This window comes from Paramisgurnus dabryanus, chromosome 18 (assembly GCF_030506205.2).
Source record: "Paramisgurnus dabryanus chromosome 18, PD_genome_1.1, whole genome shotgun sequence".
NCBI classification, from domain to species: Eukaryota; Metazoa; Chordata; class Actinopteri; order Cypriniformes; family Cobitidae; genus Paramisgurnus; species Paramisgurnus dabryanus.
Genome location: NC_133354.1, coordinates 27269519 through 27341607, shown reverse-complemented (window position 1 = coordinate 27341607; position 72089 = coordinate 27269519). Strand labels below are relative to the sequence as shown.

General features: G+C 36.6%; 5 protein-coding genes and 2 non-coding genes across 8 annotated transcripts; 2 read left to right on the top strand and 5 right to left on the bottom strand.

Annotated features, from left to right (window-relative positions):
• Window positions 1–17492: 17492 nt before the first annotated feature.
• Window positions 17493–26525, bottom strand: LOC135776681 (hydroperoxide isomerase ALOXE3). The gene is made up of 15 exons (XM_065287536.1): window positions 25549–26525; window positions 24653–24816; window positions 24193–24403; window positions 23963–24044; window positions 23796–23882; window positions 23588–23703; window positions 23306–23478; window positions 23088–23231; window positions 19310–19513; window positions 19002–19088; window positions 18752–18921; window positions 18534–18655; window positions 18218–18318; window positions 17877–18047; window positions 17493–17747 (listed from the first exon to the last, which is right to left on the bottom strand). Exons 2-15 carry the CDS (start codon window positions 24809–24811, stop codon window positions 17568–17570), a joined length of 2007 nt encoding a protein of 668 aa, XP_065143608.1. The 5' UTR covers window positions 24812–24816; window positions 25549–26525; the 3' UTR covers window positions 17493–17567.
• On the bottom strand, window positions 25959–26030 carry trnae-cuc (transfer RNA glutamic acid (anticodon CUC)). The gene has a single exon. It is a non-coding gene; the product is annotated as a tRNA-Glu (tRNA).
• trnaw-cca (transfer RNA tryptophan (anticodon CCA)) lies at window positions 26399–26470 on the top strand. The gene has a single exon. It is a non-coding gene; the product is annotated as a tRNA-Trp (tRNA).
• An 88-nt stretch (window positions 26526–26613) lies between the features above and the next one.
• On the bottom strand, window positions 26614–32174 carry tpst1l (tyrosylprotein sulfotransferase 1, like). 2 transcript variants are annotated; one of them, XM_065287538.1, is made up of 3 exons: window positions 31894–32174; window positions 28021–29144; window positions 26614–27427 (listed from the first exon to the last, which is right to left on the bottom strand). In XM_065287538.1, exons 2-3 carry the CDS (start codon window positions 28854–28856, stop codon window positions 27208–27210), a joined length of 1056 nt encoding a protein of 351 aa, XP_065143610.1. In that variant the 5' UTR covers window positions 28857–29144; window positions 31894–32174; the 3' UTR covers window positions 26614–27207. The 2 variants fall into 2 exon arrangements, with proteins under 2 accessions (XP_065143610.1, XP_065143609.1); XM_065287537.1 differs by having other exon boundaries at window positions 31907–32174.
• Window positions 32175–33647: 1473 nt separating this feature from the next.
• On the bottom strand, window positions 33648–36815 carry crcp (calcitonin gene-related peptide-receptor component protein). The gene is made up of 6 exons (XM_065287535.1): window positions 36709–36815; window positions 36065–36101; window positions 35788–35886; window positions 34991–35085; window positions 34628–34685; window positions 33648–34232 (listed from the first exon to the last, which is right to left on the bottom strand). Exons 1-6 carry the CDS (start codon window positions 36714–36716, stop codon window positions 34095–34097), a joined length of 435 nt encoding a protein of 144 aa, XP_065143607.1. The 5' UTR covers window positions 36717–36815; the 3' UTR covers window positions 33648–34094.
• Window positions 36816–37648: 833 nt separating this feature from the next.
• Window positions 37649–50099, top strand: asl (argininosuccinate lyase). The gene is made up of 16 exons (XM_065287534.2): window positions 37649–37889; window positions 38004–38198; window positions 39403–39486; window positions 40481–40537; window positions 40638–40735; window positions 41444–41521; window positions 42955–43032; window positions 43148–43200; window positions 43382–43444; window positions 43543–43657; window positions 47472–47556; window positions 48791–48850; window positions 48929–49012; window positions 49420–49500; window positions 49574–49680; window positions 49775–50099. Exons 1-16 carry the CDS (start codon window positions 37875–37877, stop codon window positions 49917–49919), a joined length of 1398 nt encoding a protein of 465 aa, XP_065143606.1. The 5' UTR covers window positions 37649–37874; the 3' UTR covers window positions 49920–50099.
• Window positions 50100–52481: 2382 nt separating this feature from the next.
• On the bottom strand, window positions 52482–61911 carry ca4c (carbonic anhydrase IV c). Its single transcript, XM_065287757.1, is given in 9 exon segments — window positions 52482–53332; window positions 53464–53624; window positions 53908–53974; window positions 54264–54356; window positions 54464–54609; window positions 54936–55100; window positions 55252–55300; window positions 55302–55329; window positions 61526–61911. Coding segments are annotated over 9 exon segments (1290 nt in total). The 3' UTR covers window positions 52482–53137.
• Window positions 61912–72089: the final 10178 nt, after the last annotated feature.

Below are 72089 nucleotides of genomic sequence, written 5' to 3'. Positions count from 1 at the left end.
GGTAGAATAAATCATTTTAAATAACGTAATATAACTCAAATAATTACTATTTACAAGTGTTTGAACATTCATGACAACATGCCTCTGAAAGGCTGAGTCCAAGGCCCAAACGGCCTATTATCTTTACCCATCAATCAAAACCAACAATCAAATAGATTTAATAGATTTAAATGTACATTTATTGTAAATTTGAAAATCCCTAAATCAGGGATGGGCAACTGGAGGGCCAGGGGCCACATGCGGCCCGCCTCTTTATCTTGTGCAGCCCGCCACGTTTTAATATGACCATTATGTCGGATAAGGTAATTTATGTTAAAACAATAGCCTTGTTTGATCCATGAAATAGGCTGCAAACCAAACAATAACACCAATTTTAAGGTATTAATTTTTTTGCTGTTTAATATAGTTAGGGTAATAACAACATCTAATAACACTCATCAGTAATGCTCTGAACCAGAATAATACTGACAAACAAAATTAACCATATTATGGCAAATGAAACAAAACCCCTCAAACACAACAACAAATTAAAATGTAATGCTATTTTGACCCTAAAAAGACAAGAGATCTGTTCACTGCACCAAACAAAAAAACTGGACACAAGCTCATATATAGATATATTTCTGTCAATCTTTTCTGTTAATCTTTATACAGGACCATACTAAAGTTTTCTAATGCTAACTTAGTGTGACATTGTAAATATGTAGCCTATAGTATGTATTGCAAGTTGATATTATCTAATTAAACAGTAAACAAAATATATAAAAGCTTTCAAATTTGCGTTATTGTTGCAGCTTATTATTGCATGGATCACACAAGACTTATTGTTTAACATATAAATGACCTTCTCCGACATAATGATCATATTAAAACATGTCTTTTCTACCTAGATTTACTAGAGACGGATTGTGGAACAGAAGATTGTGTGTGTCACTGATTAAATCAAACAACCGATCACAGGTGCGAGGATTCACGTCATTGTCCGCCCCCACAGTCCCAAAGTCAACTTGATCGAGCAAGTGCGTGTTGTGCAGCTGCGAGCGCATAGAGAGAGTTGAACGAGCGCTCATCCCAGCCTTTACTTTATCATCCCAGCCTTTTCACTTAAATTTTACTTTGCTCGCTTGACTGCATTTGTGTGCTTTGAACAGAGGTGCGCTCTCGGGAGGACGTTTTTCAGCGCGCGAATAGTGTTCTGCGCGCTGTTGGACTTTAAGGCGTCCATTGCATGTTCATAATTTAGAGGAAAGGCACAAGATACAAATATCTAAGTTCAAATATTTATTGATCAGATATGAAAAAATTTAACAGCGCGCTGGATCTTCTCATGACCACATCTGGTAAGCGAAGACACACAGCCTCTTTTTTGACAATTATTTATATATTATGTGACGTCGATCTTTCTTCAGAAAATCTCCACCCACAAAGGCCGTTCCCCTCATCCATCTGACTCCATCACCACACCCAATTTTAGCCTGTAGGCAAAGATGGACACACATAGACAAAGAAAAACAAACTGTTCTCCTCTCATCCCTGGGAGCCCTGCAGTTCCTCTCTAGTACTCCTCCACTTCACATAGCATGTTATAATGCTTTCTTAAAAACAAATCATTAATAAAACATTCATTTATAAAAAAACATAAGCTGTAAGATGAAAGTGATTATTATTAGGGCCGGGACTTTAACGCGTTAATTAAGATTAATTAATTACACAAAAAATAACGCGTTAAACATTTTAACGCATTTTAATCGCACTTATTAACGGAGTCATTCGTAAATGCTGCAGACCCTGTTTTAGTTCGAGAACTCCGGAGTTGTGCTGCAGTTTAAATAAAAGTAGACGGAACCTAAACGAACAGCTGATTTTAACGGGACAACGCATCAGTTTCAAAGTAAAAATTATTTATTCTGGTAAATGGAGGTTTGCAACGGAGGTTTTGCCCAATAAACATCTACCAACAAACTACAGATTATTTTAACATGTATCCTAATGTCTGTTATATGTTAATGTTTGAGTATTGCTGGGTTTAAATATTGTTGTAATGTTGTTTTGTTTCAATTTAATTAGCTTATTGCGAGTTTAATTTAAGTTTTGTTTGCTACTTTAAAATGAATTTCGTTTCAAATAATTTGTCTACTAATTATAAACAATGTTTTGTTGTTAGGTTTTGTGAATATAAATTAAAAAGAACATTAAAAGCAACACCGTGCATCTCATTGATGCATATGCTACCGAATGCCAAAACATGCAATGAGTAGCCTATATCACTTAAAAATCAGCTTGGCAGTCCCCAGAAATTACATTTACACGCGCATTTAGAGCATATAGCAGCACGTTTGATTTGCGGTGTGCTTAAGACTTTCAAAAATCAACTTCATATTAATTTTAATAGGCTACTTTGACGGAGGACACGCACAGAGAATAGCGACGGCAGGTAAAGGAAAAAAGTTAAATGGTGTTTTTCTGACGAATAGAGTCAGTTTGTAAGAACATTTTTAAATGGACTATAAGATCATCAATATGAACTCTGAACAATGAACTATTATAAACATAACAGCAAGAAAACCTGAAGAGGATCTTGCAACATTAAAGAAACAAGCATTTATGTAGGCTAAAGCTATATATCACCTCTTATTTTTTAATTTTGTTAAGTTTCAATGGTAAGACTAAAAGCGCGTACATTACGCAGCGCTTTTCACATCTGAATCCCACTTAAGAAAACTATAAACGATGTGCAACTTAAAAATGTGCATAATATATTTTTTATATTTTAATTTTAATATAGGCTATATAGTATATTATGTTTTGTTGTTTTTATACGTGAGGTGGGGGATCCGCGCAAATAGGTACCGGAACACAGACAGTCAAAACAACACATTAGTGTTGATTCTGGGACAACAAACTGCGTCATCCTGGAATCCACCCATCTCTGTGTTATTATTGAAACAACACATTTTGTGTTACTTTTAACACAACATGTTTTATACTTGAACACAAAATCAACACAAAATGACACATAATGTCTTAAAATTACTCATAATGTGTTAAAAGCTTACCGCACAATGATGTGTATAAAATTAACACATCATTTCTAAGAGTGTATACTAAAAATCCATGTAAAAAAATTACTTCTTAATGTTCTCAGGTCAAATATTTATATGTGATTAAAATGCGATTAATTTAGATTAATTAATTACAAAGCCTCTAATTAATTAGATTAATTTTTTTAATCGAGTCCCGGCCCTAATTATTATGTAAAACATATTTCAATATCATGACATCATTTCATTATTCGTAAAATTGGTTATAGACCCTTTTACAGTTGGTAAACATTGTGACGTATTTGTGTGGGCGGGGCTTAGCTGGAGGCAGAAAGAGCCGCAGAGGCTATGTTGACAAGCTTAAACTAGCACGTTTTAGGAGTGATTTATTAAACATGGATGCAGAAGAAGTTTCGGATCAGCCCGAATATGTACAGTCACTGATTCTGCGGGACCGTGACAGGTAACCTTATTTTTGTAAATTAACTCTTGCGATTTTAACCAGGTTTTAGATATTTCATAGACAACATATGAATTACTTTCAGGTGGATTTGGGTAATTTTGTCATGGCTTACTGTCTTAAGTAAACTATCACTGGGCTAACTATGATTAGCATTGTGGATTATTTTAAGAGACTATTCAAACGATGGCATACACATCTATTGCTGTATGTTTGTTTAACATTTAAGCTAAATAGCGCGGTTGGCGACTTTTCACCTATAAAACAGAAACTTGCTGATTTGTACTAGATAAAACCAACACAACAGTGCATATGCATAGATTATTTTACCTGATATGAAGTGTGCACTGCAAACACGAGTATTATTTATGATCGTCTCCGTCTAGTCTGTACGCCGTATTGCATTCAACCACAAATGTCTTCTTGATTTCTGTGTAGAAATGTCTGCCGGGATCCGGTAAAACTTTATTTTTGAACCAAAAGTGCTGTTCCTTCTAATCTTGCAGCCAAAAACACAACAAGATGACATTTTAAAGTCAAAAACTCAAACTTTTAGCGCGCCGGCTATGAGTTCCTACTTATTTTTTGCCTCCAGCTAGAGCGGTGACGTCACAGTGACGTGGGCTGTAAAAGGGTCTATATGAATAAGGCACACATTAACTTCTTTAGATAGATAAACACATATTAAATCTTTTACTGCAATACTACTTCTAAGCAAACACTTTAATCATTATTAAAAACCATCTGTTAGGAAAGAAAACACAGACACACAGGAGATTCTGTTCTTCAAGGTTGAGCTGCCCTGCCCCCATTAGGTTATTCTGTATGCAACCTTCATTTCACATTTATCAAAGACAACATCTTATATTTATTACATCAATTATTCAATGATTAATACTGATTAAGTAAGAAATACATTGCATATTTTATCCTGTGAATATTAAAGCATTAGTTAATAAAATAGTTGCCTGTTTGCTTTTCCCCCTCAGGCCTCTCTCTTATCTTGATCAATGCCAGGCGTAAATTCCTAGCTGATGCTCCTTGCAGTTTTTACACACATACAAAAGCTGGTCACTTTCCACTCTCAAACATAAACACCTCATTTCTACATAATAGCTCAGTGCATATATGAAACACACAATGTTTATAGAATAAAATGATTAATTAAAGAAATATAAAATGGAACAAAATCAATTTCCACAGTCCTTATTTGGACATCTTTGTAACTTTAACACTTTTAGCAATCAGCATGAAATGTAGGCAGTAAATATGTAAAACATAATTATTCAACAACACAACAGTACTCCATTGTTCATGAATTGGTTAAATGCATTCATTAGTTAAACATACTAATTTTCACTTTCTCTAAATATAACATAATTATAAAGCGAGCAACTTGTTTATTGAAACCATCTGTTCTGTGTGTTTTCTCTTCAGGGGTTTGTTCCTACCCCCAACTGAAACAGCCTTTCCACTCACACAGACAATCTCTCACATATCTCAGCACAAAAAGCATAATGGCACATATCAATTATAACATGACATACTGATTAATAAAACAACATAAAAATCCCACAGCGCTCGCCAAGATGCTTTTCCAAACATGGATAGTGTTCTGCGCTCGTACCTGTCGCTCGCGCGTGGTTTTTGTGCATGCGAGTTTTGTGTCTGAATTAACAGCATACAAATCTATTGATCATTTGCAAAATCAAGACCTCCGTGAAAAATTCAAGACTTTGAGGTGAAATTCAATACCTTTTAAGGCCTTAATATGGGAAAATGAAATTCAATACTTTTTCAAGACTTTTAAGACTCTGCGGGTACCCTGGAGAGAGGTGAGACGAGCCAGCTGATGTTGGTGACTGGCAAGCTCTAGTACTTGAGCTGAAAGCTCCATGGAGAGTTAAGAGTTGGCCGCTGGATCACTTTGTGGCGAAGTCTTCTGTAATGATGCACTGTGAAGCTGAGGATCCATTTGCAGGCGTTATTTAAAACTCTTGTGGTAAAACAGGCAAGGGTCAATAACAGCAAACAGCAATGCAGGTAAGGCAAATCTCGTTGTCAATAATACAGGCAGAAGGGTCAGGGCATGCAGCAAACAATCGTAATAACAGTATAAACAGATCAAAGTAACAAACCAGGTAATCACAGACAGAATGACGCTCAGAATGATAGCCGTGGCAAATTGAGACTTCGCACTGAAGTCTTCTTCTTCTTCTACTTCTTCAGTGAATTTTATTGGGAGTTTACAATCTTTGTGCATTACCGCCATCTACTGGATTGAGGTGTGATCACATTGGGAAGTCAAAAGTATATGTATATATATAAAAAAAAATATTGGGCTAAAGTCTTCTTGCTAGTTGTGTTTCTTTCAGATATTCTATCACTGCTTTGCTTATAAACTGTGTTCCAGATAGACTCAACAGGTTGCTCAAAGTCAAAGAGTTCTTTGATACCCTCTTCAGTTTTTCTCTCTCGTCAGAATACTACCTACATATCAGAAGTACATGCTTCACGGTTTCTATTTCTGTACAATATGGGCACATTCCTGTCTCATGTTTCCCTATTATATGTAAGCCACTATTCAGTCCTGTATGTCCTAACCTTAGCCTTGTTAGCCAGGTTTCTTCCTGTCGTGAAAGTGAACTGTTCATTTTAACTGTTACATTTGGTTGAATACTATATAAATGCCTACCTTTCCCCTTTATCCCATTTATCTTGCCAAAGTTTATGAATACCATCTTTAATTATTATTTTCAGTTCTGATTTGCTAAGTCGAACCTGTTCTTCTACTTGTTCTGCTTTAAGTGCTTCTTTTGCCAACTTGTCTGCCCTCTCATTACCCTCAATACCTGTATGTGCTGGAACCCAAGTGAACTGTAACATTAGTTTCTGTTGATTTATCCTGAAAATCATCTGATGAACTTCGTCTAAAAGATCCTGTTTACATGCAGATTTCCCACTCTGGATGCTAGTTAAAGAAGACATGGAGTATGAGCAAATAACAGCTTTATATGGTTTCACTTCTTCTACCCACTGAAGTGCCATTATTATGGCTATCATCTCTGCAGAAAATATTGATAAGTGGTGTGATGTTCTTTTTTGTACTATAACATTATATTTAGGAATGTATACCGCCACCCCCGTTTTACCTGTTGTTTCTTTAGATGCATCTGTATATATTTGTACTGTGTCATTATACATTACTTCTATATACTGCTCTACACTTTGATACAATCCCATCTTGACTCTATTCTTAGCTTCCAGATCAACTACAGGATAGTAGAAAAACCACGGTGGAAATGGACTCAAGTTAATATTTTTGCTGCACGGTATAGTACTGATTCCCATATCATCTGCTTCTTTATTGCTATTCCATCCAAAACTGCTATTCATAGTGCGACCATATTCCCAGCATTCTTCTAACACCAGTTTTGTAGGATGTGTAATTTCATGCCCTTGTAAGTTTACCCAATATGCTAGAGAAAGTTGTAATCTCCTAATATTTAAAGGCATCTCCCCTACTACTACTTGCAGTGCTGGGATAGGTGATGTTCGGAAGGCTCCACTACACAACCGGAGAGCTTTGGCCTGCACCTTGTCCAGCTCAGCTAATGTAGATTTTGCTGCTGTTTTGTATACTGTACATCCATAATCAAACACTGATCAGATTATTACAATATAGATTCTTTTCAAAGAAGATCCTGATGCCCCCCCCAGCTGTACCCTGAAAGACACTTCTCGCACTGAAGTCAAGTTCTAGTCCAGTTTATATAGGCAGTAGATGACGGGAAACAGGTGGCAGTGCAATCAGTCCCAGTATGTGGGATTATGGGAAATGCAGTCCAGAATAAACTGATACTCGGGAGATGGCTCCCTCTGGTGGTGATCGGAGGACGATCTATTTATTGATATATTTATTTAATCAATTATTAATTACAATATTGAATAATAATCTACTTATTTCAGAATAAACTAGTACTTTTAATTGATGTTTTATTTATTAAAAACAAAATCATATAAATCAGAATAAAAGTGTGTTAATTCATTATTGTGTCAATGCAACAGACCATTAATACTAATCAGCTCTTTGTGTACAGCACGGCACAGCAGGATGAAGGTGAATGTGATCTTCCCAGGCAAGAGTCTTGCCTGTAGACAGCTACAGAGTCAGCATATCGTGTCGCGATCAATTGTGGAAACTCTCCAGATAGGGTACACGGTAATGTTTTTTTCCCTTTTTGAGATGGCACCACAAGCTGTCACTCGGTGACAGAGCGAAGGATTCGAGAGGGTATGTAGGGCTATATAAGCAAGCGAAGGTAAGGGGGTGCTGACCCAGTTTTGGTTTTAAAGGCCAGAAGTAGAGCTTTAAATTTTATGCGTGCTGCTGTACGGAGCCAGTGTAACTTGACAAAGAGAAGAGTTATGTGCGCTCAACGGGCCTGAAAATTACAACCCAACCCGACCCGGCCCTTGGCTTTTAAAGCCCAGACCCGATTTAACCCGACACATCAACGTGAATTATCTGTCTGAACCCGACCCGCGGCCCGACGCCGCCGATCCCCCCTGCCTTTTTTTCCTCATACACGTACGTAGGCTATTATCATGAACAGCAGACGGGAATTCAAATCAAGCTTAAATGTCCACGCCTTTTAACAATACAAACAACTGAAACAATAAACTTTAAATATAGGCTATAGAAATATGCCTTAAATAAAAATCACACAATAATAAATAAAAAGAACTCAAACATGTACCCAGCGCCAGCGTCTTTTCCTCCTGTAGTAGCAAGCAACGGTGAATTCACCTGCGGCAAGTTTACTTTTCTCCGTCTCTTCTTCTCCAGGCAACAGGCGTGCACGTAGTTATAGCAATAAGCTCCGGAGCGGATCCGTTGCTGATCCGCCCCGGAGCTTATTGCTATCCCCCGTCCCTCTCTGTGATGCACGTTGCACGCAGCAGCCAGACCAGACTTTCTTTACAGTGAATAGCAGTGATGATTAATAATTTTTTTCACAGAGCCTAAAAGATTTAGCCCGGGGTCCGACCCGACCCAACTCATTTGCTTATATTTTTGACCCGAACCCGGGCCAGCCTGACCCGTTGAGAACTCTAATGTGCGCCCTCTTTGGCTCATTGAAGACCACTCTTGCCACTGCATTCTGAATCATCTGTAGGGGTTTGGTTGTGCAGGCTGGAAGTCCAGCCAGTAGCGCATTGCAGTAGTCCAGTCCACAGATGATTTTGAGGCTGCCCTTGCCTGCCTTAGGGCTTCAATGACTGTGAGCAGCGCAGTCTCAGTGGAGTGACCGCTTTTAAAACCAGACTGATTGCTATCCAGGAGGTTATTTTGTGTGAAGAAAGAGGAGAGCTGGTCAAACACCACCATGTTCAAGAGGCTTTGCAATGAAGAGAAAAAGAGAAACGGGTCTGTAGTTCTCTAGCATAACAGGATTGAGTTGGGTTTCTTCAGCAGCGGGGTTATCCAAGCCTCTTTAAAGTCCATTGATGTGGTTATAATTCTGGATGCTTTAACAAGTTTCATGAAAATTATTCAAAGTGCGCAGTGTCATAGGTACATCTCTGACATTTATAACAAACCAAACCGTTTGAAAATCAGTAGAAAATTAAGCAAGTTATGGTCATTTAAAAGTACATGCACCATTAAAACCCAATGCTACAATTGAGCAAGCTCTCTGAGGTAAGATGGCCTCCAGGTACAGAAGTCAACCTCCATTAGCCAGCAGCACGGGCGAGATATCTAGCCTTTATTATACATATCTATGGTGGTGAGATTTTGGAGGCATGAAGGCAGCTCAGAGAAACGCTCTAGGACACACTTCAAAGGCAGCGTGAAATATAAACAGAGAGCGCCTTTGTGATAACTAATAACATATTTGAAAACAACAATACTAATTTCTCACTAGAAATGCAATTAAAAGCTGTAAAAAGTGAAAATATAAATTTATTTACACTAAATTTGTGCTCCAGCCACCTTTTTTTTTTTTTAACTTGACCAGGCTCAATCAATCACATTCCCCATGGGCGCACACGCATAGAATTGTGGGACATTGGGAATTGTGTAAACCTAACATTGGATTTAGACATGCCTTGATGCCTTCCTGCCTCGGAATGCTGCCGCAGAAGCCAACATAGGGATGAAATGCGCTCTGTAAAACAGCTTGTCTGTTTAGGGCTACTATATAAACATGACGACGACTTTCATGTAAGGGGACCCGCGGTGTATGTAGATAAAAACGGGCTCATTCTAAGGTAATAAAAACAATACAAGTCATTATGTAAGGTCTTTATACACCACTGATATTATAGTTAAGCAATATCGCTTGAGTAGGAGTGTGATATAGCTCTATTCCATCACAGCTGTGATTAGCCCAGAGGCAATCACAGCCGTGATGACATAGAGCTATATCACATGACTTCAATGGCACAAGTTAAAAAAAGAAAACTATAAAACAACACCAAGTGATTTTAAAAGCCTCTTTGTTGGGTAATTACTTTCTTCCACCAAATAACTAAAGCTCAGAATGACCCAGCGACATATAACCCTTTCAACTGTTTGTTTTAAATGTCATAATAACCAAATAGACGGAATAGCTGTTTCTCAACATTACCATTTCTTGGTCACAAAGTGTAGTTTTAGGATTAGTTCAGCTGTGAATATATATGTATAATAATCAAATATGCAGTCCATAAAGCTAGCTTCTATTTGAACATTTGTTTAAAAAAAATTCGGACCTGAGATCCAGTAATCTTTTATTCATATTTAGTCTTTTTGTTATTGTTTTGGTGCAAGGTAAAAGTTAATAAAACAATTTATATACTACTGATTTTCCGTTTTATCTCAACGCAGTACGAGCACTCGCATTATTACTGGACTTTGTTCTAAAGAAGCCTCCCTCACTAACTTTAAAATGATCAGTAGACCGTGGAATGATACAAACGGTGAAGCATTTACTGTTATTATTACAATATCGCACGGCTGGGAAGAGCTCTTAGCCAATCAGATTGGAGAAACAGAAACTGGAGCACGTTTATACCGGTGTGCAACGTTTTGCTACGGTTTCAGAGTTGAACGACATGTTACCTGCAACAGGGTTTGAAACGGGTGTGCCTCATAAGCCTTGAAAAGTGAAGCCTCTGGCTCTTTGATCGCCACCCCCCCCCCCCCGGTGGCTGGCTGCAGTACAAGTCATAAACCCCGCCCTCTCCATTGAAACAAATGGGACTCTGCTCTAAATAAAAAATTATTTACACTTCCAATAAAAGTTTCCGAAAGATGGTTTTGGTCCTTTCAAGTAGTTGTTATCACGCTGATATATATTCAAGTGTTCATTATTGTGGTAAGTTTCATTTTAGCTAGTAATTTAATGCTATAGAAATGGGGCGTGTTGTTATGATTGGCGTGGTTGAATTGGTCGCGCCAGCGTTTGGGCAGGAGTTTGATACCGCGGCTCCGCCTCTGGCTCCACGGACGATTCCTTCTGCGCATGCCTTGGCTCCAAACTGACGTTTTTACGTAACATGGCGGCGACCGTGGTCGGACATTTTTGGCTTCAATTCATTACAATGGTGGGAGGCGACCTCGCGTCGTCCATCTTTTTTTACAGTCTATGGTTTGAAATATATTTTCTCTTGTTTGGTGGGTGTGTCAGAACTGCAGTCCAATCAGCAGCAACATGTAAATAAACCATGCGATACTAAAGAGACAGCTCGCACAATAGGTCCAAGTTGAAATATTTTATTTAATTCTGGACGGCAAGGGCAGTGACTTTAACATCAAGCGTATTTTACAGTATAAAACACAAATTTATAACAATTTCATTAGGCTTGAGAAACATTTCAAAAAGAACACAAAGAATGACCTTCTCAGCTACCGTAGTTGCAACTCTTGCGTCATCAGAACAGGTTGTTCAAAGCATCACTGTTTCTGTTTAAAAAAACGTTGTGAAATGCTTTGTCGGGGCTGAACGCAGCGCTGTTGTATAGTTATGTATAATATATTGCATTTCTGTCAAGAGATCCTTCTGAAAGTTACACAATGCACATTTTAAGGCACAAAAGAGGATGTTTTTTTGCCGACTAAGAATCCAAAAACGGTTACTGAGTTTTTTAAATGAGCGCATGCGTAAGAACAGCCTCCCTCCTTCACAGCTCATTTCTAGGGAACGCCTTCCAAAACTCGTGCACCAATATTTGAACACGAGTGTTTGTTTAACACCGGCATATGCTGTGTCGCGTGACTCGCGTCAGTGGATTCATTATGTAAAATGATGATAATAAACAAATAAGACGTTAAAACGATAGATCAGTCTACGCTACTCCCATTTCAACTAGCATGTAGCAGACTGGTCACTGCCTTATAACTACAGTACAAGAACAACGTCAATATACTTGAATAACAGTACAACAATAATTATTCCCCAAAGAAAGAATATTCACTGTTACCTGTCTGGAAGAATTTTGCAAACTGCGCGTCTGTCTTGATACCTCTCTGTTCCTTCATTGCTCTCCAGCGTTGAAATGTTTCTCCAATAACGACTCTGTTTACATTACGTTCTTCTGACAACTTTCTCCTATTCCCAGCGGCTTAAAAAAGTCTTTCTTTTGCGTCCTCCTTCGAGTTTCTTCTCTACCGTGGTGCAAATTCGAGGAGGAAAGCAGGATCGACAATGAAAACAAAACGAAACTTAAAGCAACACTATGTAGTTTTTTTACCTTTAACTAATGTCTCTAAAATTATTTCAGTGATAGAACAACTTTTAACTGGACAAATTGTACTGTTGCTGCAACCTGAGCAACCTCCTAGCTGCTACAAGCACACTCTGAAAGTGGCGGTGAAGGGTAGAGCACACAGCCCCGCCCCTCCCCCTGCCTGCAGAAGAGTGTCTGAAACCAGGCACTGTTGCGCTTTTCAACCACATGGGGGAGCTGTAAGTCATTTTTACATGGAAACTACATAGTGTTGCTTTAAGACGGAGTTTTATGCGCTATGCACATTCGTCGCCTGTGTTTAGTTACTGGAGCGCGCACGTCTCTCACAAGGATAGTAATGGCAGTGATTGAAAAGCCAGAGGGCCAATCGTTTATGCGATGACCGCATGAGCAATTGGCTGATGTTTTTAAGGCCCTATCTTGTGCACAGATGACGTATATTAATAATATTACTTACAGTGCAGCTAATAAATAGTCTTTTATCATTTAGTAAAGACAGTTTCAAGTAATATTGCAAAAATGTATTAAACAAACATCCTCTTTTCTACCTTTAATATACATAACTGTAGGGATGGGTACCGAAACCCGGTATTAAACTTGCCCCGGGGCTAAATTATTAAAGACCGTAGTATCAGTAAGATCTGACGCTATCGGTTCTGCTTTCGGTCCTGGAGAAAAAGATAAAAATAAATGTTCTATGTATTCTTGAATAATAATGTTTTCGTGCACATTTTGTCTCACCAAACATTTCTAATTTGAGATAATATTAAGATGTTTGTCTGTGAGATCTGCGAGATCTCTCATGCGCGCCGCGGAGGCTGTCTGTCACACTCACACACAACGACGAGCGCGGCGCATGCATACGCATAACAGCACGAAAACTCCCGCTTAATAAAAAGACTGACAATGGCGGATAGAGCAAAACGTTCAAAAGTGTGGTTATACATTACTAGAGTTGATGCAGACAACGCTCGTTGTCATACAGGTAAGTGCAACAAGATGTTTGCATGTAAGGGCGGAAACACAAGCAATCTGTCTAAGCATTTATTAAAAGTACATTACGTGCAGACAGAAACTGTGTCCCAATTCAAGTGCTGCGACCTTCTAAGCATACAACCTTAAAAGGTGAGCACTCGGTCTGTCAAGGTGGCAGCCTGAGAAGTCGCGAAGAGAACTGAAATGAGACGGTCTAATCCTCGGAGGACCCATAATTTGCGTCACCTGCTGCACGCGCCCACCGCTCCTGTCAGGCATGTACTGTATGCTAACATTATGTTGAATCAACGTTGTTCACGTCATTTAAAATAAATGTACAATATCCCTAATTGGTTACCTTACGTTGAAATTCTGTTGACTTCTTTTGGGAGAAATGACGTTATGCATTCAACATATTTTCTACTTGTTTTAAAATCCCAAATAAAGAAAATTCAGTATGTAAACATTTATTTGGCTAAATGCACAGCACTTCAAGTTAGTTTACAAAATAGCCTACAGATAAATATCCTATTTAGAGTATTTTTTCTGCAGCTTTCACGCTGGTGCATTAACAAATATATGTATATTATTTAGAAATGATATCCAAAAATGTATTTGTAATAATGAAATGCAGACACATAATTAACTTAATCATGTGAACATAGGTTCATGATCAAATGTTAACATTGGCCAAAGTACCGATAAGAATACCGTTAAAGTACCGGACCGTTAAGCAGTATCAGTAAGAGTAGTAATACCATTAAAATCTTAACGATACCCATCCCTACATAACTGTGTATGTGACAAATAAAAATCTTAAATTTACAAACTATGTTCTTTACAAAGTAGTTGATTCTTACCTACTAAAATCAACAAACAAACATAATAAACAAAATAGCCTTAAACTGCAAAACTAAGTGTACATTGGGAATATAAAATATATGATTTGGATGTAGAATTGGATTCAGAAAGGCATGTGCGTACTCATAATTTAATTCTGTGCAAGTATAGTGAGGACGAATTCAACTTAAATGTTAAAATATACCATAGGTTTTTACTTATCCATTTTAATTGCAGAAGTCTTTATAAAAACCTTAATAAAATTATTGATTATTTAAATACATTAAAAAGCCAGTTTGATATTATCGCTTTATCAGAAACATGGTTAAATGCAGCTAGAGGTTATGAGTTGGGGATTGTTGGATATAGTTTGTATCATGTTGATAGACCGAGAAAACAAGGAGGAGGTGTGGCATTGTTTGTCAAGGAAATATGCATAAGTAGATTGTTGAAAGAATGTCTGTGCAATAGAAGGTCTTCTTGAATGTGTGGCGGTGGAGATTGAGTTGGAAACAAAACAAAAAAATATTATAGTTTGTATGTACAGAGCACAAGGCTCAAATGTAAAGGTATTCAAAGATAAACTTACTGCACTTTTGGATTGCTCAATGTTCACCATAAGACCATGTGGTTATGTGGTGATGTTAATGTTGATTTAATGAATCCACAAGGCCAAACAGCAACTCACAATTTTTTTTTAAATGTACAGTAAAGGTTATGTTTCCAATGATATCACAACCTAGTAGAGTGACACAGAGAACTTCAACATTGACTGATAATATTTGTATTAATAACATTGACGTTACTTTTTAAAGTTGTCTGCTATTATGTGATATCAGTGATCGCCAGTTTTCATCATTTGTGACCTAAAAACTGGTAAAAAAAAATGTTGATAAAGTTATATGTACTCGAATTCGGACAGAGAAGGAAAAAGGCTCATTTAGGAAGGACTTGATTAATCAAGATTGGAGTAAAGTTTTTGTAGAGGATGTTAATAATTCTTATGAGGTCTTTCTGGATGTATTTGTAACCCTTTATAATAAAAACTGTCCCTTAAAAATGGGTAAAGTAAATAAGTTCGGAAAAAAACGTGGATAACCAGCTGGTTACAGAAGGCCTGCAAAAAGAAAAACAAACTATACCGAGATTTTATTAAATACAAGTCTAGTTATCATGAAATTAAATATAAAAGATACAAGAATAAGTTAACAATTATAAAAAATTATTATAACAACAAATTATATGAATATAAACTAACATTAAAGAAACTTGGAACATTTTAAACAAGGTTATGAAGCCAAATTCTCAGAGCAAAAAGTATTTTGAGCACAAAGGAAAGATTATTAATAATGGTACAGATATTGCAAATGAGTTGAATTCCTTCTTTGACGATATCGGACCTAATATTGCGAAAAGACTTGAACTATCCAATCAGGTGGCTTGGTGTAATAGTACGACAGGAGATAGTGGAATTTTATAGTCAATATTTCTTAATGAAGTCACCGAAACTGATATCTTATATATTGTGAAAAAATTCAAAACTAAAACTTCTTGTGATGGTGATGGAATAGACATGAGTATTTTTTATATACTTTTTTTATAGATTGTATACTTCAACCTTTAATTTATATTATCATCTTTCCTTTAGTTTAGGTGTTTTTCCTCAAAGGATGAAGACTGAGAAGATAATACCTATTTTTAAAACGGGTGATAAACATGAGTTTAATAATTATCGACCTGTTATCACAGTTTTCTAAAATAATAAAAAAATGGTTTACTCATAAATTGGATCTATTTTTAGAAAATAATAATTTATTTTATGATTATCAATACAGATTTCAATCCAATAGATCAACGGCTGTTGCATTAATTCATTTAACTGATGAAATTTGTCTGCAATAGACAAAAAGCAGTATCTTGTAAGTATATTTTTGGATTTACAGAAAGCGTTTGATACTCTTACCATAACCTTTTGTTGACAAAACTACAACACTATGGATTAAGGGGTCAGATATATAAATGGCTTGAAAGTTACATACTGTAAGTAACAGAAGCCAAAATGTTCAATTTATAAACCATAACTCTGACTGTAAAACTACTGTATGCGGAGTTCCCCACGGTTCTGTAATTGGTCCTAAACTTTTTATATTATTTATTAATGATATATTTGAGGCTTCCAAAGACATTATTTTTTGTAATTTGCTGATGACGCAAATGGGTTTAAGGCGGGTTAAATTTAAATCAACGTATTGAAAGGGAAATGACAGAATTAAAGAAATTGTTTTTAAATTAGGATAAGACAAATTATATGGTTTTTGGAAATAAGGGAAAACATGAATGTATTAATTTAATTGTTCAGGATGTAAATAGTTTCTCATTTTTGGGGGTTATCCTAGATAGTAAACTTAAAGGCAGGGTGCACAATTTTTGAAAAACGCTTTGGAAAAGGGAGTCGGGCTGACTACCCAAACACACTTGTAGCCAATCAGGGGCGTGCCTTCTAACAGACATCCTTGTCGGGGTTGCGTATGTGTGGGGCGGGTTTATCAAAAGAATGTCCAGATTGTATTGGGTTAGGGGTGTGTATGTTTAGGTGATTTCAAATGTCAACATTGGCTTTCAAACATTGTGCACTCCGGCTTTAACTGGAAACCTCATATCGAGTATATCAAAAGTAAAGTTAGTAAAAATATTGGTATTCTTTATAATGTAAAACACATATTGGATGAAGCTTCATTACAGCTTCTATAATTAAACTTAATTGCTTCATATTTAACATACTGTATTGAAGTGTAGGGTATGCATGCATCACAGGAAGGTTGTTTTCACTTCAGAAAAAGCAATAAGAATTGTGACTCACAAGGTTCACGAGATCACACTAACAAACTGTTTATAAAATTGCAGACCTTGAAATTCAATGACTTGGTCAAATTTAAATTATTACAAATGTGGAAAGTAAAAAATAATTTGGTGCCACTACATATCCAAAACAAATTCATGTTAATAACGGATAGTAATAATAGAAGAAAAGGCTATTTTTGTGTACCATACTCTCGCACCTCACAAAAAAAAAGGGTTTATGGTAATTGGGATCAGTTTGTGGAACTCTTTGGACATTGTGCAAAAATCATGTAACACGGTTGTTCAATTTTTAAAAATGTATTAATGTAAGATGTAAGAATTAATGTCTGATAAAAATGAAATGATTAATTATTTAGATGTGAAGTACTATTGTGCTTTGAACTAGGAAAAAAAACGGCGAGCTATCTATTCTGTGCTATATTAGATTATTGAACAAAGGGCCATGAAATATAAGACTATGTCTTCCTCATGCTCCTGTTCAGCATTGAAAGTTATTATTATATTATTATATGATTATTTTGTGTGTGTGTAATGATATCATGGCTGAATAAAAAGAATTTGACTTGACTTGACATTGGTAAAGAAAACATCAGGCTTTAGTGATGTAACAAGTTACTTAGAAAACCCTTTTGGTACAACTTTAACTAATGAACTCAGATAGTCACACTGTTCTCAATGCGATCTGGTGACAGGTAAAGGTAGGGTAACTCCAGCTGGCTGTTTCTTTTTTTAATGTCTTTTGCTATCTTCTTCAGCTCTCTCTGTACCTTCTCCACAAGCCTGAGGGGGGCACCGCTGCTAAAGTACCACTCCTTATAGTGGCACAAAGGCACCTGAAGATAAATGATACATTTGGTGAGCTTCACATCATTATACATGTTCACAAAAAATTCAACCCTATTTATAAAGAACACATTCAACTGATATAAATATCTAGCAAGCAGCCTATACAGTGCACTTACATAGTCAATGGCAAGCTTTGATAGCATGGTCAAGACAGTAAGAATGCTGCAAGTGGTGTTAACCTCAGGAAGGAAAGAGAGAAGCTCATCCTCAGATAATAAACCTTTGGTCTGAGGAGGGGGGCGTAACATGACTCCTGGACTGTTTGGTATCCAAAGATTGTAATCCAGCTGAAAGGGAGTTTATTTTTAAAGGAAGGAAAGACAAAACGCATACTTACTGAATAGAAATACAATGAACAAGTTATAACAAGTATGATTTTGCATAACTAAGTGGACTGAATAGGATTACAGGAATGCTCGTTGTAATAAATAGGTTAAGTCATTCATACTAAACATGCCTGAGAGAAGTTTACAGCTGAGTGAAGCGCTGAACTGGAGAAAATCATCATCGTGATAAACTTGCACAATTCAGCAGTAGTTTGAAATGACGGTGGGATTTCTGGAGAATAAATCATAAATCATTTTAATGTACAGTTATGAGGACTAATGAGAGTTCAGTAAGTCTGACTGTCACTATCGGTAAGACAAAATTTCAATTTACATGAAATATTTTATCGCTTCAGCACATTTTGTCTGGAATATACTGCTATGAATTTTATGCACAAGACGCTTATGTGTTTGACGTGGATAATGATTTTGGTCAGTGTGTTAAACCTGTGTGAGTGAGGCCGAGGAATCCTTCCATGAAGATCTCTCTGATCCAGTTCTGTAGTTCACAGTCCTGTTGAACTTTCTCATCATCACAGTAATACAAATTAATCCAGCCCTCAACAAACCTGTATATAGCAAATGCAAATCATGCGTTCACTGTAAACATCAAAGCGACATAACAGAATACACATAGAAACTGATTCAACCACTTCTTTATGTACCTATATAAAGCGTCCCAAACCCTGAGAGCGTCTTGCGCATAATAGCAGATTGGGAGAGTATCCAGTCCACGGGATCTCAGGTCATCTGGCACGCACATCGCGCTGTAGCGCAGACGCTGCGTTCCTCGTGCAACCAGCAGCGCTACCGCATCCAAACCGCAAGCCATAGCCTATAGAGAAGTGAAACCAGAGTAAATATGTTTCATTTAACTAACAAGTATAAATAATGTGACTTTCTTCATAGGTCAACCTTGTCAAAAACACCATTTTTGGCCAGAAGAGTTTCTCTAGCCTGAATGTTGATCTGAAGAGTGCTTTGCAAGTGTGGCATCAGAAGCTAAAAACACATAAGCACAAGAAAAAATGGATTTTAACATCTAACAATTTTAAAACATAATTTGTCACGTCAAATAAAAGATGTTGAGGCCCATATAAGATAACTTTGAGGCATTTTAATATAATATTATTTGTTTGTGTTCAACTGAAGAAAGGAAGTCATATACTTTTGGGACGGCATGACGGTGAGTAAATTATTTTTATTCATTTTTTGTTCATTACCTGGTGCAGTGGATGAATCTCTGGCAGCTGTCTGAGCGTGGCGGTACAGCACATCTCTCCTAAAAGATGAGTGCGCAAGAAGTGGGAAAGCAGCTGATGGACCAGGACATCAGAATTACGCACCCACATCTTTGCCAACAACCAATCCGGTGCAGGATCGGAAGGTAAGAAAACAGGATTTTGTGGACCAGGAGTCTGTTGAAGCTGAAAAAAATTAAATATTGTAATTTAAACATTGAATAGAATATCCCAAACAACAGCTTTACATACATGCAATGTAAAAAAAAACACTTTTGTTTTTCATAATATGCATTTAATTTTTTCTTAATTTCCAACGACTCTCACATGAATCATCTTACCCTGCTTTGTATAATGCTACTCTGCCCTGATTGGTCGCAGTTGTGTTTACAGTGGAAAGGGACTACAGTGTTCGTATTTTTATAATAATGATACTGTTCGACACTGCTGTAAATTAAATATTTAAGAGGAAAATGTTGCTTCACACTTACATAAGCGAACTCACAGCTTGGTAGTAAACACCCAAACAATAACATTTTATGTGTTAGCCAAGTGGACACAGAGTCCTGCTAAATCACTGCAGTTTGTTATGCAACGTATTGCTCTATCTTTCATCGTGACTCCAAGTAGTAAGAACGCCAGATATTCTACATAAATCAACTCATTTGTAGACGTAAAAATATAGGGCCCTATTTTAACGATCAAGGCGCATTGTCTAAAGCGCACAGCGCAACGTCTAAATGGGTCTGAATACACTTTTGTTAATTTAATGACGGGAAAAATGGTTTGTGCGCCGAGCGCATGGTCGAAAAGGGTTGGTCCTATTTTTTAATGAGTAATGGGAATATTTTGGGGGTAACGTGCAATAAACCAATAAGAATCTCAGCTCTCATCCCCTTTAAAATCCAGTTGCGCTGGCACTATGTCTAATACCTATTTAGATGACAGACTTTGTAAACTGAAAAACTAAGCGGAGGAAGAAGATCCCCAGTTTAAGATTAATGTTAAACAATTGTGTTGTTTTTTACTTGTATTGAAATTGTTATTTTTTATTAAAACCTTTAAAACCCATTTTCTTTTAGTCATGGAAGTAAAAATAGCAGGCTTTTAATTGCTGTAAATGTTTGGCTATCCAATATCATCAAAAAATAATTTACAAGTAAGAAAAGGTTTGTACTCTAAAAATACTTTATTTGTAACAAACAGGATTTTCGGCACTTTGGGAGCGGCATGAGTTTCTTTTAAGCATTACTTAAAAATGTTTCTCATCCCACCATATCCACAGGTACAGAGTCATTATATACAATAAATCTGTAAGGTAGCATTAAAAAAACATTTAAAGACAGATGCATTTGTTTAAAGCAAAGCATTTATTTACTTACCAGGCTACAGGTGAAGCAGCTCTTTGTGCTTTCTAACGTCTCATCATTAGTCCTCATTTATGTCCAAGAGACTCAATAATAATCTTTTACATTCAATCCTTTAATCTTTCATATTTAAAAGCTTTTTTGTGCTGCTGCGCATTCATGTATGTGATAAGCAAACCCGCGTTGTCGTCCCGTTTATAGGCGGATATTACTAATGCGCTCTTTAAATAACAAAAAACATATTGCGCCTTTAGAGCAGGTTTTTGTTGGTCAATGGCGTAATCTATTTTAGTTGCCTCAAAATAGCAATGCGCCAACAATGCGACAGAACACACCTCGTTTTCAGACCAGAACGGCCATGGGGCAAAAGTGGACGCAAATGCATTTGCTATTTAAGCAACGTGGCGCTAAATGTGGAAATGATAATTGCGCAGGGTGGAAACTAGCAAGAGACACTTGCGTTGCGCATTGCGCTGCATTGCGCTGGGTGTAAAATAGAGCCCATAATGTTATTTAGCCACTCAGCACTTAGCGAGATGTGCACACAACACAACATAAAAAACTACATTTTAGCACGCTCAAAAGAACCTAAAAGCTATTAGGCTTATAGTTTAGAGAAGCAGTTGTAAATGTTGTAGTATAGTATAGTAGATGAATTTTGACTTCTGACTGTTCACAGCCTCCTCCTTTGGAGGTAAAAATTAACCAGATTTGGGTTTCACAGAGAGTGTGAGAGCACAGCGCCTTGGCGTTATGCACAGGGTTCGTGTATTTGCGGTAGCAACTACGTAGAACGCATTCGCAAGGCGTGACAGCATTTTCACGGAAAAGGATCGAACTCTGGATGGCTCATTTTCAAAAAAAAAAAAAAACATTTCTCTGGCCATAAATACGCTTAAAATAAATGCTAAATACACCTTGTAGAAAGTAAAGCTTAATTAAATACATTTTTGAATTTGAAATATATATTTAGTTTCAACCTTCAAATATTAGCATATATCTTAAAATGTATTCTGGGGGCAACATATACAATTCTATTTTTACAACCCATACAGCAAAACATATATTTTCCTGTCAAAATATAACTTTCTATAAAATGAATAACTTATGTATAAAATATTAAATTATAATAATATTTTTGTAGTTGAAAATATATTTAATTTTATCCTTTTCAAACCTGAAAACAATAAATGCTTTAAATATATTTATTAATAAAATATGGAGAAATTCATTTCGCAATTGTACTACAAATTACACCTTACAACACAGGAAATGTCAACTTTCTAAAAGTTTTTTTATATCTAATCTCAAATCTGCCTACATATTCTGATTACCACACAGATATATATATATATATATATATATATATATATTGCTGGCCATTTTTTGTATATTTTGAAATATATTTAAAATGATATTTGAAAATGTATTTTTTGCCATATGGGATATTTTTGGCAATTGTCACTGTCCCTTGTATTGCGGGATATCACCATCTCTCCATTAAAAGTAATAGGATTACATTGATTTGTTGCTGTGTGTCGTTGGGAATGTAAATGGGGCATTATGATTCACTTTCAGCTTTGCAGCTTTTGCAGACAGTTTACAACCACATGACACACTGAATAAAGGTCATTTTCGTGATAGCATTATTATACACGCTCTTTAAGTCATTATAATTACAAAACATTTTTACATCCAGAAGATACCCAAAAGGAGCCAAACAAGTTGGGTAGTTGACACATGACATGAGGAGCTCAGATGCAAAAGCCGATAAACCCAACCTTCGTCAAAAATGAGATAAAAATTTGACAGAATGCGCTTAGCACATATCAAACCGATTAATCCTGGCCACAGGCCATTCAGAAATTCCATTTTGATGGCAGAATCTATTAAACGACATAATTTGTCAACAAAGTCTTTTAAGTGCACGAAAGAGGAATCAAAGTCCAAGAGTTTTTTATCCAGTTAAAGGAGGTTTACCAAATATATTAGGATATTGGCTGATTTTTTTTAGCCTTTTACCTTTATTCAGAAGGAAAGTAAAGACTGCCTGAAAACTTTTTTGGAAGTGGAGATGTTTGCATGTACCGTATTGCAGTCAAATACCAATGAACTGTCAAAAATGACATTTGTGAAATAATAACTTTTAATAAAATAAGACTTTTTAATTAACATTAAGGTTTTAGGTTACTATTAATTTACAAATGAAAATATAATGGAAATCAGGAAAAAAACTGTGGCTATTGAGAAATTGGAGAAGCTCATTTTCGCAATTGTACTGCAAATTATAGCTTACAACAAAGGAAATGTCAACTTTCTTAAAATGTTTCATATCTAAGCTCAAATTTGCCTACATATTCTGATTACCACACGGAGAAACTATAAAATCATACCTGTATGGCAATTGGCTTAAGCTCTCCTTGTTGGTCATAATGCAGAAGACATAAAGGTGCAGTCATGTACGTCTGCTTGCCATTGACAGTATTAGCAGGCAAATGATCCAGAATCTCGAAATCCAGAAGATAAACATGTCCACTCTGTTTTATACATAAAATGACAGTTATGTTACCGTCTGACAAATACAAATGCATCCTAAATCACACAAACGTACCTCCATCTCGTACTCCAGGGTCGACCCCTGTGGCAGAAAAGTCTTGACCATCTTTGAAGTGACCGCCAGGTTGGGTGGTAGGCTGTGGATCTGTTTGATATACAGAGGATTGGAGCCATTGATGCATTGATATCCAAAGAAGGCATCCTCTTTCCAATGGGCCTGAACATATCCTAAGAGAAATACAGGACATGGGATGATAAAACTAATAATATGAAAATAAGTAATATTGGAGAAAAGATGCTTTAATATTTTTTGTCATAATGTGTTTGTTTTTCATACTGGCAACTGGGTTCTCTCCTCCGTTAAACAGGAAGAATGTCTCAAGTTCCTGGAAACTTTTCCAAGATGTTCCATTTTGAGCAAAACCTTTTAGATAGTGCACAATGTTGACTGGCCTGACAAAAATGGCAGATATATTAATATTTTAAGTTGTCAAATTCAAATGAGCACTTTAAAGAGAAGAATTAGAAAATACAAAAAGCCCTACCGTTGACGGACATATCTCAGGTTGGGACCTAAAGCAGAACTGGACATGTCCACACAATGAGGGCCCCCTTCAACAAATGTGGCCCACCTACACACAAACATCATCTTTATTATCCATTTACATAAAAAAAGTGTGATTGGTGAACAGAATCTGATAAAATGGTGTACCTGATGTGTTGCTGTTTATTCTGAAGAGCCCTTTCCCGGTGAGCTGTCAGGATTGCCAATGTTTCGTCCTTTTTAAGACACACTAAAGACATTGTAAGAGAAATTATGATTTTAAAGAAAGTAAAAAAGGCTAACCAATTATAAGGCAGTTATCTTTCTAGAATTATCTGAGGAATTTTGAAACAATTAAAATATAAAATAGTTTTTCCTTTGAAAAAGAAACCACTCACCTTTGTCATTCCGAAGCTCAATGTAACCATCTTCACTCCGAATCCATTTATTGCATGGGAATACTTCTATGTTGGAATCTTCAGAATGCTTCACATGTATATCCTGGCAGTGCCAGTTCAGGTCCGGAAAGCCAGGGTGAGCCTCAAGACGGAGTTTCAGTAGAACCACTTGGCCAATTTCGTCTGTAGGCTTGATGACAATGGTACAGGCCTGTAGTAAAGACAAAACAACACATTTTAGACACATTTGCATGATAGATTCGGTTATTTTTTTCTAAATACGTTCAATGACAGTTCCTATTCATTTGTTTAAGTCACATAAACCCATGACGTTGGCATACCACTATGGTCTACCCGTTGAGCCACAGGCAAATTTTCTTAACATTTCCTTTTTATTGTAACTGTATACATCTGTTTTCAAAACCATGTGAAATGTTTTCTATAAAGGTTAATGTTTTACAGAGCCGGGCAGGAGACGGTGTTGATTTGGATTCACGCTGACTGGAGGGGTCTCGCAATGAGTGCCAATCAGAGAGATCCAAACGATGCCATACGTTCCTGAGAGAGGTGTTGCGGAGGTTCGAATTGTCACGTGAAACCCATCCATTAGGCTCATCATAAGGTCTACAAGCATGTAAAACAGAAGCATATGATTTAAAATCATATTGTCAGTCTTAACCAATCCCTAAACCAATAAAGATAAGAAAACAAGTTTTACTTGTTAACATTTACAGAACTTCAAAAGAATGCTGTTGAAGTAAACTGCTGAATTAAATGAATGAATACTGCCAAGCATACAAAGATTTTTATACTCCTGTATCTAACTATGAATTACATGCAGTATAAGTGCATGCATGCTTTAGTAAATATTTTCCATCCAGTGATATTTTTGTCTTGTTAAAAACGTGTTTGAATATTTAAAGTTATGTGTCAGGACCTTTGCAAGATTTGCAAAACCCCATGGCCTTAATTTGCAAATATTTGCATATGGAGCTGACAAAAAACTGCCTAACATATTTGAATTGGAAATGTTACGCTATATACATCCTTAGGAAGTACATCTTTAAGGCACAATAAACCACAACAAAAATAAATAACTACAATCTCATTGTAAAATACAATTTTATAAGTCCCAAAGTCAAATTCAGTACACTAATGTTATTTCAGAAAAACATATTTTTTGATGACATAACTTGGTTTTAAAATTATTTTAAAGGCAAATTTTGCGAGGTATTAAAATCAACAGCTTTTTTCAGTACATTAAAGTTTAGATTTAAACAAGTTTGTAAACAATAATTCGTCCACATGACACTAATAGTGCCAGCAAGCACAGATAATGACATTACATCGACTTACCTTTCCTTTATCTCTGAAGATGTGAAGCGAGGTCCTCAGATGCTTTCTGATTATCTGCATGCACGCGTGCGTGTGTAAACTTTGCACGAGTTCTTCCTGATAGCTCTTCTCACATATTTAGTGTGAAAACTGATATGTGACCATGAGCAGTGTGCGCAGTTTTATTAACACAATTTTAAGTTCGATCTTAACTCGTTATACATTACAGCATTCTACTTTAAAATGTCTTTGTACTTGTCGGTAATGCTACTTACTCAAACTATTTAATCTGTTTATAACTATTAATTGCAATAATACGTTATCTAAGATATAGAGAGAATCAACAACAATTAATAATAGTAAAATCAATAATAGTTCTTGTGTGTGCTTTATCTGAATACGTAACGTATCACGTTTTAAAAAAGATCTAGTTCCCTGACCGGGAATCGAACCCGGGCCGCGGCGGTGAGAGCGCCGAATCCTAACCACTAGACCACCAGGGATCTACATATTACGACGATAAATACATGGTGAATAAGAATACAAGGTCTACTATACTCATATGTTCACTGTAAAAATAAATAGTGGCGACATAATTAATTTGAAAGACCGAATAATAAAAATTGATTTTGTGAATCTCACAATAACAACGTTTTATAAAATTCTCGCAATCCATGGAAAAAAAACGCGTCCAGCCAACAAGTTATATGGTCAAGCATTAAATAGTAACGTCAATTCCAGCCTTTACCCTTAAACAGAAATAAAAAATAAGAATAGTTAACAAAAACGGAACTAATAGTCTGAAAAATAACATGATAAACATCTGTTCTGTCACACCGACTTGTAGAGCACCCACCACCAACCTATCGAAGACCTCGTGGCGCAACGGTAGCGCGTCTGACTCCAGATCAGAAGGTTGCGTGTTCAAATCACGTCGGGGTCAAATTGTATTTTCTCACCCGTTTACACGTTCATAAAAACTATAAAGCTTAAAGGCTTTAATGTTTAAACAGGCTGTTTAACTTCTTGTTTATTACACGCAACTAAATATTATCTGGGCAGGTGTCACATAATTGCGCACAAATGTTTTCTTAAAAATGACAAACATTTAATAAATATTTGTTATCTGTTGAGAAAAAAGTATCTATAACAACAAGAATTTTGACAGGTTTAACGTTTAACTTAATACCTTTTCTGTCACGGAGCGGTAAAGGAATGAATGAGAATTCATTTAAAATCCATCACATTTAAAGTGTGCAATTCATAAGGTCAAAATAAAACACCTTACACGGCTTAAAGATTGTTACAATAAACAAACAAGTGGTCATTTTGTGCAACTGTTAACTTCCTCTTTCAACAAACACAATTTCCTGTATTGTAACCAGACATTAACACATACAAAAATAAAAGCTTTACAGTCACAAGCTTGCAAATAACATCACCATTAATGCACAATACAAAACTTGAGTTGAAAAATTCGAAAATGAATTACAATATAGCACAAAACTAGATGTAAACAACCAGTACTCATATTTTCCATCATAAATTTGTTTTTTAATTGCCACATTGTTTTGTTAATTCAAGTAGAGTCTTTGTGTGTTCATAAAAATGCTAATTTTTATTGCTTCAATGTATTTTTATCCCCAAACAGGAACAAAAATTTGAAATTTGCTTTCGATTTTAGTTTAACCTCACAATTCTTGTATTATTATTATTAAGGAATAAGAGACCAGGCTTGTTGTAGTTTGGGGGGTTGGCCAAAGGGTCATAACCCAGTCGACTTAGCATCGGGGCAAGACTGGCCATGTCAGACACCACATCAGCAGGAATCTTGCCCACCCACTTAGACAAAGCCTCTGTATTCACTGGTTTGACTACTTGGTCTGTTGACAGTTCAACCCTGGAGGAGAAACAAAGATATAAGAAATGATTAAAAGAACAATCATAGATTTATTTTAGTAAAAGCAAAAGCATCTGTCTTAGCTGTCATGAAAGTAAGCTGGTCTGCCCTCTAGTGAAAAACTTGTGAAGTTTTATTCACACTTCAAGCTGCCAAATATAGCCTTGCCCTTTAATTCCTTTTTATACCGACAGAACTGAAAATGCTGATTCAACTGCATGCTTTATACACTGACACCCGAAAGCAGAAGAAACTGAAATAAACAGATGGAAAACAGAGAAATCCCCACCTTATTTGCATAGTCCAGAGTTGCTTATTCTGTAACCGTTCACCCCTAGGCTGCTTTATGGCACATGCATAAATGACAAACATTAGCTTTTGTGCAGAATGTTTAATGTGCAGAACAATGAAAAATTTACATAAAAGCAAAAGTTTGTCATTTATGCACATGCTTTATCCAAAGTGACTTGCAGTGCATTCAAGCCATACATTTTACCAGCATGTTTCTTGAACCCATGATCTTTGGCAAAACTCTACCAACTCAGCAACAGAAGCAAAAACTCTCAAAACTCATAGCCTGGATATTCACTCACTTTGACAGTGAAACTCCACCAGCTTTCCCAATAAGCTGTTCGTGGTGTAGCACAGAGGAGTCCCACGGCAGATCCAAAAATTGTAGGAGCTTGCCCATCACTTTATCCGGGTACAGCACCAGCTGCTCATAGTGGACAGGAAGACAGTTCCCGTGCGCTGCAGCCAGGCACTGGTCATACATCACCTCCACTGCTCGGTTCCACTTCACCAGACAGTCCCTGTAACTTGTCAGGTCGAATCCAGTAATGGTCACCTTGCGGGAAATCATAGAGTGCACGGTGGCCCTGCCGTCCCGGAGCATAAGGATGAACTTAGCCCTTGGAAAGAGCTTGGATAGGTAGGAGAGGGACTTCAGGGCAAATGGGTCCTTATTGCAGAGCCTTGGAGCGGGTTCACCATGCCCCACTATGATCTCCAACAGGAAGGCACGAACAGCAGAGTCCAGGACCTCATCGGTGACACCAGCTTCATCGAGTCGGAGCCGCTCGCGTGCCGAGTGACTCCAGGTGGCCTGCATGGCTAACAACCGGGGGATGACGCGGGTCTCCTCTCCGCAACGCACGAGAGGGTGGGCATCCAACATAGCCCGCATAAGGGTGGTGCCACTACGAGGGACGCCACCGACAAAAATGAGAGGCGTTTCCTCATTGTACTCCTCCGGGAGTTGTGAGGGGTCGCTAAGGTTTCTACCAGCATGTAGATTTGCAGACCATGTGTGCTGTGCACTTCCGGAACGGAAATTCGGACATTCGATTGCGCTCATGCCGAGATAAAATACTGTGATGGAGCTGATGATCACACAGACGAGAAGAACGTTGCAGGTTTGTTTTCTCATGATTAACAGAGTTAATTGGGTTTCTGTAATATTAGAACACAGGGATTGCAAAAAGGCAAAAAAATTTGAGTGAGAAGGAAAAATTCTCAGCAGGGATCTTGGAAAGAGTAGATGCTTTCCAGAAGTGGTCAGAGTAAAAGAATGCAAAAAAAGAAGTTTAGGTATGTTATTGGGGGGAAGGGATGGACAAAAAATTCCAGGCAGCAGTCGTTCAATGTCTTGCTTGAGGCTTTAATAAATTCAGGCTTGGTAATTCAAGCCTTTTGCTCTCTGTTAGCACCATTGTGCCTGTAAAAAGAGAAAAGAATAACATTTAGTAAGTCTTTTTAGCTCTGACTATCCATCTTATGTTACATAAAATGAAACAACTAAGACCATTATAGCCAGGGGTGCACATAACTGGTATGCTGGTGCGTGTGCACGATTAAAAATGTGCAACAGACACTGATCTAAGGCTGCATTTGCGCTTATCGTCATAATTTCGCACCTGAAGTAAGGAGGAGTTACACGTTGCTGAACCTGGCTGCAATGCAAGAGCAAAATTAAGAGCATTAAAGCCAAGTATCAGGAAGTTAAGGATCACAACAACCGCAGTATTCCGGAAAGAACGACTTGCCCATTTCATGAGCAACTGGAGCGAATGTTGGCCGATAAACCTAACTGCCAACCGCCCAAAGTTCTTGACAGTTTTTCAGAGGAAGACGTGATGACAGAAAAAGACAGTGTGGTGATTCCGAAAATAATCATTAACAATGGCCTTTACTTAAGTGATAAGTGATGATATTAACGTTAGATAGCTAATAGGGCTGGGCAAAAAAATAGATTTTTCGATTAATGTTTTTTTTTAAAACAAGGTCGATTCAAAATCAATTCTCAAAGAGCAGAATCAATTTTTTTTTCATATTTATTTCCGCAAGCATTGAACTTTAGATTAACTTTTATCTAATTACTAGTCTTATTCACTAGATCACTTGTCACCCTCTTTTTTGCCTTACGCGATGTTACCAAGGAGCAGGAGGCGAGCCTGTCATTCATTCATTCAGTGCTTAAAATGGCTACGTTGATGCTACCTTCACATAAAAACTCAGAGGTATGGAAGCATTTCAGATTTCGCAAGCAAGACGACGACGATAGTGTTGTGGCTTTTAATTTCTTTTTATTAATTACTCACTTGCAAACTGCTGTTTACTGTTATTTTTTATTAATATAGTATTTGTATTAAATCTATATTCATTGAGTTTAATCGAGAATCGAAATTGAATCTATTTGATAGATTGTGAATCGAAATCGAATAGATCTGGAAACATCTGAATCAATACCCAGCACTAATAGCTAATACTATACCCAGTTAAGCTAGCATTCTGTCTGGGCGGGAATTTAATGTAAACACGGATATCAGATATGAGGCATGTCTAAAGTATGTGTAAACACAGGGAGGACAAAAATCAGATATGGTCAAAAGATCGGATGTGTGCATTAAGAATTGAAGTGCAAATGCAGCCTAAAAGGGGCATTTGTGTACCAACGTTACTGGAATTTTGTTACATAGTAACCTAATTTACTGTGACACAAGGGATTTCTCTGTGCATCATTGGTAAGATAATGATTACAAACGTGTTAAAATAAATGTATTGTTAGCAGCGATGCATCAGTCACTGGCCCAATAGGCCAATTTAAATATTTAAGCACAAAAAAACCCAGATCTCAATACTTTACTCACGCGTTGTTTGAGCAATTTTGTGCATACCTGTAAAGCATAAGCCAGATGCACATCTTAAGGCTATACATTTTTTAATGTATATTACGTACATCAAACCAATGAAATATGGCGAAGACAGTAGTCTTCGAGAACCAGGCCAAAAATGTTATTGGCCCCCCTGATTACAGTACCAGATTACAATAATAGTATTAGCCAATTACAGATTGAGGCTTTGAGCCTCTAACTTCATTAGTGTTCATTTGGCAAGCCTGAAACCGTAAACCTAAAAAGTAACAAGAAAACAAACAAAGCACTTTAATGTTGTGGAAAGAGTATTGTATGTGCCCTCTGTGTATCTTGAAGGTCAAACGATTTTATATCATTTCCTCTGCATAACCGAGCATGTTATGGTTACATTGCGTTTCTGCATGAAATTTGCAGAAAGTGTTAAGTTTCACTTCCTACCTCAGCTTTTAGTACTGCGTATCTCCAGCACTTTTACACATTTGTACCTTAACCTCTGGCAAAACATGTACGACTTTACTAGGGAACACCTGTTAGCACCAAAACCTACATCCTGTTGTGGGCTGAATCTGTGGTTTGCGATGCTTGTGTACGCAAAGATGACACATATTTAACACATCACACCTCTATGTTTACGAAGCAGAAATGAGTATCATTATCGTTCAAATTAATTCACAAGCGCTAAATAAGAAGCAGATAATTATGGCTATAATCAGTATTTAATGGGTTGTATGATCCTTTACATGATGTGATATGTCATTATAACCTAGATATACTAACCTAGTGTGAGTAATCACTGGCGCGTTTTAACGACCGGTCTTGATGTTATCTATGTAGGCAGCACGTTATATTTTAAAACACAGCCTAAATGAATAATGCCTTAAAATATCATATTTACCCGTGTCTTTTCATCTCAACGTATACATAAATGCGCAAACTTGATTGTTTCAGCGTAATTTGTAGCGCACAATAGCAGTAACGCAACAAGTCGACGTGCAGTAATAAATCTACGAGCTGATTCTGGTACGGATATTTTTCAGATATTGTAAATATGTGGTCGTATTCGACGACCGTGTATAGAGAATACATAAACCGAATATGTCTGACGAAAATATGCAATTGGACGTATTGGCAGTGTAACAAAATGACACGTTTAACATGGTTGCATGAGAAAGGGTCTACCTGAGATCAAAGTTATTTGCCAACACGACTGTCAGCCTGAAATAAGGTAAAGCTAGGTTTACAAGACCCTGACAACATGTAAAATGACAACTGATTAAAGTTTAAACGTTCAGAAAGAAAATTGACACACACAAGCGTGCTTTACCATGTTGAAAGTGCAACTTCTCCACAGCTACATTCTCCAGAGGCACGACCGTGTGATGAAATGCAGACGTGAAGATCGTCTAAACAGCGAGACACGAGAGTCTGACTTTCACAACGGTAACCCTATTCATCTTATCCCGAGAAGACATTTTTATCCAGAACCCCAGTTTATGCGTAAATCACAGACGAGCGTTTCCGACAAAACGCTGATATTACGAGACCTGAGATACACACTGCAGTTAGCGCTAAAGAAGAGAGCGCCAATCTGATTGGCTAAAGCAAACGTCTGTTAAAGTTTTGAGAGTTTTCATTGGCTCATCGGGTTTCTCTTTATGACATGGCATGCTGTCACAAAAGAGTTAAAAGATGACAGTCTCAGAGTAGAGAAAGTAGAGTAGAGAATTGGATCGTGTGGTAGAAATTTATGTTATTTAATTGTGAGAAAGAATATATATATATATATATATAAAACAATATATTTTACAGTTATTTGTTGTATTAGAAAAGTCAAAAAACAAAAGGGGCCCTTTGTTAACCGAATCTGTCACAGTTTATGAATGATTTTCTGGAAAAAGTAAAAAAACAAAAAACATGCAATATTTGAAAAGTACTAAATTTTGTCCATTTTTTCTTATTTCTTCTCTGGTAACATATGACTAATACCTCTTGTAATGTGGCATTGAGCAAAATGTTTTTATTTTTATGTATTTGATGTCCTTTTTCAATAAAAAAATTATGTGAAAAATCCCCTCAAAATAAGTTTGAGATGTATTAAAGTATTAGAGGATCTTTGAAGACCAGCCCTCCCCAAAATTCGTAAATAAGTTGTGTTAACTATAAACAAATACAATATGATCAACTAACATTCAAAAGTTTATGGTCACTTCATAAAAAAGCTAAAGTGAAAAGTTAATCTTCTCATCTGGCTGTAGGGTTACATGTTTGAAATTATTGCAGACAAAAATATAACTGTAACAACAGATTTCTTTCATTGAAGGGGACACTTTACAATACTTGTTTTAAGATGTCAAATAAATATATTTGCTGTCCCCAGAGTACATATGTGAAGTTCTAGCTCAAAATTACATATCATTTATTATTACATGTTAAAATTGCCACTTTGTAGGTGTGAGCAAAAATGTGCCGTTTTAAAATGCAAATGAGCTGCACTATGCAAATTTCTGCACTAAATAGCAGTGCCCTGGTTGGATAGTGCAGATCAAGGGGAGGTATAATTCCCTTCCGACATCACAAGGTGAGCCAAATTTCAATGACCTATTTTTTGACATGCCTGCAGAGAATGGTTTACCAAACCTAAGTTACTGGGTTGTTCTTCTATATGTTTTCTAGGTTAATAAAAGTACCCAATTCTAGCACCCCAAACATGGAAAAAGTCAGATTTTCATGATGTCCCCTTTAAAAAAAACACCAATTATTTAAAAAACATTTATCTTATGAATGATGTGGACCAAATAATAAAGAAAAAGCAGCAATAAGACCTCAGGATAGATGTGAACTCCCTCACAAAGGTTTAAAACACATCTCAGGGTGAGATCCCAAGGAAAGGTTAATAAAATAATTGAGATAATTCATATACCTACATTTGTATTGTTCTAGTTTTGATGGCGTTTACTATTATTATTGATGTGGAAACAAATATTAAGTGACCTTAAACGGTAGTGTATGCTATCCTAATTTGGTGTTTAAATGGTATTGATTCAAATTAAGTTACATGACAAACATCACATAAAGCAACTTTATAGATACCTGCCTTGGTAAACCTTGATCTTTCAAAAGCTCAATACAACTTTGCTGTTACACACGACCGTGGCAGCATGACAAATTATAAACAGACCAAAAAACAGGTTTACTTGCTTATACAACATAATTGTTTGCCAATTACAGAGCAACAGTATAAGCACCAGAGAGGATGCGGATACAGATTGAAATCCTTTCCTCAAAAGTTTAAATTACAAATACACAAATGGCATTTCATGACTGCATGTATTTATAATATATACATTATAGGGGAATAAATACAGGTTTTTGTTTAGGTCGGCATTACATTTCAATTTTTTTCTAAATGTATCTTCGGCTGAAGTTTATTCACATTAATATAATGGATTCTTCACCAGCCCAGTCAACAAGTTTTACGTCCATTTCTTCTGTGCTTGAAAATAAAATAATTGTTACTGGTCTGCCTCCATCTCAGGATCAGCAGATGCACTGTCTTCTTTCTGGGGGTCACCAGGTAGTACATCTGTGACTTTCTGTATGAGTTCATCAATCTGTTCCTCCGTCAGTCTTTCCTCACTCTCTTCTACCATCTGTAAGAGGAAAATATAATAAATTCAAAGCAGTGGCCAGATTTAACAAACTGTCATGTCTTTCTTGTAGCAAGGACATAATAGGGATTGCCTGGGCTTTGGGGGGGTGAGTGTTATTTTCTCTAGCAGTTAACGGATTCCTTTATTATCACATTCATTTTTGTTTTCAGCTTACAGGCTTAGGATGATATATCGGTGGAGTAAATAAGAATTTTTTTTTTTAAGTGAACTAATGCAACCAAGTCTACTTACAGTAAGCATTACATGCGTCCTGCTTTGTTAAAAACATAAATGAGCATGTAAACAAGGTGAAATGACGTATAAAGTTTTGCAAATTGTAGATTAGGAAATGTGGATTGAAAGCACAATGAAGTAGGGTAGGCAAAGAGTCTCACCAGTTGTATCTCAACAGCAGTCTGAGGTCTGTGGTTAAGGAGTTGCAACTTCTCAGCTCTTTAAACAGGAACAGAAAGCAACAGCAGCTATTATGATCACTGGCTGAATCCTGATCACAAAACTAATCCAAAACTGCCAAGAGTAAAATTGCTTTATAAAAGAAAACCATCAAATTTGATATGCACCGTGTTCTCATTCATTTAAAACAAATCTTCATTATGGTGCATCTCAAAATTACATAGTGGATCAAGTAGGCGTTTGTCAATAGAAACTTCACAGGTCTTTCAACCTTCCTGTATCTTCAACATGTCATTTCACAACTCTTCAGTGCAAATGTTTAAAGACTGTGTTTTGAAACTCACTTGGTGAGTTTGTGAGGCAGCATGGCAGTAAGGAAGTTGTTCACCGTCTCTGGGTTCTGATGGACACATGGCGTCTTGGAGAGGTACTTCAGAGTCTATTGGGGAAGATACACAAGTACATACGTGAATGAGTAATCCTGTCTTAAAATTAATTAAACAATGAGTAACTATAATCTTGCACAGGTAAAAACAGAAATGTTACCTTTAAACTGGTGATGATTAAATGTAATGAAACTGATATTGAATGTGTGGTTTTAGTGAGCACCACTCAACTAATTCAAATTTTAAAGGAAAATGAATTTACTAATGATCTGAAGTGAAGGTAACTTAAAGTAATCAGTAGGGTTGGAAATCGAATTTCGATATTTCTGGAATGACAATCGTCTTGCTAGATAAGACCCTTATGCCTCATTTGTAATCGTTTAGAGCCCTTTGAAGCTGCGTTGAAACAGTTAACTGTTGAGGTCCAATAAAGTCTATTAAATTGAAAAAAATCCTGGAATGTTTTCATCAAAAAACTTAATTTCTTCTCGACTGAACAAAGAAAGAAATCAACATTTTGGATGACATGGAGGTGAGTAAATTATCATGATTTTTTTTAAAGAAAATTGAATATTGCTTTAAGCGACCTAACTAGCATTTAATCTGGGAGCTTACATTTAATATAACACAATTTCAAACGAAAATAAAACATGATTTTACACGATACAAAAATCAGATGAAGAGTGAAGATTTTCCTCATTTTTTGTAGTTTCTCTATCATGTCAAGGATTAAAAGTCATATTCAAGATACACACCTCATACATGATGGTGTTGAGATTCTGCTGCCCAGTGCTGTGCTTATTTTTGACAACTTCCTTTCTTTTCTCTTTCAAATCTGCCAGCAGCTGATAGACCTGATGGGTTAAACAACATCTGTATGGTCACACACACACATAAACCCATTCATTTGACTCTACAAGATACACTTCTAAAACATATGCATGCATTTCTTACAAACAATTTTGAATTGTAAAACACAAAAAAGTTTGGGTAAAAAAAATGTGATTTCTAAAATGTAAAATGCATACTGACCTCAAAATTGCTTAGCATAGCAGCATTGGCATCTTTTCTACAAAACACATTTTTATATGAAAAAGATCATGGTTAGTAACCTAAGAATTGTTCTTTGACAAAAGCTATAATAGATTTATGAACTCTCTTTAGACTGTCAAAAATAAGTAAACTAGCACTTCAAGATATAAAACAAACCTAACATCTGAATCATCATGTTTGCATGCAATAAGCATTTTTAAGTAAGATAATTTGTCTATGGATTATCTATTGTGGCAGCATCATCTGTAGTAATAAAACGCACAATTTAACATGAGACATCTATAAACATGCATACACGTAAAGTAAGCGTTAAAGAATAGTCCCATTACTTCAAATAATACTTTCACACATTTTGCATTTACATTTTGTACGACCAGCTCGTGTTAATATCGGAGATTTATTTCCGAAATTCCTTTATATTACACAGAGTTTATCATCGTCATAGGACAGATAGTGTCACATGGTTATAGTTACTCCTGCATAAACTCGTCAGTGGCCAACAATCATTATAAAGCAGAACAGTTTTCCTCACCACAGCGCCCTGTTCTGAGTATTTTGAACAAGTTTAACTATACATTTCAGCAGATTTTATGTATTTTTAAAAAGCAAATGAGATTGCTTACACTTCCATTCTGATCGCATCGATGGTTCACCACTAACAACGACCCGGTGAGAAAACGCAACCTGCTATAAAACGTTCCTACCAAGTTTCCCGTTATTTTTTTCTGTGTTGACCGAGAAGATGTTGTCCAATAATATTGTTGTTTTCAGCATTTTTTTATTGTCAAACATCCCAAGATTTCATCACTTTTCGGCTACTATTTACTTTATCAATATAACTTTACAGTTACTGAAAATTTTAAGAAATCCCTGCTGACTATCGATATGACATTTGCTGCATTCACTTTAATACAATTTTCAATATAAGCCTTATATGTCACATTGGTCAGCACAACAATTGCAAACCATTACAGCACATCAATGCCAATTTATGTAAACCTTATCTGATATTGTAAAACTGTAAACGGTCTCTTTAGTGAACCAAAACCAAGGTTTCAAACCGTGGGAAAACTCAAATATAATGGAGAAAAAAATTAGCAATGGTGTTAATTAAGAATTTTCACATATTTTGTCTTTAAGCATATTAAAAACGCCACACAGACATATAAACGACAATAAAAACATTTTTTTCAGCACATGGGACTTTAAAATATTATATTTATATATGTATTATATTATATTTTTAAAAAAAATAAAGAAAGAAAAAGACAAGAAAAACAAAAAAATCTGAATTGCACAACAAAAACATACATAGTAGGTTAGGAAATAAACTTTCAAATCAAACAAAAACGCTGGGAGAAAAGCAGTGTCTCATTAACTTGTTTTACTCTTGCCCGGGCTAATATGGAGGCGTCGTTGACGTATCGCAGCATCGGACCAAAGCAGCATGAACGCGTCTTCTCTTTCGGAGGGCGGTCCTTCTTCAGACCTCGGTACAGAGGTACAGATGATGCGCTCCGTAAAAATTAACGTCTCTAAAGCTTTGGGTTGGTTTGCTGGCACTCATTTGCATAATATGGGCAGAGCTTGTGCCTTCCCAAAATAGGCGAGGAAGAAACGCTTTTCACATTTTCACAGATCGTTCAAAGCGTATGGCATTCATTTTCCCAATTTAATGCTCAAACATTAGAATTATTATTTTGCGTAAATATACGTGTTTGTTAGTTTGCTATTTATTTGCATTTCAGTGCTAGGGTTGCACTCGTCGCACGAGACTTTGACGGTTGCTATGGCCGGTTCAGAGGTAAAAATCGTTCATCTATCTGAATAGAAGACAGTCTGAAAATAATGCGCTATGTGTGTTTGTCAAACTTTTCAGATCTGTCAGCACCGACTTTTTGTATTCTGTGTCCAACAGGGAAATAAATTATGGGGTGGTCGATTTGTAGGAAACATCGACCCAATAATGGAAAAGTTCAATGCTTCTATAGCGTATGACCAGCGCATGTGGCAGGCTGATATTAAAGGAAGTAAAGCATATGTCAAAGCGTTACAAAAAGCAGGTTTGGTCACTGAAGACGAGATGAAACAGATCCTTACAGGCCTTGACAAGGTGATTATATTTTTATACATCACTCTGTCTTACTTCATGAGCCCGTTTCAGTGTGCAGTATAAATGATTTCACTGTTAATTGTGTCACATTCCTCAAGTTCATTCCTCAAGTTCACACTGAGCACAGATCTGGTGTAAATATTTACCACTACACTGTACCATAGTTCATTCCCTCTTTAAATCTGAATCTTAGATCACATACAAATTGCATGACAGAGGTCTTGCAACTGCCTATTGTAAACTTCACTAAAGCAACTTCATGGGTGATTATATACATTTGGTATCCAAAATCATATTTTTTATGCTTTTTCAAATGGTTATCCTTTTAATTATTTATTTTCATAATTTGGTACACATTGTCATTGATCTCAAGATTTTATGCCATAAAAATAATATATATTTTGTAATTTTCTTATGTAACTGAAAATCATGATTAGTCAGTGTCAACTCTGTTACAAAGTAACAGGGTTGACAGTGTGTAACAGAAATGGCTATCATACACACAGACACAAACATAATGTCTTTGTGGACACCCACCCTCGGTTTCACAGACAAGGCTTAAAGGGACAGTTCACCCAACAAGTTCTGTCAACATTTTTTCCCTCATGTTGTTACAAACCTGTATAAATTTCTTTGTTCTGGTGAACACGAAGGAAGATATTTTGAGAAATGTTTCTAACCAAACTGGTTACATATTAGGAAAAAAGAATACCATGGAAGTGAATGAGGCCCACGATTGGTTTGGTTAAAACATTCTTCAGAATTGTTCATCAGAACAAAGAAATGTATACAGGTTTGTAACAACATGAGAGTAAATGATGACTGAATTTTCTTTTTGGGCAAACTATCCCTTTAAGGCTAATCCTACACTAAAACACATGTTTGAGTTGTCTCAACTGAAAATAACTTGCACTGACATATGTTAAAATATACCAGTGCCACTGATTTGTCTCAAGATACACACCAGTAACATGTTTTTCTAAGGCATGTTTATAAAAGGATGCTTAAACATCAAGTCCTAGTCCTGGCATTATCTAAGCCTTGTCTGTGAAACCAAGCCCAAATGTACTTTTTAATTACATAATCATCCATATATTAAAAGAACCAAAACGTTTTGTAATTAAAAGTTGTATTAATTATCATACATTTTAGATTACTTTATATTATAAACAAATGGAATCTTACATTTGCTCTAATTCATCAGGTTTTCGATGAATGGTACAAAGGTGATTTTAGAATCAAAGATGGAGATGAGGATATTCACACTGCCAATGAACGCAGACTGAAGGTTAGATGCAAACACTACTCAATAGCTTTGTTTACATGTGCAAAATTGTGTCAATCCATCTGAATTTAATCTGATTGCAGGTTATGACAGTAACCCTAAACATTGCAATCTGATTAAAATGTTCATTTACATGTACATTCTGATCCAAATGTCTGGGTTGACAGACCCAATGGACATTCAAAACTAGTCCAAAAGCATCGCAATGACTATTCACAACCCAAATACCAATAACTAATCCACAAAATAGTTTCATCTTTAACCTGCAGAAAATATCAATTGCGGAAACCATTTTGAAGTAGCCCAAATCTGAACGCCGCAAAAAGCAGAGGACTTGGCAACGCGGCACACAGCAGTGTTCAGATATAGGCAATGAAAACACACTTTTTGAAAGGCACAATGCTATTTTATTGCTTTATGCAATGTTATGAAAGACATGAACCCTGCAGAATGTACAGCGCGTGACACCATTACCTTAATAATATGTGTTGCCATCACCTTGCTATTGCATGTTTCTGTGACGAGAATCATGTGGTACGTAAATAAGAGGTAAATATAAGACGTTAACTTAAACACAATTTTTCTGCGCATGTGCACAAGACATTTTGCATCCGATCGATAAAATACTACGATTCACGCTTAACCAGCGTACTTTTCTCCTGATTATCGAATTACAGGTCAGGGTACTTTACTTTTAATAAGATTGAAATTTGCATCTGATCGACCTCAATCGTATTTTTAGATCCGATTGAGCCATCGATACGATTTCAAACTGATTATTTGGTTGCATGTAAACGTACCTAGTAATAGTAACATTAACTTTCAATCCAAATTCAGCATTGTAGATAGGATAAAACCGACAGTAATATTTTTACATTATCTTTACATTTCCAGATTGCAGCACTGGATTATGAAGTCATTTGGTTACCATGATATGTACCTTGTAATGTTTTGGAATGTTGGAAATACTAAAATTCTAATCAGTTTCCTTTGACAGGAGATTATTGGTGATCCAGCTGGAAAGCTTCACACAGGCAGAAGCAGAAATGATCAGGTTTGACTTGGACTGAATGGCACTTGAGAAATTATTATTTCTTAAACAGACTATACTAAACTGTGATTTGTGTTTCCATTTGTCCTCTTTGGTCAAACAGGTTGCAACGGATATGCGGCTATGGCTTCGGGATGCTATTATCACTCTGAAAAAACAAACTTTACAGCTTATCAGCACTATGGTGGAAAGAGCTGCTGTGTAAGAATTTACAGAGGTTTAAGAGACTCAATAGGGCGGCGAGGACTGTCCTCCAGTGCTCTTTTAAGACTAACGTGCATGGCCCTGATGCATAAACGCCTTTCCTGGCTCACAGTTGACAACAAAATTAAATTACGATTAATTTTAATATTGTGGAATGCTATATTTATGAAACAGCCACAGTTTCTCTCTGAGCAGCTTGTTTTTGTAGGAAGTGGACACCTATATGCCACCAGGCAGGCCCTAGGTGGTGATATAAAACTTCCGCTTCCTAGGACAAATTTTCTGAAACGCACATCACTTTATCGAGCAATATCTATTTGGAATCGACTTTCTGTCTCATCACGCAGAATTCAGAACAAATACAAATTTAAGAGGACAGTAACCAAGGAATTGCTGCAAATGATCTAGTGCCAGCTGGAAATTGTCATGTTCTTTCAAATGCTTTCTTTTTTCTTTTTTTTCCCCTGAACGTTAGTGCAATGTTTGAATTATTTTGATTGTAATTTGTGCTGTTATTGCTTTGTGTAATTTTATGTTGTGAATAATTTTAAAGAGGACCCCAGGAAGATTAGCTGCCATTAAATGGGCCGCTAATGGGGATCCTAATAAAATAATAAAACAATAAATAAACTCAGATACTAACTAGATACTAATGTGCAATTACCACACACCCATCCTAAATCATCTTTCATTGTTTTACACCAGAGAGATCGACATCCTGTTTCCTGGATACACTCACACACAGAGAGCCCAGCCGATCAGATGGAGTCACTGGATCCTCAGGTGCTCTTGAATAAAAGACACAAAATATTATTTTCACCACTAGAGGTCACTAAACAACAACAATGGCGTTGCTTGATGTCGCTGTAAAGATTATGGAATGATGGGAGTTATTTTCGTCTGAAATCGCATCCTGTGACAGTAGGTACTGAATTAGATGAAGTACTCATCGACCGTTAACACAGTAGGTACTATGAATATGGATAGTATGAATGAATTCAGATGTACTACATTCACCATGTTGATGCATCACTTGGCATACAGCACGTCGTCATAACAACAGTTATTCGTTAACTGGAATGACATTAAACAGGGCACAATTTAACCACAAGGGACAACTGTTTAACTCATTACCCGCCATTGACAAGTTATCTTGTCAATTAAGAAAAAACATTTGCATGAAAAAAATGTGTTCCTGGCGAGTTTTTATGGTAATCTGTAACACTCAATTTATACCCAATTTATAAAAAGCAGCAAAAAAGTTTTTTATTAATTTTACACGGCGTGTATGTTTTTAAAATTATTCTGAATCTGATCTCTGACAAAATTCATTTACAAAATTGCAATTATTTCAGCTTTTTGCTAAATATTTTATATTTTTGAAGAGACATACCCATATTTAAAATACCATTGGCAATGGTAAGCAGACAGTTGACGGTACCCATTGACTTCCATAGTATTTGTTTTTCCTACTATGGAAGTCAGTGGATACGTCAACTAGTGTGCTTACCAGCTATGATCAAAATATTTTGTGTGTTCTTTTCTTAAAAATCATATGGGTGGTTTCCTAGACAGGGATTAGTTTAAACCAGGATTAGACCTTAGTTTAATTAGGAAATATAAATAGTTTTATCAAACATGTCTTACAAAAATCATTACTTGTGTGCATTTTGAGGCAAAACAAAGGGCACTGATTTTTAGTCTAGGACTTCTCTAATCCCTGTCTGGGAAACCGCCCCATAAAGTTTCAGAACAACATTAGGGTGACTAAATGATGACTAAATTTTTGTTTTTGGGTAAACTCTCCCCTTAAAGTCACCATGAAACGGAAGTAACGATTTTCGTATTTTCCTTGTGGTGTTTTCCGAGGAAATGGCTTCTGAAATTTAAAAAAGTAGGGCAGGACTTGGATTCGTCCATTGAGAATTGATTGGATTGTTTGAATTTGGAGCATGATGCTATTTGCTAATCGCCGCAATCTTTTCCTGGACTCCGCCCACCTGCCATACCATATGAGAGATTATTTTGAGGAGGGGAGGTGATTTGCGGTTCTTTTTTAAGCTCACAGATAAGTCATTTGTAAAATATACCACAATATTCTCCCCCAAAAATGTTTTTTACAAATTATGAAATTATGACAATCTCTCAAAGATGTCTCGTAAAGTACATAACTCTGCTATTGCTTAAAATAAATTTTTGTTTTATATTTGACACAGTCATGCAGTGGCACTAAGCAGGGATGTGGAGCGTCTGGAGGATATCAGGAAGCGTACTAATGTGATGCCTCTAGGAAGGTTAGTTTTCTGTGTGTACAGAACCACACACTTTAACTGCGTAGAGTAAAACTCATTAAGTTATATTTACATATGTGAACTCAAGGAAAGTATAAGGACTTGTTCTGCCTTGCAGCGGAGCCATTGCTGGGAATCCATTCAACATCGACAGAGAACTTCTCTGTAAAGGTTCATTACATTTCAGATATTTGCTTCCCTATTGTTTAGGTTTCACATTAAACATTAATGTGTCCCATGATTTGAAGCTTCCATTTATAATAAGTGATATATGAAGTCGTATGTGTGCTATGTGTTTGTGTATACAAGTCAAAAGGTCACCTTTTTACATCTGGTTTTTATTGCTTCACAGAACTAGACTTTGATGGGATCAGTATTAACAGCATGGATGCTACTGGACAGAGGGATTTTGTAGGTTTGTACATTTGCCACAGTAGTCATTAAGAGTATTATAATTCTGTTTTCAAAAAAATAAATTTCCCTTTAATGTCATTCAATCCAATAAATTGGCAGCGGAGTTTCTCTTCTGGGGATCAATGTGTCTCACGCACCTCAGCAAGATGGCAGAGGATCTGATTTTGTACAATACCAAGGAGTTTTCCTTCATTACACTGTCTGATGCATACAGGTAAGGTTAACATGCTTATCTGTGAGATATAGAGGGTTAAGATTAACAGAATTAAAGTAAGCCTTTTGTATTGAGGGTATACCCAGTACATAATCTGCTGCTATTTTTTATTTGGTCTATGTGCATGAGTTGGCCATCTTCAGGTGTTGCATCACATCTTAATCAATTTCAAGCTTAATTATGGATTTGGCTTTTAGACTGTGTTGCCAGGTCCAGTTATTATAAGCATTTATTGAGAGGTTAGTGATTTTTGAATTATTTTCAAACCACAGGACCTTTGAACTTATTTTTGATCATTTTGGGCTTGCTCTCAATTAGATGTTCTACATACAGACTACTTTTAGGCTTCTGTCTAACAGGAAATAGATTTTGGGCAACATTTGAGGAGTTCAGATGCAAAACCTCCTAAGTGCATCTGGGCCTTTTGGTGTTTTTTCACATCTGTAGTTCGGTTCATTTGGTCCGGACCAAAAGCAAAAAATGATACAATGTAACTTTTTTAACAGTTTTGGTTCCTTTTCACACCACAATGCTCTGGTCCGCACCAGTTGAAACAAACCAAAATGCAGTCATGTGATAAGATCCACATCACTCATTGGCCACATATATTTGAACTTATTTCCTAAACTGCTTCTCGATTGGTAAGAATCAACGTGCGTGAAATTCCAACGGAACCCCGGAAGTAAACAAAAAGAAGGAAAATATAGCAGACTCCATGGACAGACGGCTGCGTGCTGTAATTATGTCCGTGGTTGTTATACATAGTTTGTATACAGCACTCTAGACAAACTGTTCATTTCCAGAATTAATCGCGGATGCAGCTTGAAAACAACGTTTTAATGCACTACAAACGGCGAAGACACCAAATTTCTGAGGCTCCGCCCACACCTCCTCGCAACTCCAGGTATGTCCGCGATCTGTCATTGTGCTAATATTGCTAATAGAAACTGTCAACAAACACTTCCTCATCCGATAATGCACTGCCCAGCTGACTATGGCAGCTGGTTTAGTCCAAAAAGCAGTACTTTTGCAGTTATGTCGGTTTGATCTCAGATTGTGTTCTCACCACAAACGAACCGCTCTAGAGTTCGTTTGAATGCGCGGTCTTTAAGGTGGTCTCAGTCCGCTTTTGGTGCGAACTCTGGTACGATTCAACCGAACTAAACAAGGCAGTTGTGAAATCACCCTAATTTCTCTTTAAAATGGTTATTACCCACTGCGCAAAGTGACGTCCAAACCACATCTTTTGTGCGTCTTCTTTGCATGCTCCATTTTGGTCCCCTGAAGGCAGTAGCGCCTCACTGCAGAACACGACATCCAGGAGGCGGGGTTGAATTCAGATCCAGGGGCGGAGCTGGATCCAGATCTAGAGATCCCATTGGTCGGCAGTTTTACCACAAAACACGTCATACACGTGTTGCTGCGTTACCATTTCCGCATTAAGTCGAACTAAATTAAGTTATTCTTTTGACATAAAAACGAACTTTACTTATGACTACAATAAAAGTAGTGCCTTTAGGGTGAAATGTAAGTTTTTTGCTATAATGTTTTGGAGTAAAACATTTCGAGTAAGCCTACTACGAGTAATCTTACAACATGCAGTTTAAGACCTATGAATGGTTACAGTATAAATATGCATAAATATTAAAATATATCAGCTATGGCATGTTATTTAGAAATTAATAAATTGAATGTTTATCTTGTATTGAACTTGTTTTAACATGTCTTTGCTTACAGCCATTAGGAAACAGGCTTCTGTGGGATAATGTACAAATAAATCCCTTCAGTGATATCACACTTTCGGGAACGTGTCCTTACCTCCCCTTACACCTAACTGTGATACTTTCTAAATTATGAATCTTTCTCGACTATATTATTAATCAAACATACAATAAAATTGATAAGAGCAAACGTTGGCGACCACAGGTTGCAACTAATTGCGGGCTGCAACAACACAAATATACTGGTTCATTTGGCGGAACAAAGTATATAAAGTGGGAGGAGTTGGATCTAGATTCAACCCCACCCCCTGGATGTTGTGTTCCGCAGTGAGAACCATCTCCCTGAAGGTGCAGACTGTGACACCAGGTGACGTTTTTTTTCCCAACGTCTACTGAACGTCCAGAACATCTCTGTATCAACAAATTACAAATCACATCCAGGATTCCCAGCATGCACTGTGTTGTGAATAAATTAACTTTTTTACTATTTTCTTTATCACTATTGTTGTGATTTATAATCTGATACTTGATGTTTGTGTGTCTAAATAGCACAATGATTTCTTTTTTATGTGCAAATTGTCTTAAAATCTGTCAGAATTATAAACTGCTATGAAAGTGCTGGATCTCCTACTGTAGTATCACATCATTAACAGAAAAAAATGCTTTTCATTCACTTTTTGATCAAACAGTGAATGAATAAGTCAACTCACTAATGATGATCTTAAGCATCAAGTAAAAGTTTTTTTAAGTTCATAATTACCAAATTGCAAGTTGTGTCAACTTAAAATTAAGTTGAAACAGCAATACCACAAAATCCTTTTTGCAGTGTAGTCCGACATTCAAAACCTCCACTTCTAAAAAACTTTCAAAAAAAAAAACTTTTGACAAGACAGTAAACGGTTGCAAAGTCACTAAAGATGCAACTAGAAACATTGCTAATGATGAAAGTCAGAATGTAAAAAGAAACTGAACCACACTTTAGGAGGCACTGTTATCAATGTGATTGCCAAATTTGGGTCCAGGTTTTAACAAGGGACACAAGTTTAAATGTGATCCACCAACGTTGTCTCGTGGCAATTCGTACGTATTTTATGATTTGGCTAATTCATATTAATTCATACATTTTTATATGATTTGCCACGACCCCTGTGACCTTGGGGTTAGGGGTGGGATTTCATTATTGTTTTTGCACGATTAACATACGGTTTCATATGAATTATTGTAAACTTGTAGGAATTCATCCAGTTTATCTTTAGTTCACTTAGAGGACTTTGCTGAAAAATCTACTTTTAGCGGATTCTGCCAACAAAGTGATATTTATGAGTGGCCTGAGGCTGGGATTAAGCAGATTTAAAGCAAAAGTATTTGATGAACATATAATATGTGTTGGGAGAATTCGGTCAATATGTAATTTTTGAAGGAGGTAGCATTTAGAGTTTTTTGCATCGTAGCTCCTTATTTGCTGCCCAATGAACAACAACAAATCCTGTGTGTACATTATTGTGTCCCTTTAATACTCTGTAACGTATACAGAACATTAGTTTGCAGCCTTTGTGTTTACTACATGCTCTTGGCACACCGGTCACATACGCACATTTCCAGCATCAAAGTGCAAGAACTGCTGCCGTTGAGCTTCAGGCGTTGCGGCTAATGAACGAGTCCTGATTCGAGTGATTTTATGGTACACTTGGCTTCTCAGTTAAGCCTAACTGTTGGCCTGGATGATTGTAAGTGCGTGTTGTAGCTCATGCCATCTGTTGTTTAAGCAAATTTGGGGATTTTTTCCCATAATGTTATTCTTTATGACCTGTGAAAGGTTTGGTCTGTGAACGTTAACTGACATTAGTTATTTGGTGAATTAGTAATTACGAATGATTTTTGACTATTTATTAGCAATATAATCGTGTTATGGGGTGCCACAGAGGGCAGGATTCAACACTTTGTCTTTGGCATACAACACTTGATGTAGAAGCACTGCACATTACTGTTAACAGATTGCTATACACAGGCTGTATGCATTGTGCTGGGGGATTTTGTCTGCTCTTTGTATGCGTGTAGTCATCCGGTGCTGTTGTTTGTATTTGTGCGAGCAGCACAGGAAGCAGTCTGATGCCTCAAAAGAAGAACGCAGACAGCCTGGAGCTCATCCGAAGCAAAGCAGGACGAGTATTTGGCAGAGTAAGACACAAGACACGTTAATAAACCCAGGGGGACCACTAGGAATTTTAGGCACTGTGAAATAATATGAGGTTGGACCCTCTACTACACCCATGTTACTACTAATAAAAATGAACTTTTGGGAGCCCCAATAGTGCGTGGGCCATTAAAATCAAATACGAGGTCTATGGTAAACAATAGACAAAACACCAAACTTTAAAAGGGATTTATTAGACAAAATAATTAGGCAAACAACAGTGTATTAGGAAATCTGGGTTTATTTGAATATGCAAAAAAATGCATAAAAATGCAAAAAGCTCACAGGTATTAAGGCATACATTAGTTTGGCACATTAATGCTTTACTTTGACTGTTTCCCTAATAGTTTTTATTACAGCAATACTTTAGCAGGTTAGTACAAGGCTATTTATCTCAGAAAGAAGGTAAGGGAAATTACATATTGATTTGAAATATTTTATTTATAGTAAATAAGACCTTCCGCAAGAAAAACCTATTTATTTTCGGCTTTACGATAAGACAAGACGTTCAAATGTCATGAATACACTATTTGGTTAAATAATTTGTAAATGTTAATATGTTAAAAGACATGTTTATATTACATTTTTGTATAATATTAAACTGTATCTGTCAAATTTATCTGCAGCCGTGTGTTGTTAGTTTCAGGCGGTTGTTATCTTGGAATAACAAACATTAGAATTTTGGGACTGGCCAATCAGAATAAAGCATTTTAGAGTGCAGTGTAATAATCGACAATAAACAATACTGTTATATAAAAAAATACGGTCACAGTGTAACTGTGTGTTTACACTAGATGCAAGTTCAATGTTTTGCGTGAGTAGATTACATACAAAGTCAACGCAAAGACGCAATCAGACGCATCCTTGCGTGGGGTGATGCGATATGAGCGCCGTGTTTTCCGTGAAAACACGCGCTATTCGCCTCAAACGCATCTTTGCCCAAGTTGAATATTTTCAACTCGAGCGAAAAATTCGCATGACACGAAGTTCCCGCGAGTAATCTAGAGCGAGTAACCCGATGCCCCGCATTTGTTGTGTACATAGCATTAGAAATCTTATTGGTCTTAATTGTTTTTTCTTTTGAATTGAATATGACCTGGACATTTTCTTGATATGTTTTGTGATATCCACCTTTTTTGTTGCAGTCAAAAATATCATTTTTATATTTTGTGTGTTATATTTATAATCTAATGTAAATTCCCCTTGACTGTACCACAGTGTGCAGGCTTTCTGATGACTCTAAAAGGTTTACCCAGCTCATACAACAAAGACCTACAGGTATAACACATCACACACAAATAGTTTTATTATTTTACTTTAAAACATTTTTTTTCATAGTAAGTTTCTTTACTGTAGGAGGATAAAGAGGCCATGTTTGACAGCTTTGACACAGTACATGCTGTGCTGCAGGTGACGACAGGTGTCATTTCAACTCTAGAAGTAAGAGATGGGTTTATACCATTATAACATTCACCAAAGTTAATGTTGTGACAAACAAGAACAAAACAGTTGCCAAAGTTAAATATTAAGCAGGGGAAATGTTGAAAAATGATCCAAAACGTGTTCGGGCACATATTAGTCTATTGACTGTCTAAAATTTGAGCAATATGAAGGAATTCTTTCCGTTTTTATTCTTTATTTATTGCTGTACAAAATCCTTGTTGTACTTAAATTTATAAGTTTAATGAACTTGAATTTACAATTGCTATAAAATATAATAATAAAGTTGAAAAAAACTTAAGCTAATTCAACTTAAATTTTATAATGTATAGCAACTCTTCACTTTAAGTGCCAAAAGGAATTTTTTACAGTGTATGTTGAGTCTAACCGCAGTGCTGTTATTTAAGGTAAACCAAAAGTCAATGGAAGGGGCTCTCAGCCCAGACATGCTGGCCACGGATCTGGCTTACCATCTGGTCAGAAAAGGAGTGAGTATATACATAGCTACTGCATTTTTTCAGCTTAAGTACTTTAGTTATAACTCTTCCATTCATCCATTAGATGCCATTCAGAGAGGCCCACAGCTGTGCTGGAAAAGCCGTCTATATCGCAGAGACCAAAAAGGTCCCCTTGAATCAACTCACTGTAGAGGACCTACAAACAGCCAGGTCAGCAAGCACATTCAAACGCAAAGCACATCTAAAGCCTCTGGGCTGTTTATTTACGTTTGTTTAACATTCTCCCCTTTATCTCCCTGTTTAGCCCTTTATTTGATGCTGACATTTCTTCAGTGTGGGACTACAGCAGTAGCGTTGAACAGTACAGCGCCCCTGGTGGCACTGCGAAGAATAGCGTCATAGCTCAGATTGAACACTTCAGAGCCTGGTTAAAAGCACAAAAACACTAACTACCGGTAGTTTCGAATCACATGTTCAGTAGAGTTTGTGCTCTTTTACCAAGTATTATTGAGATCATTTGAAACTTCTGTCTTGGACACCATCTTGCACTGACATCAGTCTTGCATTTGTGCACAGTTTGCCTGACATGTTTGTTTCAGGTTTAATAATAAAATTACAGCCATATGAAACTCTCAATTTTCATCTTCATGTCTTTAGTCTTTGAATTTAAGTCAATCGGTATAAAGTTAAATAAATCCTTCTGTGCTATGCATATATATATATATAGTTCTTTAAATTTGAGAAGTGAACTGTGAAGTTCTTTAAATTTATAAATTTAAGTAAATTACCTGGTTGGCTTAAATTTTTTGCCTTTAAAAGAGTTCGTTCAACTTAAAAAAATATACACAGCTTTTTTGAGTAAAAAAAAGAGGAATTAACTTATTTAAGTTGAACCAACGAAACTAAAACCTCATTCACACAGCACTTTAGTCACAGAAAATACACTTAAAATTGGCAGACAGGCTTCTGTGTGAACACAAACATGGCCCGTAAATGTTCTGGGATCGCTCCTGGAAAGAGGACCTAGTAACATTCCCGAAAAGCCCTCTGTGTGAACAAGACGCAGAAACAATCCCATAAGGGGCATGCTGTAGAAAGAATGTGCATGTCATCGCAACAATAAAGTTACGGTTCAGCTCTTTAAAATGAGTGATTTACATGCAGATCAACATTCACGGCGAAAAATGTCTGCAAACTGGCTGAAGCAGAGATAAGGGAGCTTGTCATGAGATCATTCACCAGCATACAAGAACAGCGCGTCACGCACACCTTTATAGTCTTATCATAAACAAAAATGCACGTGAGTGGTTTCTGGAGAGAGAAATAACATATAATAAGCAAACTTTAGATGCTGCAGAGAAAAAACTACTAAGTGCAGGACTTTAAACACGTCATGTGTCTTTACAGAATCTTTACTGCATCTGTGTGAACGCACACACAGATTCCAGAAATCATTGGCATTGTGAATGAACCATAAATCAAACAATCCCAGACTAGTCCAGATGCATTTTCTGTGTATTTTTTTTGTAATGTCTTATGAAAAAGGGCTTGATTTTGCAGTGTAGGCTACCCTTATATAGTAACAATAAACTTTTTAAACATAACACATTTGACTGAAATATAAATCATATTCTCTGCATAAATACTGTATTACTACTGTGTTACTATCACGAGTGGCTCAGTGGGTAGCACTGTTGCCTTACAGCAAGAAGGTTCCTGGTTCGAGCCCCGGCTAGGTCAGGTGGCCTTTCTGTGTGAAGTTTCTGCATGTTCTCCCTGTGTCAGCGTGGGTTTACTCCGGGTACTCTGGTTTCCTCCCACAGGCCAAAAACACGCAAGTTAGGCAAATTGGAGATACCAAATTGTCCCTCCCCCAACTTGTGTTTGAATAAAACTTGTGTATGGATTAACTGGTTCTCGCCATGAATATAGCCATAGATGTTGGAATGGCGTTAAGAAATAAAGGAAGAAGAAGAAGTATTACTATCACATGATTCATGCAGATGAAGGCAGACCCTTTAATCCAAAGCAATTTACAGAGCATTTCATCTATACGTATTTTTCCATCTCTATATGTTTTTTGGGAATCAAACCCATGACCTTTGCAATGCTCTATCAATTGAGCTACAAGATCAGGATGATGTCATTATCTATATTCTTTTATCCAGAATGCATTATGCATTGCACTCCAAAAACTATATTTATTGGATACTTGCCATTTTAATCAACAAGTGTTGTGAAAGCTAAAGAAATGTAAGAATCTGTAAAAAAGCACAGGGAGGTATTAACATCTAAAAATAATATTAAATTAAATTAAATTAAATTATTAACACTTTGAAGTATAATTATATATTGTATCAGTCACCAAATAAGGAAAAACGTAAGGTGGAACTTTTACATGACCCGTTGAAAGTTTATTGTAATGAACAAACAGATAACATTTCATTAGAGAACAGATACAGAATTGATTATATGTAAAATAATGCTTTTTGCAAATGATCAAAGATTACGAAAAAAAAATTGTTTTCAAATTGCAATGTGCAAATTTTAGAAGGATCTCTTGACAGAAATGCAATATAATATATAGATAACTATGTTTCAGTGGTGTATAAAGACCTTAAATAATGAACTGTATTGTATTGTTTTTATTACATTAGAATGAGCCATTTTAATCCACATAGACTGTGGGTCCCCTTACATAAAAGTTGCAATTTTGCGCAATCATGTTTGTAAATTAGCCCTAAACAGAAAAACTGCTCTACAAACTGCGTTTCATCCCTATGTCCCAATTTGCATACTATCCATCCTAAATAGTATTTGAAATTAGAATTGGTATGTCCCAAATCATACTACTGTATGCTGAAATGAGTAACTTTAAGGTTCCCGGATGGTCTGCTGTTCTAGGTGAAAATTCGATAGATTGATGGACACTCAAACAGCTGATATTACCCACAACTCACAGTGAGTTTAGTTGTGCTACAAAAAATTAAGGAATTAAATAAATTATAGTAAATAATAGCATAGGTGAATTGGGAACCAGCTTATGTTGTCTCAGACAACGCCATTTGTTAGTGGTGGACTGATGCTAAAATCTACACAGTGCACCTTTAAATATAATGAACAATAATTAATTATTTACAAGACCCAGAACATACATTAAAGGAGCAATGTGGGACTTTAAGGAGGATCTCTTGACAGAAATGCAATATAATCTACATTACTATATTATCAATGGTGTAGAAAGGCCTTACATAATGAACTGTGTTGTTTTATTACGTTAGAATGAGACGTTTTTATCTACATACACCAGGGGTCCCCTTACTTGGAAGTTGCCGTCATGTGTAGCCCTAAACGGACAAACTACTCTATAGAGCGCATTTTGTCACTATGTTGTCTCAGATGATGACGTGTTTGTCCTGTGGTGGACTGAGCTGTTGGTTGCAATTCACAATCTCACCACTAGATGCCGCTAAAAGTCCCACATTACACCTTTACGAAAGTAAAAATCATTTCAAATTTATGTTGACCTCACTATTTGATATCCCCATTCCAACATACTGTTCAGCTGTTGTTTGTTCCTCAGTGTTCTTTCAATAAAATAGTGTTACACAGAACATGCTGTATTAGCACAAACAGTTTAAATATACTCATTGTGTTTCTTTAACATTTAGTAAAAACACCTTTGTTGTCCAAAAGCACAAAAGAAGCAGAGGAAAAGGGTGATTAGACCTGGCAGGACACACACGCCGTGATTTTTCATAGACGTGTACACTGTTCGTTCATTCAGATTCTGCAAGGGACGGAATATTCCAGTCACGGGTTTACCTGTCTCGAATATCACCTGTTGAGTCAATGATGCCAGCTGAAACAGAAAAATAATATCAGATATGTATACTGACCTATAACTGTATCATACATTTCAAGTTAACAAATAAAAAAATCTTAAGTAGTAAATACACTATTCATGGTGAAATAGATATCAGTCTTGTGTACCTGTTTTTGGGAAATGTGCAGGGTTTGATTGAACACAGTCCACACGACGATCTGGTCACACCCAGGTGTGGTCAAAGAGCCCGAGTATCGATAGTAACCCAGCTTACCGGGTTCCGGGACGATGTCAGCCAGTCTAAATCCTACTATTGCACTGTGGTTCCCTGTTTTATCAGATCGGACAATAAAACACACTTAGTTTGTTAAAGAAAAAAAGACTTGCCAGCCTAATTTCATATACATATTTTATGAGTGGGCTAGTACAAAAACGTATGATTATCATTAAAAAAAAACAATAATGAAACCCTGCCCCTAACCCCAGCGTCACAGGAGCACTGACCCAGAATTGCTTGCTGGCTAGCCACCTCGTAAAATACGTACGAATTGCCATTGCATTGGACTTCAAACAAAACATATATCACTTAATTATTTTAAAGTAGTGCTCACCTTCATATCGAACTCTTCCTAAAGCCTCTATAACTTTATCAAGGTGTTTGTTCTGCTCTGAAGACAACTGAAGACAAAATTTTGGTATTATATATGCACTTGTGGTATTTTAGCATCTTCAAAATGCCACCTATTGCCTAAAATTTGCAAACATTTATTTTTAGCATTCATTAACCAACTTTTGAATACCAACAAGTGTTTAAATATCTAGAAAGCACTAAGCTGCTTTGAATAAAAGCATTTGCTTAATTTGCTTAAAGTGTCGACTATTATTTGCCTAGTCCATCAAGAGTTTTCAAGTTCAACTTTTTTCTTTAAAAGTATCACACAAAAAAGATGACATGTGGCAGAGGTACCTCAAAAAAGAAGGCAAGGACTGCAACCCCTGTTGAGTCATTCTTCGCTTCCTTCATGGTGCTGTACTGCTCTTTAATGTGAACAATGTGGAGCTGGGTAAAAAGCACAAAAAATAATCAGTATTACTTACATAATAAATATAAAGCAATATGATTGATGTGTCTATCTCAAGATCTTGATCACAATATGGGCTTCAAACCTCCACAGGATAGCGTCTCCCATTCACGGTGTGCTCTGATCCCGGCTCCTTGTCGTCACCCCAGTGTAGATGGAATTGAACGGCTTTGTATGTGGCTGTAAGACCACCGCCATGGACCCTCACAGATGAAGGAAGTGAGAAGTGAACTGTGAAGACGTAAATATTGTTATTGATCGTCATTCTGTTGACAAATTTTAAAGTGTAAATGTAAAAATATAAAAAGGTACATTTTGACTTAAAAATTAATGAAAGTTGTCTGTGAAGAATCTGTGAAGATTATCTTGTAAGACAAAATGTGTGTCATAAATGTTTGTTAAACACAGAGTCTATGGAAAAAATGAATGGGCTTTTTGTGTCCCGCTAACCGGGTTAGCTTACATAAATACATCATCCTTACGGCACTCTATTTTAGAGTTGGATAAAGTAAATTCATTTGAATGGATTGAATAAAAAAAAAAAAAATCACATCCACCTGAGTGTTCATGATTTTCCACTGAGATATTGATGGCATCCTTATGACCTTCGAAAATGAAGCTGGTCAGTTTAGACTCATATTTTGCTTTGCGTGTGTCAATGTTGATGGGTGACTGACTCTGGCCTCCGCACATTGGATAAAGTTGGTACCAGTTAGAAGGCTCTGAACACATTAAACAATAATAGACCAAGAATGAAAAAAGGCTTGTTTTTCCAAACCACTTTCTTATCAGAAGTTTACATTCAGTTAGGAGAAACTTTGCTTCAGTAATGCACGTGGATGACTATGCAAATTCCATTCATCGTGTTTTTACCTTTACATGTGTGATTGGATGAGAACTGGCTCTGGTAGCACCACTCACCTGGAACAGAGAGAAAGAAGTCTGATGAAACTGGAAAGTATTCAGATCTGTGACTCGACTCTAAGGTTCAGAGGGGTCTTAAAGGGATAGTTCAGTAAAAAAAAAGTTCTGTCATCATTTACTCACCCTCAAGCTGCTACAAACCTTTATACATTTCTATGTTCTGGTGAATACAAAGGAAGATATTTTAAAGGATATTTATAACCAAGCAGATGTGGGGCACCAATGACTTCCATAAGAATAATAATATGTTACTATGGAAATGGATACACTGGGGAAAAAATAACTTTTTTTAATTTATTGCAAATTATTACGAGGATTTTATTAACTAAAATGTATTGCTTTTTCAAGTACAAATTACCTACCAACATCAAATAAAATCTACTTAATAATACCTAAAACATTTGTTAAAGAATTAAATAAATGTGACTTAATTATTTTTATTTTAGACGTTAGATTTATTTTAATCATTTAGGTAAAGTCTATAACTTTTTAAAAATGCAGAAGCATTCATGTCCTAAAAATATTTAATAAATCGGATTTACTGTTTTAAGGTAGATTGAATTTACTGTTTGTTATTTTCTTTTACATACTTGTATGGACTTTTGGGTTACTTTAAAGTGCCGTTCACATTGTGTAAATGCAACAAGAACAGCATATTTACATATTCAGTGATATAAACAATTGCATAAGTTTTTATTTCAAGAAATATCCAATCAAAGTTAAGGTTATTAAATATGACATTTTATTAACAAATATTTAAGTAGTGAAAGTTCTTATCAGTTTTTATTCTGTGATGAAGCTTAAATAATCAAAATAATCAGGCACAAAGGATTGTGGGTATTCCTTACAACATGTACTGAGAATTTTAAGTTGATTTCACTTGAATTTGTTAGTTTAAGGGATTTTACAATTAAAAGTTAAATAAATGAAGATTTTTTTTAAGCAGACTTGATCATGCTAAGGTTTTTGATTAAAATTGACTTAGGACTATCTTTTATCTAGACATGTTGAACATAAATTAATTGTGTATTAATTTATAATTTTACTTAATTTTAATATTACTATGTGGAAATTATGAATGGTTAATCTAACATATTTTACTAAACCAAAAAGTTCATTTTTTTCTGGGTGGTGCCCCATATCTAGTTATTAACATTATTTATTAGTCTCCACTAATAAGCTGGTGTGTGGTGAGCGTTCTGGCGCAATATGGCTGCCGTCGCATCATCCAGGTGGATGCTGCACATTGGTGGTGGTTGAGGAGATTCCCCCATTCATATGTAAAGCGCTTTGAGCACTGGAAAAGCGCTATATAAATGTAACTAATTATTATTATTATTATTTAGAATATCTTCATTTGTGTTTAGCAAAACAAAGAAACTTATACAGGACTGAAGCAACATGAGAGGAAGTAAATGATGACAGAATTTAAATTTGTCAGTAAAATATCCCTTTAAGGTCCGTTAGTTAAGATGCTGGTCATTGACTATCAAATTAGTTTGAAGCTACACTTTGATTTGTTAAGTATTTCTTGATAATCGGTAAGCCATCTAACCAGATTCTTCTCTTGATCACCTTCACTGGAAGAGCAGAACATGTGATTCAATGCAAAGCAAAGTCACCTCAAGTTTTCATTTTCCCACTGTCCAAGACCTTTCATGCCATTCATCCTAGGCTTAAAACTGTGTGATTTTTGAGTGAGAATAGTTTTCTGTGAATGTTTTTCCTAGTTAATTATTGCTTACAAAGTCTTTGCTATGCTGTGAACAGAGTTACAAATAATTGTTGCACGTGGTATCTGATGCTACTGTACCTGAGACGCGTGAGAATGTAAGAACACAATGTAATTAAAAAGTTTAAAAGTTAAAGTACTGTTACGAGCACCAGCAGCGTATGCACGTTTCGACAAACACAAAATGCAAATTCAGAAGAAGATTGTGAACTTTGAAGTCTTTAGACAATAGAAGCAAAATCCACAAGGTGACCCTTTGTTAAAAAATAACTCCTGTGAATTCAATAACCCAAGATGCACTGCGCTACAGGCAAGATTAACCAGTGACAGAGTCTAAACTGTCAGAGCATATATCTTGCATTATGCACAGCAAAACAATCAAACTCAACCTGAAAATGCAAGCTTGGCAAAAAGTGCACAGCACAGATATTGCAAAAATATTGCTTGGACTCAACAAAAAAAATTAAGACAACTTACAGCAAACTATATCGAATTGGATGTACTAAGAACATTGAGTTAAAACTAGAAGTTATTAAGAATAATTAAGTTTTTTTAAAATTTGATTCAATCACTGGTTCACACAAAAGTACTAAAAGCACTCAAACTTTTTAAATGAACACCACTTGTCAGGTTGCAAAAGACAACCAGTCTTAGCATTTTGTGCCTTCTGATTGAAACAGCATGTAAGATAATGTTCAGAGTCAACAACATAACAGAAACTCTCTTAAGTACAGAACATTAACATTAATAGAAATGCATAATGTAACACAATATTTCTACATTTACTCTCACTATCAAAGCACGTAAATGCTGGGAACCTGAAACCTGAACTTTACAAAATTACACAAAATTACTACGACTATTAAAGGTGCAGGGTGTACATTTTAGAGGGATCTTTTGACAGCAATGCAATATAAATAGATAACAATGTTTTCAGTGGTGTATAAAGACCTTAAATAATGAACTGTTATGTTTTTATTACCCTAGAATGAGCCGTTTTTATCTACATACAACGCGGGTCTACTTACATGGAAGTCGCCCTTTTGCGGCATCATGTTTCCACATAGCCCTAAATGGACAAACTGCTCTACAGAGCGCATTTGTCACTACGTTGTTTCAGATGATGACATGTTTTTCCTGTGATGGCTACCGTAGCTTCTCTACACTGTAAAAAATGTCTGTATAAATTACAGTATTACTGGCAGCTGGTTGCCAGTAACTTACTGTAGATTTTACATTTATGTTATTTACTAACAACAGTTTGTTCAAAGTTAAATGAACATGAAACATTTTCCGTCTTTATCTTTTACAGTAAGTTACTGGCAACCAGCTGCATAATTACAGCTAATTGTATGTGCTACGAAGGGGGGGTGCAATTCACAACCTCACCACTAGATGCCGCTAAAATCTACACACTGCACCTTTAAATACTATTAAATAATGTTTTAAATAAACTAACACACACTGTTGCTATTTTCCCGGCGTGAGAAATAACTCTTGCTCTGGGCGCAAATCAATAAGAGGTTGGTCTGAAGTAAGTTCATTATTATACAATTATACAATACAATTTTATTTGTATAGCACGTTTTAAAAACAACTTACGTTGACCAAAGTGCTTAACAAGGCAAGGAATAAAAATACAACACGAGAGAAACACAGGACATCAAAAAGGAACATCAAGGAATATTAAAAGCTTTTGAGAAGAAGAACGTTTTTAAGGAAGTTTTAAAAAGTGTCAGGGTTTGGGCAGATCTGATGTGTAAAGGTAGGCTATTCCATAGCTTCGGTCCGTAGACTCCAAAAGCACGGTCACCTCTATTTTTGAGCCTGGTTTGAGGGACAGATAGTAAGTTGGAATCACCTGATCTAAGTGATCTTGGCTGGGGGACTGGATGGATCAGTTCAGATAAGTACTGGGGAGCTTGGTTTTGTAGAGACTTAAAAACAAAAAGTAAAACTTTATAGTCTATTCGAAATTTAACCGGTAGCCAATGAAGCGAGATCAGAACAGGTGTAATATGGTCAAATTTTCGTTTACCTTTGAGGAGTCGAGCAGCTGCATTTTGGACTGCTTGGAGGCGGTTTATGTATTTCTGAGAAATACCGATATATAAGGAGTTACAGTAGTCCAATCTGGATGTAACGAATGCATGCATGGCTATCTCAAAGTGCTTGCCAGGCAGAAAAGGCTTAACCTTAGCTAATAAACGGAGATGGAAGAAACAGGACTTTACTACAGCACTTATCTGCTTTTCAAATTTAATGTTGTTGTCAATCCAGACTCCCAGGTTCCGAACACAGTTAGTGCTGTTTGATGATAGTGAATGAAGGTTAACTGCATGCGTACCACGATCATTTGGGCCAAACAAAATAATTTCAGTCTTGCTTTCATTTAAACTTAAAAAATTGCTCGATAGCCATTTTTTAAGTTCATCCAGACAGTCCAATAATGGTTTTAAAGCAGACATGTCATCACGCTTCAGAGGCAAGTAAATTTGGGTGTCGTCAGCATATAGGTGAAATGAAACCCCATGATTAGATAAAATTGAACCCAGGGGTAACATATACAGCTTGAAAAGTTCTGGCCCAAGAATTGAGCCCTGTGGAACTCCAAATCCAAGTTGCTTTTTGGATGAGCTCTGTTGCCCAATGCGGACAGAAAAGCTTCTGTTAGACAAGTATGAGCGGAACCATTCAAGAACTGTACCCCTTAAGCCTATACATGATTCGAGACGAGAGATTAAAATATTGTGATCAACCAGATCAAAAGCGGAGCTAAGGTCTAACAAGACCAATGCAACAAATTGCCCTGTGTCAGTGGTGGACAAGATATCATTCATGACTCGTAAGAGTGCAGATTCCGTACTATGACGTGATTTAAAACCAGATTGGAATTTCTCGTTAATATTACCATCATTTAAAAAAGACTGGAGTTGGCTCAGAACCACTTTTTCTAAAATTTTAGATATAAAAGGGAGATTTGAAATTGGGCGGTAGTTACTTAAAGTTGTGGTATCCAAACTAGACTTTTTAAGTTTAGGCAAAACCGAGGCATGTTTCAGGCTGTTAGGAACAGCGCCAGTGTCTAAACACTTGTTAATAATAGACAACAAGTCAGACCCTACAACACAGAAAACCTGCTTAAAAAATATAGTAGGAATCACATCCTGAAAGCAACTGGTAGTTTTTAAGGTTGAAACAATCTTAATCAGAGAATCAAGAGAAACAGGTTCAAAGACAGACCATGTAGAAGAGAACAAGGGCACTTCAGGTGGCTGGTAAAGAGACAGAGGCATTTGAGATCTGATCAATGAGATCTTCTCATTAAAATGAGTCGCGAATTCTTCGCAGAGAGAGTCAGAAATTTCCGGAAACTGATTAGTTATAGGATTAAGAGCAGAATCAATTATTGAGAATAAAACATTTGGCCTATTACTGTTTTTCAGAATCAACTCAGAAAAATAATGATTTTTAGCAGCTTTCGCAGCCTGCTGAAAAGCAGCTAGGGAATCTTTTAAAATTTCATAGGAAACTTGTAGTCTGTCCTTAGCCCACTTGCGTTCAGCTCTTCTACAGGTTTGTCTAAGTGAACGAACATTATCATTTAACCACGGTTTGGAGGCATGAGTAGGTTTGTTTTTCTTTACCCTGATTGGAGCAACAACATTTAAAACATCGGAGCAGATAGAATTAAAAAGCTTCAAATGTTCATCAGCATCTAATGAGTTTATTGATGGAACCGTGGCTTGGTTCATATGTAGACCGGGATATAATGCCACAAAGTCATCCTTAGCACATTCATTAAAAATTCTAGTTGTCCGTGAGCATGTCTGTAGTTTATGTTTAGCAGCCTTAAGAGGCAGGGAGAACAGAATCGGAAAGTGGTCCGACATAGCAGTATTACTGATGCTAATGTCTGATACTTGTAGGCCACGCGACAAGATTAAATCCAAAGTGTGTCCCTGAATATGAGTGTGACCAGACACCCATTGATCCAGATCAAATGAGGCAATGATATTCAGAAACTCTTTAGAAAGTGGCTGATCACAGCATACATGAATGTTAAAATCACCCAAGATTAAAATTCTGTCATATCTGGTAACAAGATCCCCCACAAACTCAGCAAATTCATTTAAAAAATCCTTGTTTGGCTGAGGGGGGCGATAAATCAAAACAAATACCTGAGAGTGAGTTGATGTAGGTTGCACCAGTTGCACTTCAAATGTACGGCAAGGGCTAGTTGTCAGACCACGGCAAGGATATTGTTTTTTAAACAGTGATGCTAGTCCCCCTCCACGACCAGATAGCCGCGGTGAGTTTAGGAAAGAACAATCATGCGGGGCTAGCTCCGTGAAAGGATTTAACTCATCCGGTTTAATCCATGTCTCAGTAATAAATAAAATATCCAGGTCCTGCGTCGTGAAGAAATTATTTATTAAAAATGTCTTGTTCACCACTGAGCGGGCGTTAATCAAAGCCACTTTTAGTGACGGTGCAGCTACCTCCAACTGTGTTTTTCGAGTTGGCAAGCGTAGGTTGCACTGGTTCACCCCACGACGTCGGAAACTGGGAGAGATGATGTCGATCGAGGAGGATCCTACAACGGGTCGAAGCCACCGATGAGAGGGAAAAGACCATGCAAAGTCACTGACAAAGCGGCGCTCACAGGCTAACACAGGACCAACACACTCCGCTGAGGACCGCACAATAGACTTCAATCGAACAGCGAAACCACCCCGCTTTCCACGTTTTCTCCGACGCCGTCGCTTCCAAGTAGTCTCAACAGGATGCCAACGCTGTACAGAGAGGTACTGGTATACAGGTGGGGAAAACCGACAGGATTCTTCAATGTCAACATCAGTAGAAACAATAGCCATGCGAATGTTTAGTAATGTTTGACGATCATATACGAGCAACATATTGCAGTCCAAGGTCAATAATGACAAACATAAAAACAAACATAAAATCACAGATTTAAAAAGTGAGAAGGAGGACAACAGACGGCATGCCACAAACAACGGCGCCATCTTGCACAAATAAAAGATGGTTAATCATATTTTATTCATAGGTGTGGTTTGGGCGTAACGTCAAATAAACCAATCAGAACGCTAGCCAACATTCCCTTTAAACGCAAGGGCGCAAGTTCCATGGCGGGCTGCTATTATTATGACGGATTTACCAGGCGCACGCCAGAAGCGGTTCACAGCCGAGGAGACCCACGTTCTTGTAAGAGCATTCAAAGACAGAGAAGTTGTTTTGTATGGGGATAGGAGAAACCCGCCCAAATCAGCGTCGGTTAAACAGGCGTGAGAGGAAATAGCCACAGTCTCATCAGCTGGCATCCCCATTGTTGCGCCAAGCGCTACAATGATGTCAGGAGACGGGGGAATCCCAAGCTTGCCAGCATAAATCGGGCACACCGTGTAACGGGAGGTGGATCTGCCTCTACACAGATCTGCGTCCACCCTCACCGCTGAAAGGGTTTGGGGGCTTTGAAATCGGACCCAAGAAACGCAAGCAAGGTCCAACCCCAAAGAAAATTTACAAATCAAGTTCATACACATTAAGGTTTCTTATGAAAACATTTTAATTATTATTTACATAAAATAAACGTAATACAGCCACACAACAAACTTATGAAAATATTTTAATCGTTATTTGCATAATAATTTTTTAACGCAGCCACACAATAAATAAAAACTTCGCCACAATGCTCACCACTATGATTTCCCTTATCTCGTGTATTAATATTTTTTAGTGTAACAATTTATGATTTGCAAAAATAACTGTTGCATCTGTGTAGATTAGATGCAAAGTGTATGCGCGTTGTGCACGCTATACATTATGGTCAAGCATGCGCCCTTAAAATAGCATAATGAACAACGCGCAACGCGCCACTGACTTTAGACTAGTTTTTTTTGGTTAGTAGCGCAATTGTTTTTTGAAACTGGAAAATGGCATCAGGGATGGTTTGCGCCGGAACACGCCTCCTTTTTTGCGCTGAACCGCCCAGGGAGCGCAAGTTCATTCCCTAGTTTGCCGACGTGCGTCTGTGGAGGGAAAACCCCGCTGTGCGCCGGTGCAAAATACGAATGATACATGCGTCACTGACAAAGTCAATTGCGCTGGCTGCAAGATAGGGCCCAAAATGTTTCATAACATCAATAATTAAGAATGTTTAACTTGCAGCAATGCATTAAGTTAAGTAGTGCCAACAGATTCCCTGAATTTTTTTTTTTTTTGAGAGTGTCCCATCACTCCTTAAATACACCCCAACAATCTTTGGTATCTTATCTTTTTCACTTTTTAAGGATTTAGTTTTTACATCATCTCCCTCTTCTTCCTTGTTTTGCATGATTCCACAATCCTGTAGTAGAAGTGTTAAGGTCATGGATTCAATTCCCAGGGAATGCACACAAAATCTCTCCAATGCACTGCACTGTAAGTCACTCTTTGAAAAAAGTGTCTGCATACTGTAAGTGTTAATCCACAATGGTATGCAATTTTAGAGCACATACGTACATGCTCAAAAAACAGTAACAATAATCTGATACCTGATGCATTCAAATTCAGAACAACCAGTGCGTGCAGAAAAGACACAAAAGAAATGTACTGTTTTCATCAAGTTTAAGAATGCAAAATGCAATTGCATTCCACTGAAAGTACAAGGAGCACATGAATGAAAGACTACACTTCACTAAAATTATACTAGACAGGCTTTAAAGATGTTTATGCATCTGTACTGCTGATTATTGTGTTGCGCCATCAGCAAAAACATTTTCAAACTCACTATGATAAGCTTGTTAATTGGATTTCACCAAACGTTGATGCCACCACAATATAATGTTTAAAATATTTTTCAAACAAAGCCAAATAGAAATTCATTTTACTAATACAATTTCGTATGGTTTGTTTGTAAAGCATGCTGCAAGAGAGATGAAATTCCACAAGTGATATAAAACAAACAAACAAACAAAAAGTATAAGACTCACTAATGAAATGTTAACTCCTGGGTACCAGAGGTCAGATTTTCTTTGCATCCATTGAAGCACAAAAAACCATCAAACCATGCAGGGATAACATTGATCATCAGGTTTTACACAAACTTGCTTGGTTATTAAAGCATACTGATAATATCATTTTAGGAAATGGTGAAATACATTTTACCAGTAGTCTTGAATTCACTGTATATGGAATAGTAAATTCATATATATATATATATATATATATATATATATATATATATATATATATATATATATATATATATATATATATATACACTGAAATAAATGATTCATTCAATTTACACATTTTTTAAAGGTAAGTGGTTGCAATACATTTATTTAAGCTACATTTAAACAAAAAAGATTAGTGAAGTAAAATAAAAATAAAAAACTTTTGTTTAAATGTAGCTTAAATAAATTGGTTGCAACCACTTACCTTAAAGAAATTGAGTAAATTGAATGAATCTTTTTCAGTGTGTATATATGTATATATATATGTACATATCCAGCTGCCATTCAATTAGATCATGGTCTCTTTCAGTTATTCTAGATTTTTTTTAGGTTTCTGTGCTAGGTATGTGTTTAAGTAAAATTATTTTTTTTATTCATTCTGTTAACTACCAACAAAATTCTTAGTAAACATAATAAAAAAATTTATATTTTTTTGTCACATCTTTCACGGGTCTTGTCATGCTCTCAGTCTTTTACATTTGCTGTTGGGTGACTTATATATTATATGTACTTATTTTTTTCCACATTTTTCCTTTCTATCTTTCTATCTATCTATCTTTCTATCTTTCTATCTATCTATCTATCTATCTATCTATCTATCTATCTATCTATCTATCTATCTATCTATCTATCTATCTATCTATCTATCCAAACAGCAAAGACTGAGAAGACTGAGAGCATGACCTAATGACCTAAAATCTGTTTTTTTCCTAAAAAACATGTTTTCTTCTTTGCAGTATTGAAGATCGTAAAATGTGTATATGCATATATATTTTTTTATTATTGTAAATTTGCACATTTGGAATAATCCATAGGGACAGAGAGAGAGAGAGAGAGAGAGAGAGAGAGAGAGAGAGAGAGAAAGAAAGAGAGAGAGAGAGAGAGAGAGAGACACAGAGAGACAGATCTTACCTGAGCACAGTTTCAAGGTCAACAGAAGTGATGAGAGAAAGAGTACAGACGTCATGTCTACAACACCAACACAACTCTTACTGCCTTGTGTTACAGGAATGAATTTTATACAGTAGGGGAAAGGAAGGAGGAGAGAGGGAGAGTAAAGGACAGAGAGGGAGATTTACAGGTAAAAGGTGAAATTACATGTGTGTAACTAACTTAAGGCAGCAAACTAGGGCAGTGATGCCATGATGAGGTTGTTCCTTGTTTATTATACAACCTTGGGCAAGAGAGGCCAGTTCAGGTTAATGAGGTGTTCACTGTACTCTTGTTGAATGAGTTTATATCCTCATAGTGCCTGCAGAGGGCGCTACTCTACAAGAGCAAATCACACAAAGCTACAATTATGTGTTATTAAAAGTTTAGTTTAGGCCTAAATTTTAATTGGTAGCTAAATAATTTGACATTTTTACATTCAAAATAGAAAAAATATTACAATAGCATAAACACAAAAAATACATTTCTAAGATAATGCTATATGATATATACGCATAGCCTACAGACTAGTACTGTGCAAAAGGTTTATTGTTTATCAATACTATAGTGATCATATATAATTATTTCTCAGTCTCTTTATACAGGAATACAACAATAAATACAGGAAGTTAGTATGCAGAGCAGTATTAAAAAACAGAATAAAATTATAAACTAAAGTGTCAAGCATTTAATGTGACCTCATCGTCCACTTAGGCAATAGCAGGACCTTGCCGGCTCTCTTAAACCTTAGTGAAATGAAAGCCTAATTTCCAATCTCAATCTAATGATTTCAGGACTTAAGCCTCCTCACAAGAGTTCAAGATGTGTTTAGTACCAAGAGAGGTCACAAAAAGCCATTTTTGTTCTGATAATTGTGGATTTGTGTATATATCTTCTGTATTTTCTGTTTGTATCTTAATACAAGACTTTTGCACAATATACTGTAGCTACTATTATTATATATGCATACACACATATGGAGCATGAGACTGTTGTGTGTTGGGGAAAGTTACTTTTAAAAGTAATGCATTACAATATTAAGTTAGTCCCCCAAAAAGTAACTAATTGCGTTACTTAGTTACTTTTCATGGAAAGTAATGCTTACGTTACTTGTAAGTTACTTTTGCATTACTTTTTCTTACTTCGCTGAGGCTTTCCTCTTGCAGGTGTCTTTTTATGACAGAGAAGTTCTGCATTCAGAAATTGCATATTTCCATCGCAAAAATGCAAGCTCTGGCCTGCCATCTTCCTTTCTGAATAGGTTCCCGCTCTGGCGCGCACGCATAGACTACATAAATCTACGTTAATATGTTCAGTTTAATGCAGTACATAGTTTTTTTCCCACAAATTAATTAAATTGAAAAGTAACTTGCATTACGTTTCTAAAAAAGTAACTCAAAAATTAATATGTACATTTATAAAGTAATGCGTTACTTTACTCGTTACTTTAGAAAAGTAATATTATTAAGTAATGCACCTAACTTGTAATGCCTTACCCCAAACACTTGTGACATCATCAAGGACATGACATCTACTAAATAGTCTGAAGCCGTGAGAAGTTGCTTTGAAAAGCAGCATATTAAAATAGTAGCTCATTAATTTTAAGGCCCCAGCATAAAGTCATTGACCCATTACGGTTAACATGAGATATGAAGGGTAGTTGTTCATTGAGCTTCATATATCCATGAAAGAAAACATGCTATTCCTGCTATATAACTCTGAGACTAATTAAGCATGAGATCTCGGTATATATTTGGAGGTTTTGAGAGACTTGTACTCGGTCCTGGTCTCTAATGTGACTCTTTTGAGAATGAGGAATGATGTAGAACAAGACCACCTGCCTTGTTAACCATGTCTTGCCGCTTTGTCACCCAAATCAGTTAATTCGACAAAAGCGTCTAATTAGAGATAAGGGACAACAACAATGCCGCTATCATAAATCACCCCAGCCTTCTGCCGACATAATGAACGCACGTCTCTTACCCTCATCCCTCTCTCGTTGCCTCTCGCGATCTTCTCTTAGGTACTCTCGTCTTGTGCTGTAAATTAAAGGAATGTCAGCCTTTCTCAATCATTCATCATTCCAATACAATGATTCAAACTGTTGTAGTACATCATTAATACTGAAAAGTCATTAAAGTCATCTCAGCATGAAGGTCTGCCCTGCTGGGTTTTAGCCAGCAAAGATGTTTTATGGACATCATATAGTATGGACATGTAATTACAAGTGAATGAACTGGAAGGTAAACAGTAGGCAACAAAAGGACACTGGAGAATTAGAAAAAATGAATTAAATACGGAGTAGTGGCCTAGTTTGGTAATAGCACTTTACCCCTCATTACCCATATGATATGTTCAGGGAGTGTAAAGATCTGGACTGCGATGCCTCATAGAGAATCATTAATAAGGTCTACAGCCATCTGCAGTAAAAAAGCAGGAACTCACATTTATGCATTTTGCAGACGCTTTCATCCAATGCAACTTACAGAGCATTACGCGTTATACATGTTCCCTTGGATTAAACTCACAACCTTTTGTGCTGCTAACACAATGTTTGACCAATGGGAACTTTTACATTTATGCATTTGGCATTGAACGTACACATTTTATCAGTATCAGTGCATTTCCTGAGAAATTAAACTCACAAGCTTTGCACTGTTTATGCAATGCTCTATCAATTGACCACATTTTCTATATTTATGTGCAACTTTTAGAAGGATCTCTTGACAGAAATCCAATATAATCTACATGACTATATTATCAGTGGTGTATAAAGACCTTATAAAATGAACTGTAATGTTTTTTATTACCTTAGAACGAGACGTTTTATCTCCATACACCGCGGGTCTTCTTACATGGAAGTTGGCGTCATGTTTCTACAGTAGCCCTGAACAGACAAACTGCTCTACAGAGAGTGTCACATCACTATATTGGGTGCATCCCAATTCAGGGGCTGCAGCCTTCCAAGGCGGTACTTGAAGGCCAATGACATCACCGGGCTGCGACGAAGGCTATCCCAATATAAAGGCTCCTTCACATACAAGCCTCCAAATGTGGCCTTTTTTCCCCTGAAACCAAGCATCCATAGATGTATCCTTCACAGCCTTGGCTATCCCAAGATTCAATGCGCGTCTGTGACGTCTGAGTATTTTTGAATAAAAATTCAAAGCTGTAGTTAATAAAGGTGTATATTTTGCAAATTAAAGGTCTTGTGACTGTTTTACTATTATAAAGGATGTTTTAGTGATGTGAATGAATATTATTGCTGAAATATTGTAAATGTTGCATTTTGCTTTTGTATATTTCTAAGGTAGGTGAATTTTAAATACTGTTAGGGGGCGTGCACACCAAAGTTTTTACGCCTGCGGCCGGTGCATGTTTTCAATTGTTTCCAATAGAAGATCAGTGTTTTTCAAATAAGCCAGCAGCTTGCGATTTTCTTCCGCGCTGAAAACCGGCACTCAGCGTTTTTTCCGCATTCAGTGCTGAGCTTCGAGAGTTGAAAAATATTAAACTTTGGGTGAAAAGCTCCGCTCGTCAATGTCAGTTCTCACACGGCTGTCCAATCACAGTGGAGGAGGGGCATTACCACAGCAACCAACCGGCTCACAGCTAAAGTATCACAGCTACAAAAGCGCTAAGCTGAAGAAAGCTGGCACTCAGCTGAAAAAACAGCTGGCATTCGGCGTTGTCCAGGCATTTTCAGCTGCGTTTAAAAGTTTTGGTATGCACAACCCCTTAGGTAGTTAACTCTTTCCCCGCCATTGACGAGATATCTCGTCAATTAAGAGAAAACACTTCCCCGCCAATGACGAGATTTTCCGTCTTTCCGCAATACCGCTATTATCCACTAGGTGGCGCCCTTCTGCAACTTTTTAAACCCGGAAGTATTGCCCCATGGCAAGCTGCTGCATGTCCGTGTCTGTTTTAAAGATCGCTCTGAATGGGATCTCTATGAAAAGTCTGTCATAAAAATGGAATTATCTCTGCTTTTTGCTCAAAATATGGTGTTTTTGCAAAAACCTACCCATATTCAAAAGCTGATTGCAAAAGAACCACTAAAGGTAGGATGAAACGTTTTTTTTTTTTGTTAGAAAGCAGAGGGTCTGTTCTTTCATTTGGTATATTGTATGTTTATATATTTAAAGAAGAACATTTTCTGGAAGGCATTAAACTTTGGTGAAAATCATGAAAAACGCTGGCGCTGGCTGGCAACTTTTTTGAAAAACGCTGGCGGTGAAAGAGTTAAAGGCGGGGTGCATGATCTCTGTAAGCCAGTGTTGACATTTGAACTCACCTAAACAAACACGTCCCTACCCCAATAGAATCTGGACCTTCTGTTGATAGACAGAACATACGAAACCCAGGGAACGATGTCGGTTAGTAGACACGCCCCTTACTGCTGATTGGCTACAAGTGTCTTTGGTTAGTCACTCCGACTCCCTTTTCCAAAGTGTTTTTCAAAATTACGCACCCTGCGTTTAATCTGCATCAATGTGTTATATTTTCTAAAATAAAAAAATAAAAAATCTGCCTCCATATTTATTTTTAAAAGTCTGATAGGTCTCAGTTGTTGTGTCCCGTTGACAAGCATGGTGGGCGGGAACAGCAAGTGACGCAACTCCCCCCGTAGGCCTGCTTCGTGGCCTTTAGAGGCTGCCGCCTTCAACTATCGAGCCTTGCCTTCAAAGTCCACGGCCTTAAAATGATCCAGACAGTGAATTGGGATACATCTGTTGTCTGAGATGTTTGTTCTGCGGTGGCTACCGTAGCTTCTCTATGCGTTGGTTGCAATTTACAATCTCACCACTAGATGCTGCTAAAAGTCCCACATTGCACCTTTAAACAACAAATGTCTTCATACAGTCACTGTATGTATATCATGATACTTCACAATATCATTCCTTTACACCAATTTAAATAAAATGTTATGTAATTGAATCCCTGGCCATACAAAAGCAATGTGCTCTGAGACCATGTTAACCAGCAGCTTATAAAATGCTTAATGAGATTTGTCTTTAATCTCAAACTTAACATCAGCTTAAATGCTAAACTGCCATTTCACAACCAGTGGCAGGTCAATTTTAATCAGCAAATGTTATTTTGCATGTGCCTTGGCATTTTGCAGCATATCTGACAAACTTTGTGTATAGTTTTGATTTTGTAATTCCTGCCTAAAGGGTTTCTCTTGTTCACGTTTAAATTCATATTTATTCACTGTGTATTGAGGGCTGTAAATTGTCTCTCACTGACTTTTATTTTATATGAAGATACTATTAACAACTTCAGAGAAAATGAGGGTAAATTTTTTTTATCATTTTTGAAATTGTGAAATTCTTGTCTGATGATTTTTAATAATTTAAAGGGATAGTTCACCCCAAAATGAAAATTCTGTCATTTACTCACTTTCATGTTGTTTCAAGCCTGTATACATTTCTTTTTGTTCTGCTGAATATGATATTTTTTGAGCAATGTTTGTAACCAAACTGTTTTAGAGCACCATTGACTTCCATAGTATTTTTTTCCTATTAAATTCAATGATGCTCCAAAACTTCTTGATTTATAAACATCACTCAAAATATTTTTTTTTAAGAAAATGTATACAGGTTTGTAACACTTTGATGGTGATTAAATGATAGAATTTAAATTTTTGGGTGGACTATCACATTAAAAGTAGTCTTGATCGCTATTGAACAGCAGGGGGTGCTGTGGTTTCTCTTATTTATTACTAACCATACAAGAAGACAAGAGTCCCTTGATGTTTGTCCCTATCCTTCTTGAAATAGAAATTAATAAACGTATTATATAAATGCTTTATACATATGCAGCTTCAGTTTCATAGGATTGACATCATTCAGATGACATGACTCAATGCATTTCCTAATTGGAAAAAAGCTTAAGACCGGTACCAGGTTCATTATATGATTCCATCTTAAGTCCTTTAATAAACAATTAACTGTGCAGTAGAGTGGTTAATTTGATAAGAAGACGATAAACATTTTCATTTGTTTGGGTCGCCATTCAGAATCCCAGTGGGGATGGCGGCAGAATGCAGAGCGAGTGATTTTCAAGGGTCCCGAGAGGTCAGACGTCAATCAAACCCAGAACCAAAGGTATACAATAAGATCACCTGAAAGTGCTGCTGGCAACTCATAGCCTTCGTTTTTGAAATAAAAGAGATTTGTATTAATTTCAAGCCCAACTGCACTTTGCAAATGGAATGGTTATTGGTTACACTTCGCCGAGAGTCGTCGGGCATATAGGCTTTCTATTTTGTGTTAGGAGGTCTGATTACCTCCTTAGATGTTTTAATCCACTTTGCGTGAGCCGTGAGATTGGAGTGAATGAGAACAGCCAGAGTCCTGACAAATCGTAATGTGTTGTAAAGAAGCCAGATCTTAATTGAAACAAAAGCATCTTGTATTTTAATCTGTCTTCAATTTAAGTTAATAATCAACGGCTCCTTATAGTTAACTGGATCATTACCATAAATACGTACCTGGCAGAAACTATTACAAACAATTAAGCAAAGTAGGCTATAAATAAAGCATCTTCCTAAACACTTTTTCTAAGGTCGTTTCTACACGAGATAGCACTGGACCAGTTGCTTTGTTTTCCCAACCGCAGCCAGACACAGTCACATCCTATAATAGCTTCCTGGAACTACTCTCAACAAAATAAACAAGCCATCACATGGCCTCTGCCGGGGTCATAATATCATTTCCAATGGGTAAATGTTTTTCATTGCACTAGCGCTGCTGTGAGGTACTTAAATAAAACATTTCTTTCAAAATATAAATGTTTCATCGCTTCCCTTCCTTCCGACGACATCTCTGACCCATCTGAGGATGGAAAGCATTTTTAGTGGAAGACACAGATACCATGTT

What these genes read in the sequence shown, in the direction of transcription:
- LOC135776681 (XM_065287536.1), bottom strand. Translation starts at nt 24,811, where the DNA reads ATGATGAGCCTAATGGATGGGTTTCACGTGACAATTCGAACCTCCGCA. An exon ending in AGATTCATCCACTGCACCAG is followed by an intron (nt 19,089 to 19,309) that starts GTAATGAACAAA and finishes ATGTGTTTTTAG; the next exon opens with CTTCTGATGCCACACTTGCA. An exon ending in GTTTGGGACGCTTTATATAG is followed by an intron (nt 18,656 to 18,751) that starts GTACATAAAGAA and finishes TGCTATATACAG; the next exon opens with GTTTGTTGAGGGCTGGATTA.
- tpst1l (XM_065287538.1), bottom strand. Translation starts at nt 28,856, where the DNA reads ATGAGAAAACAAACCTGCAACGTTCTTCTCGTCTGTGTGATCATCAGC. An exon ending in GGTGGAGTTTCACTGTCAAA is followed by an intron (nt 27,428 to 28,020) that starts GTGAGTGAATAT and finishes TTTCTCCTCCAG; the next exon opens with GGTTGAACTGTCAACAGACC.
- crcp (XM_065287535.1), bottom strand. An exon ending in CTATGCTAAGCAATTTTGAG is followed by an intron (nt 35,887 to 36,064) that starts GTCAGTATGCAT and finishes TTAACCCATCAG; the next exon opens with GTCTATCAGCTGCTGGCAGA. An exon ending in CTGCTGTTGAGATACAACTG is followed by an intron (nt 34,233 to 34,627) that starts GTGAGACTCTTT and finishes TTCCTCTTACAG; the next exon opens with ATGGTAGAAGAGAGTGAGGA.
- asl (XM_065287534.2), top strand. An exon ending in GCAGAAGCAGAAATGATCAG is followed by an intron (nt 40,538 to 40,637) that starts GTTTGACTTGGA and finishes TTGGTCAAACAG; the next exon opens with GTTGCAACGGATATGCGGCT. An exon ending in TGGACAGAGGGATTTTGTAG is followed by an intron (nt 43,445 to 43,542) that starts GTTTGTACATTT and finishes ATAAATTGGCAG; the next exon opens with CGGAGTTTCTCTTCTGGGGA.